We start from the raw sequence: 70423 nt of genomic DNA, 5'->3' as shown, positions 1-70423 counted from the left end.
GGCCTGGATAAGCAGTTGTGTAGGATGAGGTGTAACCCTTTGGGTGCTGGTTGATGATAGCTGAGTGGCTCCTATGTTGTGCTATACAACACTGAATAACACACAATATGTGTTCTGCCCAATGGAGCACAGCTTTGTTTTTGATGGGTTTATTAGTCACTCGTCAGTTCTTCTGTCTGTGACGTGATAAAAGCTTAGGAGATTTGAACTTAGTGTTTTGTTTCCTCTCAGCTGCATCCAATTCAGCAGCAATGGTCAACGGTAGTCTCTCGTGGACAGATGTGCTGTGGGTGTCCGAGATTGCAAAGGTCGGAGGCTCAATGCGCTCGAATTACCTACCCATGAATGCACCATTCAAAATCTCCACTCAACTCGGCACCAAAAAGTGTACCGTATAGATTAACTTGGTTGTGTTTACAGAAACAGCTCAATTATAGGTCGACATCGCTGGGGGTCATACAGGTGTGATCCCTGATTATCATTTTTAAAAAGCATATATATAATTAATGTGTACGTTACCAGTTATGACAACTTAAACCTCCTTGCCATCCAAGTTGGAAGATAAACACACTAGTACAACACAGAGTACATGTAATATCTGCCTAAGTACAATGTACTGTAATTACTAGGTGTTACACAGGATTTAGCTATTTAGAATGAAGTGTATATTGAGTGGTACTTGTGATTATTGTGTACCTACATAGTAAGTTACCTACATATATATAGCAATTAACATATACTTACTTACTACTCATTAGCAAGTGAAAATACTAGCTAGCCAATTCAGAGAAAACAGGAAATCCACATTACAAGTAACAATGGAAATCGACAACATCTGTGTCTTCACCTGTTTCTTTCTTGTAAGCATTTTCCCATCCTGGAGTCTGAGATCTTGTGGGACTTTGTGGTAGAGAAGAAGAAAGTATGGCAATTTAGCAAAGACACGCTACAATTAGCCTAGCTAGCTATTGTCAGACATAGAGACCTTCTTCCAATAGCTCTTCTATCTTCATTAGCTGTCATGATTTCTATCATTTAGGGTGTAGACCTATAGTTAGGCCTTGCTACCTAGTTGATGTGTTATCCAGCTAGCATTATACTAAAAATGTTTCTTGCTAGCTAGTGTTTCATTGGCGAAGGTGCATAAAGATTCAGGTATGACGTCATTGTTTTAGCACTATCCACTGAGTTTATAAACTATGGCCAATATGTGCCAATAAATCAGCAATAAATAAATCAGTCTTGAAGCCAAATTTAGGATCGTGTATACTGTGCTAATAATCATTGCAAAAAAAAGAGTAATAAAGTGCAATGTACAATCCCGCAAACTTTATTTTAATATTTTTTAGGGGGTACGGCGTACTTACCAACATTTTTGGTAAGTGCACCTCTGCTATGCACATACGCTGTTGAAAATGAGGTGTGTTGACACAAGTAGCTTAAAAAACGTAAGTCTATGCAACATTATCCAATTAAAAACAGTTCTGTAGCAATGAGGTTTGTGCAGTAGGCTATAGGCCCAATACATTCCCACTACATATTGGCTATGCTTGAATTGCCCTGCCAATGTTGTTCTTCTCAGACCATTTTGAAATTATATTTAGGTTAGGTACTGTATATGATCACACTGGTAATAGATAATTGGTTGTATTACTTGTGAGGCACAGCTGAGAGAGCATAATCATGAGATTTATTTTACTAAACTGATGGCCTGCATCTGATGGCCAGTCTGAGGGGAAGGAGCAGCTGTGAGGTTGCCTCTCACCCGAATCATCCTCCGTCCTCTCTCCTGAGAAAAGAGGACACAGTCTTCCAGCTGATGGCGAAACTTAAGTCTCACTGCATTATTTCTGCCTCATGCGATTCATGTTGACCATGACCAGAGAAAGTGAAACATTCCTTGATATTAAAAAAGACACGAGCCGCTAACAATAACGCAAGCTTGTCGAAACACTTTGCTACTCATTCATTGCCGCTGCATTGTTGGTTGTAGCATGAGTGGAAGTAGGGAGAACACATGTTATGGCTTATGAAAGTGTTGGAGAAAGTTTTGACAGTGCTGAATAACAACTTTAAAATGAACTTACTCATAAAGACAGCAGTTCCTTGCTGCATTCGTTGTCTCTCTAGCCATGGTTTTTAAAGAAATCTCACATGATCAACTTTGCTGTGCATTCGAGGCTTATTTTTTACAGACTATGGTACGAGGAAACTGTACAGACACAGTGATTTGAGCTGTCTGGTTGGCCAGCTGTAGACTTATAAGTGTACTTGATTTGCTCTCTGGGACTGCCTGGGTAAGCGGAGTTCTAACCTAAGACACATGAACTGATTAAAAGAAAAATGACGATGGACCGGTTGGTGACCACTCCTGTAGATTATAATCCAGTGCCTGCAACCTGGTTCAGGTTATCAGTCAACCTACCAGGGTAGTTACAAACAGCACAGAAATGAAATCATCAACCTGTATTGATCACATCTTTACTAATGCTGCAAAAATGTGCTTTAAGGCGGCATCCAAATCCATAAGATGTAGTAATCACAATATAGTAGTCATATCTAGGAAAACCAATGTTCCAAAGGCTGGGCCTAATATAGTGTATAAGAGGTCATACAATGACTTTTGGAGTGATTCTTATCTTGATGATGTAAAGAATATTTGCTGGTCTCTGGTGTGTAATGAGGAACTACGAGACGCTGCACATTTACACATTTCTGAAATTGGTGTTCCAGTTACTAATAAGCATATGCACACATGAACAAAATTACTGTAAAAACTGTTAAATCCCCTTGGATTGATGAGGAATTAAAAAATTGTACGGTTGAGAGGGATGAGGCAAAAGGTAAGGTAAATAAGTCTGGCAGCACAACCGATTGGCAAACGTACTGCAAATTGAGAAATCATGTGACTAAACTTTATAAAAATGAAATAAACTATACTATGAAACAAAAATAGATGATATAAAGAATGATGGTAAAAAGCTTTGGAACACCTTAAATGGAATTTTGGGCAAAAAGGCAAACTGGGCTCCATCATTCATTGAATCAGAGGGCTCATTTATCACAAAACCCACTGATATTCCCAACTACTGTAATAATTTTTTTAATTGGCAAGATTAGCAAACTTGGACATGACTTACCAGAAACAAATTATGACTCACGTTCTGACCATAGTTCTGTTATTTTATTATGTGTTTTAGTATGGTCAGAGTGTGAGTTGGGGTGGGCAGTCTATGTTTGTTTTTCTATGTTGGTTTTTGTGTTCACCCTAGTATGTTTCTCAATCAGAGGCAGGTGTCGTTAGTTGTTTCTGATTGAGAATCATACTTAGGTAGCCTGGGTTTCACTGTTGGTTTGTGGGTGTTTGGTCCACACGGTACTGTTTCGGTTCATTCACTTTATTGTTTTGTATTTCAGTGTTCAGTTCATTAAATATTACATCATGAACACTTACCATGCTGCGCTTTGGTCCAATCCTTCTTCCACCTCTGAATGCCGTTACACTGACAAATTGTATTTTACCAGGCAAGTCAGTTAAGAAAAAATTCTTATTTTCAATGATGGCCTAGGAACAGTGGGTTAACTGCCTGTTCAGGGGCAGAATGACAGATTTGTACCTTGTCAGCTCAGGGGTTTGAACTTGCAACCTTCTGGTTACTAGTCCGACACTCTAACCACTAGGCTACCCTGCTGCCCCAGGGTAGCAATACACAAGACAAGTGTTGTGCTTTTGAATTCTTAAAGTTCATGTGGAAGAGGTGAAAACAATCAACAATGACAAGCCACCGGTCTGACAACCTGGGTGGAAAATTACTTAGGTTAATAGCAGACGATATTGCCACTCCTATTTGCCATATCTTCAATTTAAGCCTACTAGAAAGTGTGTGCCCTCAGGCCTGGAGGGAAGCAAAAGTAAATCCGCTACCCAAGAATAGTTAAGCCCCCTTTACTGGCTCAAAAAGCCAACCAACCAAACGTTTGGGAAAAAAATGTGTTTTTCAGAAAGCAAATTGACAAACAGACTTTTAGCATGCTTATAGGGAAGGATATTAAAAAAATAACAGCACTTACACAAATGACGGATAATCACCTTAGCTTAGAGACAATGATGATAAAAAGATTGTGGAGCTGTTTTGTTAGACTTCATTGCGGCTTTTGACATTTGCGATCATTGTCTGCTGCTGGAAAAACGTACGTGTTATATCATTACACCCCCTGCCATGTTACCTGTCTAACAGAACACAGAGGGTGTTCTTTAATGGAAGCCTCTCCAACATAATCCAGGGAGAATAAGGAATTCCCCAGGGCAGCTGTTTAGGCCCCTTACCCTTTTCAATCTTTACTAACAACATGCAACTGGCTTTGAGTAAAGCCAGTGTGTCTATGTATGCGGATGACTCAACACTGTACACGTCAGCTATTACAGAAACTGAAATGACTGCAACACTTAACAAAGAGCTGCAATTAGTTTCAGAATGGGTGGCAAGGAATAAGTTTGTCCTAAATATTTCTAAAACTAAAAGCATTGTATTTTGGACAAATAATTAATTAAACCCTAAACCTCACCTAGATATTGTAATTAATAATGTGGAAATTGAGCAAGTTGAGGTGACTAAACTGCTTGGAGTAACCATGGATTGTAAACTGTCATGGTCCAAACATATTGATACTACAGTAGCTAATATGGGGAGAATCTCACAAAGGTACAGACACATGCAAGCACGAGCACATGCACTCTACACACACATACATTGTAATATTGTTGTATGTTGGTATTATAGATTTTGTATTGTAGCTATGTAGTGCTGTAGTAATGTTATATGATATACTGTTTTATCTTTTATTTTATATGTAATGTAAGTGCTTTAATGTGTTTGGAGCCCAGGGAGAGAAGCTGTTGCCTTGGTAGCAGCTAATGGGGATCTCTAATAAATTCAAATACAAAAACAAAGCTAGCAAGCTAGCTATCCTAGTTGGTAGGCCTATAAAAACGGCGGCTAACGTTTGCTAGCTAGCTAGGTAGTTTTTGGCATTCTGCTGGACAATTAAGGTAGTTGGCTAGCTAGTTGGATATTGCACACAACCATCTTCTTGATCCCGGTTCTTTGCGCACTGTCACTATAGCTTTGTTTATACTGTACCTGGTGCTAACATTCGTCCTTTGCCCTGATCTTGCCCACATTCTGATTGTGCCCACATTTAAAAAAAATATGTTTAGGCTGCTGAGGGGAGCTGGCATCAAATGCATATAAACCACGTGTTGATGTATTTGATACCATTACATTTATTCCACTCCAGCCATTACCATGAGCCTGTCCTTCCCAATTAAGGTGCCACCAACCTCCTGTGCTACATTTGGTATTAAAATGTGACATTATGACCAGATTCCCTGTATGAAAATAATTTTACAGCGAGTCTTTCAAAATTCTATAGATTTATTTATTTTAAGACATACTGTATAATAACAATGTGTTCTTAACTGATTTGCCTAGTTTAATAAAGGTAAAATTAAATTAAAAACATATTTATGCCACCTATCAATGATTTTTAAAGGGGAGATAATGATAGTTTAAATGGTTTCACTGTCCAGATCCGTGTAGACTAACAGTGAAATGCTTACTTACGGGTCCTTCCCAACCGTGCAGAATACAATACAAAATAAACAATAATAATAATAGGAAGAGAAGAAAATGAACGCTAGGAATAAATAAACATTGAGCAATAATAGGTTGGCTATATATAGTATATGGGGTATCGAGACGATGTGCAGGGGTGCGAGGAAATTGAGGTAGATACAGTATGCACATATAGAGGTAGATACAGTATGTACATATAGAGGTAGATACAGTATGTACATATAGAGGTAGATACAGTATGTACATATAGAGGTAGATACAGTATGTACATATAGAGGTAGATACAGTATGCACATATAGAGGTAGATACAGTATGTACATATAGAGGTAGATACAGTATGTACATATAGAGGTAGATACAGTATGTACATATAGAGGTAGATACAGTATGTGCATATAGAGGTTGATACAGTATGCACATATAGAGGTAGATACAGTATGTACATATAGAGGTAGATACAGTATGCACATATAGTATGTATGCACATATAGAGGTAGATACAGTATGTACATATAGAGGTAGATACAGTATGTACATATAGAGGTAGATACAGTATGCACATATAGAGGTAGATACAGTATGTACATATAGAGGTAGACATATACATATAGAGTAGATACAGTATGTACATATAGAGGTAGATACAGTATGTACATATAGAGGTAGATACAGTATGAGGTAGATACATATGCACATATAGAGGTAGATACAGTATGCACATATAGAGGTAGATACAGTATGTACATATAGAGGTAGATACAGTATGTGCATATAGAGGTTGATACAGTATGTACATATAGAGGTAGATACAGTATGTACATATAGAGGTAGATACAGTATGCACATATAGAGGTAGATACAGTATGTACATATAGAGGTAGATACAGTATACACATATAGAGGTAGATACAGTATGTACATATAGAGGTAGATACAGTATGTACATATAGAGGTAGATACAGTATGTACATATAGAGGTAGATACAGTATGTACATATAGAGGTAGATACAGTATGTACATATAGAGGTAGATACAGTATACACATATAGAGGTAGATACAGTATGCACATATAGAGGTAGATACAGTATGTACATATAGAGCTAGATACAGTATGCACATATAGAGATAGATACAGTATGCACATATAGAGGTAGATACAGTATGCACATATAGAGGTAGATACAGTATGTACATATAGAGCTAGATACAGTATGCACATATAGAGATAGATACAGTATGCACATATAGAGGTAGGTGTAAAGTGACTTGGTGAAAGGATAAATAAGACCCACTCCACTACAGTCCAGTCAAAGTGAATGGGTGAGTGTTCGGCCCTCCATTTCCTATAGTCCACAATAAGCTCATTCTTCTAGCCCACGTTGAGGGAGAAGTTGTTTTCCTGGCCACAACACATCCAGGTCTCTGACCTCCTCCCTGTACTGGGCCTTCAGAAAGTATTCACACCCCTGGACTTTTTCCACATTTTGTTATGTTACAGCCTGAATTGAAAATGGATTACATTGAGATGCATTTGTCACTGGCTTACACACAATAGCTCATAATGTCATAGTGGATTTATGTTTTTTTGAATTGTTTCCTAATTAATAAAACATGAAAAGCTGAAATGTCTTGAGTTAATAAGTACTCAAATACTCATGAGTAAACATTTGCTTAACAACTCACATAATAAGTTGAAGGAAATAATCGTGTTTAACATGATTTTTTTTAATGACTACCTCATCTCTGTACCAAACACATACAATTATTTGTAAGGTCCCTCAGTCGAGCAGTGAATTTCAAACAGATTCAACCACAAAGACCAGGGATATTTTCCAATGCCTCGCAAAGAAGGACCCCTATTAGAAGATGGGTAAAAATGCAAAGAGACATTGAATATACCTTTGAGCATGGTGAAGCTAATAATGATCAATATCAATACTGCCAGTCACTACGAAGATACAGGCATCCTTCCTAACTCAGTTGCTGGAGAGGAAGGAAACTGCTCAGGGATTTCACCACGAGGGCAATGGTGACTTTAAAACAGTTACAGAGTTGAAGGGCTGTGGTAGGAAACAACTGAGAATGGATCAACAACATTGTAGTTACTCCACAATACAAACCTAAATGACAGAGTGAAAAGAAGAAATCCTGTACAGAATACAAATATTCCAAAAGATGCATACTGTTGGCAAAAACACATTCAATTAATACTGCAAATACATTTGGCAAAGCAATTATCTTTTTGTTCTGAATACAAAGTGTTATGTTTGGGGCAAATCCAATAAAACACATTACTGAGTACGACACTCCATATTTTCAAGCATGGTGGTGGCTGCATCATGCTATGGTATGCTAGTAATCGTTAAGGACTGTGAGTTTTTCAGGATAAAAAATCAACTGAATGGAGCTAAACACAGGCAAAATCCTAGAGGAAAACCTTGTTCTTTCTGCTTTCCACCAGACACTGAGAGATTCATACACCTTTCAGGACAACACCATAAAACACAAGGCCAAATCTACACTGGAGTTGCTTACCAAGAAGACAGCTACAAGTCAATGAAGACAGACACACATTGAAGATGCTAGAACTGTCCACATTTAGCCTACTTTTAGTCAGCCTGTAACGGCTTTCGTCTGGTGGAAGAGAAGCGGACCAAAATGCAGCGTGGTATTTTTGAGACACGTTTAATGACGATGAAAATGAACAAATACAAAAACAACAAACGGAACGTGAAAACCTATACAGCCTATGTGGTGACAACAAACACAGAGACAGGAACAATCACCCACGAAATACTCAAAGAATATGGCTGCCTAAATATGGTTCCCAATCAGAGACAACGAAAATCATCTGACTCTGATTGAGAACCGCCTCAGGCAGCCATAGACTATGCTATACACCCCCAAGACAAAACACACCACAAAAAACCCATGTCACACCCTGGCCTGACCAAATAAATGCAGACAAACAATATACTTCGACCAGGGCGTGACACAGCCAACAAGATGAGTAGGCCTAACAAACGGCAAAAGCACTAGCCTATGTCAATTTACTATCCCCCTTAGTACAACAGTTTACCTATTCTATTGGTCAACTTGTTCTTCTGTGCAATAAATAAATATTCCAAACATACTTTGAGGCAATTGTGTCCATGCATTTCAAACAAAATCTTGATCTGGACCTGGGCATCAGACTCCAGAGGCTTTTATAGCAGAGTTGTGTCAATGAAGTGGTTGGTTTTTAATTGGCTAACACGTATTACATGGTTTGTGCAGGCTGAACATTTTGGCAATTGGATGCTATCGGAAGCCTGAACATTTGTAACAAGCATGGTGACATGCGTTCATTGTTGCACCTTTGTAATTACAGATCACAATTACCACCTCTTACTTGTGAAAACAGTGTAACTATGAATTATTACAATTAGTTACAGTACTTTTAATGTGTTTACACATGTAATTACACTGTAATTACGGACCCCTTAAAATGAAGTATTACCGAATGGACTCTATTCCTCTAACTCAGTTATTTTCCAACTTCCATAAATATTGATCCCTATTTTGGAGTGTTGTATATTCAGCCTGGCGAGATTAAACATTTAAATCCCAGTGAAGTGGAGAAACGTTCTGCACATTCAGATTGCTGTCTTTGCCTGGACAAGATACAAATCCCCCAAAAGAATACTTGGGTTGGAATATAATATTTTTTTTCCATTAGAGGGTGATGACCTCCCATCTGTGTCCAGACCTGAGTTCCCTCCGCTCAGAGGATCCCATCACTGCTATGCCAGGTTCTGCTCATGCAGCATTTACCAAATGGCATTTTGAGCTATTTTCTGATTACATGTGCTGTATAGCTATGGGATTGCTGCCTGTCACTTTCTTAGTTTAAAGACTAGCCTACCTTATTATAAATATATTCCTCTGGTTACCACCCATACAATTACATCCATTACAGTACGACTACTTTACTGCCACGACAGCTAGTATATCAGAGATTTGTTATAATAATATCATCGCAATACTTACATCGACATGACCAACTATATCACTAGGTGTCTAGATATATGATTCATAAATCTATCTGCACGACAGTAGAGGCAAGTCACTCTGTAGAGGAACAGGAGTTGGTCAAGCTGTCGACTTGCAGATGCTTTTGGCGGAGACGCAAGATTGTTCCCCGTCTTTACAACTTACTTATCGAGGCAGGTATTTTCATTTTATTTTATTGAGATTGTGGATTCTTCACCCCTTTTAATCTCTGACGTGTTTGTTTATAACTCCTGTTGTCGCAAAAACATACATACTTCATCTTCCACACCTTCCTCCAGCTCTGTTTTTTTTATAATGCAATCTCTCTTCCTCCGATGTTTGTAATAAGGTGAAACAAAGCTGCTCTAACAATGAATTGCATTTATGATTGAGTCTGTTTTTCTCCGGGTACTCAAGCACCTGCTCTGTCTCACTGCCTGGCCTCCTCTCTATAAGTCTACATCTATTTCTCAATCATTTAGAATCAACATCCATCCTTTTCTATTCTCTCCTTTACTCTCTCTCTCTCTCTCTCTCCGGAGGGGCACCTCTCTGTCAGCCCCATAGTTCCCTTCTCTCCATCTGTCACCTCATGTCTCTCACTCCACTCACACTATCACTTTCTTCTCTCCCTCTCTCGCGTCTCACTAACTCTTCCTGCCAGTCCTTCACTAGGTACATCTGTGGTTTCAGGTAACCTGTGTATATAGTGACAATGTACTACAACAACATAAGCACCATAAATATACTGTTTTCTTATTTTCCCTCATTTTTAAATCTGCTATTAATATCTGTTGCTTCCATCGATGTTCTTCTCACTCATTCGCTCTTTATTTGATGATGAGGATATGTCTGAGAAACAAAGAGGGGAGGATCTTTGTTTTCCTCCCACTCGTTCTCTCTCTCTCTCTCTCTCTCTCTCTCTCTCTCTCTCTCTCTCGTGCAGTTGATTTGATAGAGTCTGTGGGAATTCTCTCACTCCCTCTCTTCCTCTCTTCTTTTTTGGCTCCTCTCATCCTCTGGGTAGCCTGACTTATTCAGTGGGCAGCTGTGTTTGGGCTGCAGGCTTCTCTGTGCCTGCCCTGCTTCCAGGGCTCCCAACCCTGTCCTTCCTCTGACTTCTATTACAGACAGTAGTGTTGTTGGAGTCAGGGCCTCTACTTTTATCACAGACAGCAGTGTTGTTGGAGTGTCTTGTTTCACTACCACATTGGCTATATAGCTAATCAATACGCATCTCCTCATCTCCTGATTCTTTTATTCGCTGCACTTTCTGTTGCTTTTATAACTTTCAGAACACGTACAGTTCCAGTCAAAAGTACACACCTACTCATTCAAGGGTTTTCCTTTATTTGTACTATTTTCTACATTGTAGAATAATAGTGAAGACATCACAACTATGAAATAACACATATGGAGTCATGTAGTAACAAAAAAGTGGTAAACAAATCTTATATTTGAGATTCTTCAAAGTAGCCACCCTTTGCCTTGATGACAGCTTTGCAAACTCTTGGCATTCTCTCAACCAGCTTCACCTGGAATGCTTTTCCAACAGTCTTGAAGGAGTTCCCACATATGCTGAGCACTTGTTGGCTGCTTTTCCTTCACTCTGCGGTCCAATTCATCCCAAACCATCTCAATTGGGTTGAGGTTGGGTGATTGTGGACACTAGGTCATCTGATGCAGCACTCCATCACTGTCCTTCTTGGTCAAATTGCCCTTACACAGCATGGTTCCCCTAAGCACAAACTGGATGGGATGGTGTATTGCTGCAGAATGCTGTTGTAGCCTTGCTGGTTAAGTTTGCCTTGAATTGTAAATAAATCACTGACAGAGTCACCATCAAAGCACCCCCACACCATCCCAACACGGCGGTTGGAACCAAAAATCTCAAATTTGGACTCATCAGACCAAAGGACAGATTTCCACTGGTCTAATGTCCATTTCTCATGTTTCTTGGCCCAAGCAAGTCTCTTCTTATTATTGGTTTCCTTTAGTAATGGTTTCTTTGCAGCAATTTGACTATGAAGGCCTGATTCACTGAGGCTGGTAACTCTAATGAACTTGAGGTTTTTTGCGACTGCACTTGAAGAAATGTACAAAGTTCTTGAAAAAAATATTTGTCTTAAAGTAATGATGGACTGTCGTTACTCTTTGTTTATTTGAGCTGTTCTTGCCATAATATGGACTTGGTCTTTTACCAAATAGGGCTATCTTCTGTATACCACCCCTACCTTGTCACAATTGGCTCAAACGCATTAAGGAGGAAAGAAATTACACAAATTAATTTCTTCCAAGGCACACCTGTTAATTGAAATGCATTCCAGGTGACTACCTCATGAAGCTGGTTGAGAGAATGCCAGGAGTGTGCAAAGTTGTCATCAAAGCAAAGGGTGGCTACTTTGAAGAATCTCAAATAAATATATATATTTTGACACTTTTTTGGTTACTACATGATCCCATATGTGTTATTTAATGGTTTTGGTGTCTTCACTATTATTCTACAATATATAAAATAGTACACATAAAGGAAAACCCTGGAATGAGTAGGTGTGTCCAAACCTTTGACTTGTACTGTACGTGCACAAAAACAAGCATATACACACACATGCACACACACACACACGTGGATAACAGATGGGACTGTTATGGTACGGTTAATACGCCAGCGTGTGTCTGAGAACTTGGTTCTGTTGGAATGCGTTTCACGAGCATGACTGCTCCATCTTGTCCCCAAAGATGGCACGCTGTTATACAGAAGTACCATCATACACACACACACGTTGCATCAACTGCTCTGAGGAAATGTTGCTACTTGGTTTTCTACTGTGAAAATGTGTGTAAAACTTGGACCATAAGTGATTTAACCTGTGTGTGACTATTAAGTGCTCTGTGAAGATGGGGTCAGTGGCGAGGCAGGAGGGTGGGGATTTGGCTCTCATGTATGAGGTCTGTACCTTTAAGTCTGCGTCCTGGCTGGGTGAGTGGGACACCAATGCACATTTTCAGCAGTGAAATGCACTCCATGGAAGTGGCCCTTTTTTGCTTTGTAGGGAAATTATGCAACCTAATGGATGCTTCTCAGTGCTTCTCTGTTGAGATGGGGAGAATGCACCACATTGTTAGGGATTATAGAGGGTCGCAGAGGGATAAAGGCATGCAAGAAAGAGAGAGAGAGAGAGAGAGAGAGAGAGAGAGAGAGAGAGAGAGAGAGAGAGAGAGAAAGGAGGAGGGGAGATGGGGTATCTCAGCGGTAAAGATGGAGCCAGGGGCTTTAGAGCTTTAATCCTGCCTCTTTCCTGCCGAGAAGTCTGTGTGTGTGTGTGTGTGTGTGTGTGTGTGTGTGTCTCTATACATATAGTCACACACACACACACACACACACACACACACACACACACACACACACACACACACACACACACACACACACACACACACACACACACACACACACACACACACACACACACACACACACACACACACATTACACTGTTACACTGCCCATAAGCATCGGTCACGTTCACATGGAGGGGCACAAAAGGATTAGGAGAAGCAGAAAATATGTTCTCGAGTTGATGGTAAAAGAGCACAAAGAGTTTTCCTGTGGAGACAATTATCGTTAGAGGAGCTCGGTGCTGGTGTCATTATCTGAGGTCCGATGACTCTATAGCGTCCATCTGAAGTGCCCAGCTACAACACAGCCCAGTGGACCAGCGATTAGTACCAGTGGTTAAAGCACTGGACCTCTGGCCAGAGTGCTGATGTCCATTATGTAGTTCATTGAGATCCTCCCAGCATGTCTCCAGGTCATCTGTAGACTCGGCCAGGTGCTCCTGGACTAAAAGGGTACATCTCCAGCAATTAGCTATAGCCTTTGTGCCAGAAATAGACAAACATTTAGATAAAACCACTGAAAACAGCTGAAAACTAAGGCCCCCAAGATTTAAAAAAAATAAAAAAATGTAATTAAAAAAAACATTAGATTGGGAATATGCCACTTTGGGTCATTTTCTACCTTCTTGAATCCATACATTCATAATGCACGTACAGTAGAATGTTACAGAGTTCATACATATTCATAGACGCTGAATGACTAACGGCTGTCATGGAGTGTTGTGACGGAGACTCATGATGTTGTGGTAGAGACAGATGTGCTATGACATGTTACACGACGGCGCGGTGCTACTAGAACACTATCACCATAATAGTTCAGGTAAAGGACGCTCTAATGCCCAAACACAGACTGCGGGGCCTAATTTCTCTGAGTGGGTAGAAGTTCATAAACAATGTGCCTCCCGCGGATATTACTGGAATCGATGGCCGTTTTGTTGTATAACCTGTGGTAAGGAAGTTAAAACCATACAAATGAAAATGATACCAATAATGGTGCCTCTTCAATGGACACCTTATTTTCTCCCTGCCCTGGCTCGCTCGTGAGAGGTATCGATTCCTGGGGGGATTTCTCAAATCTGTTATTCCTTTTAGCTCACATTCAATTTTGATTCTTGCCACCGTCCTTCTCCCTCTCTTAAGTCCCTCTCTATTTAATGCTCGTCTCTTCATGGAATCACTTTCATTCATCTGCTGATGGCTTAATCTTGTTCAACTCACATCCATAAAGTCGAGTGTTATATGCATGCATGCACAGGCGCAACAAACACGCACCATGGACTCACTCTACCCTGCCGTGTAAGAGAAGATCGGGGACTTGACAACGTCAGTGATATGATGAGTTGTGTTTCATTTGTCTGAATTGAGACAAAAGGGTTGTACCACCTGAGATGAGGATGAGATGAGATCCTCTCCTGTCCCTGTCGGGGTAGCGCTCGGAGGCCTTCTGTTTGAGGGATACCAGACTGAAGTAATTGAATCCCTGCCCCAGGTTTGCCCTGTTCGATCACTCCATTACCCAGACAGCACATACACACGCAAACTCAAACACACACACACACACAAACTCAAACACACACACACGCAAACTCAAACACACACACACGCAAACGCATACGCACACAGTCACTCACTCTCAAATGCAACTTTATTAAATATAAACCACACCCCAGGGCTTTTTCAAATTGAATTCTGTGTGAAACGAATGAAGTAACCATTAAACAGTGATAACACCGAAAACAGCTGTTGCTCATTACCTTTCATCTCCTATAGCCCTGACATAAACAACATGGAGGAAATGACAGAGAGGAGGGGGGAGAGGGGAAGACCTGAGATCATATCCATGCCTCAATCCATGTGTGTTGTTTGAGATGGGATCCCGGGGAACGTGCTGTAGGTGAGCGGGCGGTGGTGTTTGGGACAGAGAGCAGGGAAGACTCGGTCCTGGCCTACTAACAGAGGAGAACAAGGCGTGTGGGTGTACCACATCTACAAGCTGCTCACACGGACTGGTTATGTCAATGAGCAATTTCCCCTATGGAAGGCAATTATGAAGATTGAGAGGAGTGTTTATTAGCTCCGTGACAGTAGGCCACTGTTGACATAGAGAACCTCGTCTGTTTCATACCTAGTGTTATGCTATGATTGAACATGAGTTTTTTTTACAGCATACAAATGTGGCCACAGATATCATTGAAAGAGTATTTGAATTCCGTTCTGTCTGATGTTTATGCTGCTGTACATTTCACAGTAGATGGAGGAAGGCCTGTGGGTTTGACAAAGGAGCTAAGGAATAAAAACAACTAAGTTACGAGCTCCTGTCCAGAATGAAGAGAGGTAATAATCATTGCGGATGGGGTCAGCACCAGTTTATTGTACGCCATTAAGCAACATTACCCCCCTCTCCACCCTGTCGTCCCCCCAGTGTGTCTGCCTCTGGGGTCGGCATGTGTGTATTCTCACCCTTCTGGGCAGATATATCATGACATCATGACATCATCACAAAGCACCCCACACTCGCTTGCACCCCTGCCCTCTGGCCTGTGAATCTGTATAGAACGTCTCTGTCAGTAGTAATATTTGGGTTGGCCCTGGGAGCCTCGGCAGCTACACATGATAAGTGGTTACAAGAGGTTATTGAATTAGCAAAAGGACAGATTGATACCGCTCATCTCAAAAGAAAGAGGGAGAGTCGGGGGGTGGGGTTAAGAAATAGTGGGAAAGGGAGAGGCAACTGGGAGTAAAAAAAGAATGGGTGAGTGGGAGAGAAAGAAATTGAGGAGGAAAAGGGGGGAAGGGGAGGCAACAGTTGATCTATTCTGCACATTAATCGGAAATAACAATTTTACTAAGAGCATTGCTTCCCACTCTCCATCTCCCCCGCCTCCTCTCCTCCACTTCTCTCATCCTCCTCTTCTCCTCCTGGCTCTTACATTTTATTACCGCCCAAGGGGATGGGTAGGGGGAGGGCAGACGGCTAGTGACTAGTTGCAGGGTGAGCGTGTGCTTTTGTGTGTGTGTGTGTGTGTGTGTGTGTGTGTGTGTGTGTGTGTGTGTGTGTGTGTGTGTGTGTGTGTGTGTGTGTGTGTGTGTGTGTGTGTGTGTGTGTGTGTGTGTGTGTGTGTGTGTGTGTGTGTGTGTGTGTGTGTGTGTGTGTGTGTGCGTATTGCGGGGGGTATCAAAAGCAATTTCTCTCCTGTGAAGATGGAGGCACATAAAATTATTTCTCAGTTTTTGTTTTCCTCTGAACATCCCTTGGCGTCCCTCTCTCTCTATATATTTTTCTGTGTCTCTTCATTTTCCATCATCTCTTGTCTCTGATTTCTGCCCTCATGCAATAAATGCTTGGGCCTGACGAGTTTTTGTCTGCTTTGAAATTCCCCATAGCAGTGACATTTCTCTTCTTCATTCATGGTTGCCAGTGCTGTTGTAGTTTTATTATGATACGGTTTGCGTGGAGAGCAGAGAGATAAGTCGGGAACACAAAATTTCTCTCTGATGTATGGTGTCATGTTTTTAATAGCTTGCCTCTACTCTAAATTCTCATGCTGCCTGGGTGCCCAAGGCACAAAACACTGGCCTGTGTCAGAGGCAACACCAGGGAAGAGTGTGTGTGTGTGTGTGTGTGTGTGTGTGTGTGTGTTGTGTACAGACCTTTGTCTGTACAGGTGTGAGAGAAAATGAGTGTGAGAGTGTTTGAGGAAGATTGAAAGAGAACATTATTACTGTACTGTATAATGTCTGTCTTAGACTCTATGTGTGTGTGTGGGGGGGGGTGTATCAATATCTGAGTGTGTATTCCCTGTTCTGCAACATGAGGGAGATGAGCTGAGTGAGGGGGTTGGAGGAGAAGTGTACTGTATGTGGAAGATTGGGCACTTTCTCATATGTGGAGGAGAGACAGTTTCCTCAGGTGTGGAGGAGAGACAGTTTTCTCAGGTGTGGAGGAGAAACAGTTTCGATGGAAAATCTAAAACTGCAGAGGAGAGGAGGGGGGTGGAGAGACAGGTGTGTGTGTGTGTGTGTGTGTGTGTGTGTGTGTGTGTGTGTGTGTGTGTGTGTGTGTGTGTGTGTGTGTGTGTGTGTGTGTGTGTGTGTGTGTGTGTGTGTGTGTGTGTGTGTGTGTGTGTGTGTGTGTGTGTGATAGACAGATACATGATAGAGGAAGTGGGGCGAGATAGAGGGGAGGAGGGGGGCGAGTGCATTGAGCGGTCAAGCTATCTCCTGTTTACTGACTGGATCGACATGCTCACAATGAAGTTGTGATAGAGGAGGGGGAGATAGAGGGAGCTGGAGAGCGAGACGAGTGTGTGCACAGATTAACAGTTGTATTAATTCTGGCCCCTAATCTGCCTGTCTCTGTAATTGAGGTCGCACTCCAGGGGAGGCTGTGTTTGGAGCACAGAGGAGAGCAAACAGCCACACATATGAATGAAGGAGAGGAAGAAGGGGTCCTCCCCAGACATACAGTACAGAATGAATTTACAGGAAAACTGAGTACTGCAATCCGTACTTACACTTTTGTTGCTTGGTCACATCAGATCAAATCAAATCAAATGTATTTATATAGCCCTTCATACATCAGCTGATATCTCAAAGTGCTGTACAGAAACCCAGCCTAAAACCCCAAACAGCAAGCAATGCAGGTGTAGAAGCACAGTGGCTAGGAAAAACTCCCTCGAAAGGCCAAAATCTAGGAAGAAACCTAGAGAGGAAGCAGGCTATGAGGGGTGGCCAGTCCTCTTCCTGGCTGTGCCGGGTGGGGATTATAACAGAACATCGCCAAGATGTTCAAATGTTTATAAATGACCAGCATGGTCAAATAATAATAATCACAGTGAACAGGTCAGGGTTCAATAGCCGCAGGCTGAACAGTTGAAACTGGAGCAGCAGCACGTAGTCCTGAGGCATGGTCCTAGAGAGAGAAAGAAAGAGAGAATTAGAGAGAGCATACTTAAATTCACACAGGACACCGGAAAGACAGGAGAAATACACCAGATATAACAGACTGACCCCAGCCCCCAACACATAAACTACTGCAGCATAAATACTGGAGGCAGTAGTACTGGAGTACTGGAAGCAGGAGTCACTGTGGCCCCATCCGATGATACCCCCGGGCAGGGCCAAACAGGCAGGATATAACCCCACCCACATTGCCAAAGCACAGCCCCCACACCACTAGTGGGATACCTACAGCCACCAACTTACCATCCTGAGACAAGGCCGAGTATAGCCCACAAAGTTCTCCGCCACGGCACAACACAAGGGGGGGGCGCCAACCCAGGCAGGAAGACCACGTCAGTGACTCAACCCACTCAAGTGACGCACCCCTCCTTGGTACAGCATGAAAGAGTACCAGTAAGCCGGTGACTCAGCCCCTGTAATAGGGTTAGAGGCAGAGAATCCCAATGGAGAGAGGGGAACTGGCCAGGCAGAGACAGCAAGGGTGGTTGTTGCTCCAGTGCCTTTCCGTTCACCTTCCCACTCCTGGGCCAGACTACACTTCAATCTTAGGACCTACTGAAGAGATGAGTCTTCAATAAAGACTTAAAGGTTGAGAGTAAAGGAGTCTGCGTCTCCTACATGGGTAGGCAGACCGTTCCATAAAAATGGAGCTCTATAGGAGAAAGCCCTGCCTCCAGCTGTTTGCTTAGAAGTTCTAGGGACAATTAGGAGGCCTGCGTCTTGTGACTGTAGCGTACGTGTAGGTATTTACGGCAGGACCAAATCGGAAAGATAGGTAGGAGCAAGCCCATGTAATGCTTTGTAGGTTAGCAGTAAAACCTTGAAATCAGCCCTTGCCTTAACAGGAAGCCAGTGCAGGGAGGCTAGCACGGGAGTAATATTTAGTGCTTTATCCGGGAGTAATATTTAGTGCTTTATCCGGATGGCTGGAAAGTAGAGCATTGCAGTAGTCTAACCTAGAAGTAACAAAAGCATGGATTAATTTTTCGGCATCATTTTTGGACAGGAAATTTCACATTTTTGCAATGTTACGTAAATGGAAAAAAGCTGTCCTTGCAACAGTCTTGATATGTTCGTCAACAGAGAGATCAGGGTCCAGAGTAACGCCGAGGTCCTTCACAGCTTTATTTGAGACGACTGTACCACCATCAAGATGAATTGTCAGATCCCACAGAAGATCCCTTTGTTTCTTGGGAACTAGAACAAGCATCTCTGTTTTGTCCGAGTTTAAAAGTAGAATGTTTGCAGCCAACCACTTCCTTATGTCTGAAACACAGGCTTCCAGCGAGGGCAATTTTGGGGCTTCACCATGTTTCTTTGAAATGTACAGCTGTGTGTCATCCAGATAACTCACCCTCACAGCCTACCCAAGCCCCACACACACTGACTTGCTCCCTTTGTATCCTACCCCCCCCCATTCGATTGGGTGCTTTACTCCCATGCCATCTATCCCACTCCCTCTCAGTAGTCCTGGCTCCTCCTACCCCTCCAGAACTTCTTCCCTCTTCAGTCACACTCCTCTTCACCTCTCACCTTCATCTGCCTGAGATCAATATTTGAATAACTGGAGAGATGAAGGCCTCATCGTAATCAATAAGAGCTGCGTATGGCAGGTTGGGGGCAGACAGAGAGAAATCATTCTGGACCACTCTGACACCTCATTTACTGCACTAATGAATAACCCCGTAAGACGAGCAGAAAGCACATCTCACACACACCTGTCCTCACACTGGACCACTGTTGGGGGGACTGAGGCCAGGCAGCCACTCCAACTGGACTGGTGCCCTGGCATAGAGGGCATTGAGGGCAGGGGCACTGGCTGACTGAGTATGGAGACTTTGTGCAGGGACAGAAGACAAGTCAGGGGTACTCATGTACCAGGACAGGTCCACTCACGTAGAGGGTACTGAGGTCAGGGGCACTGGTCCACTGGGTATGGAGTCTATGCAGCCAGGGAGTCCCATACAAGAAAGGGGTACTTATGTACCAGGCAGGTCAGATGGAGAGCCACTCTGTCAGTCATCCCCACCGGTCCATATATAGGGCTCACTGACTGTCAACAAGACACACTAATGATGCATGGCTCTTGGAAGTCTGGTGCCTGCTAGTTGACTTTAGTGCACTTTAACCGCTGGGCCAATTAGGATGTGATGTTTTGAATGTGTCTGCATGTCAGTTAATCAGGCAGGGAGGAGGCATTGATTAGCGCCATGATCAATGCAAAGGGAATCAGAGCACAGACACACACACACACACACACACATTGTTTTACAATCCTTGCGGTGACCAAACAACAGATTCTCTTACCCAAAACCTAACCCCAGTGGTGGACAAAGTACCCACTTGTCATACTTGAGGAAAAGTAAAGAAACCTTAATAGGCAAAGTCTTAATACACACCCCACTCAGAGAGAGAGACACAGCTGCATGTGAGCTCTCACATTTTTCAACCTTTTTTCCAAAAGGGATAGATTTGGAGTTCGATAAACTTGTTTTTTTCAGCAGGTACATATACAGGATGCTACCCTCCACAGCATGGCCTTCGCATCAGATCAAAACTACAAACCTACAACCTCATTTTGACCAAAATTAAGAGGAGAGATGACTGCTTCCAAGGCTTTCTTTTTCCAAGTTACACGGAGGGTGCTCTAGCCAACAAACAGCAGAGACCTGAGGACACCATTCCAACCTGGAACTGAGTGTGTAGTGTTTGGTCTGATGCTATTTTGAAAGCCAAGAAGAAGAAAAAAAGAAAAGAAAAAGAAAAGAAATTACATTACAATGATATATTTTACTTTATGGGGACTGAATGCTGAGCTAAGGCTCCCAGGCTTGTAAGGACAGACCAGATACAATTTCATTTAGCACGAAAGTGTGAAGTAAAGGCCTTTGGGCCCAACAAGTGGCAGGAGTCTTTGAAGCGTCCTCTGAAGCCCCCTCCTGCTGTTCAAAGACCATTCACTGGCATTTTCTACAATAAATCTGCCTCCAGAAATAAAAATCTAATCAAAATCAAATCAAATGTATTTATATAGCCCTTCTTACATCAGCTGCTATATCAAAGTGCTGTACAGAAAACCAGCCTAAAATCCCAAACAGCGAGCAATGCACGGAATAGAAGCACGGTGGCTAGGAAAAACTCCCTAGAAAGGCCAAAACCTAGGAAGAAACCTAGAGAGGAACCAGGCTATGAGGGGTGGCCAGTCCTCTTCTGGCTGTGCCGGGTGGAGATTATAACAGAACATGGCCAAGATGTTCAAATGTTCATAAATGACCAGCATGGTCAAATAATAATAATCACAGTAGTTGTCGAGGGTGCAACAAGTCAGCACCTCAGGAGCTTCTCCCAGTGGGTGTGACGCCTACGCCCGTTGCCTGCTGCACTGCTGTTGGATTCCACCTGGCGATCTGTTCACCGTCTTCCCTGGCCTGTCTCCCCCTGTCTGGTACAGGTACCTCCACCACACTCACCCCTCTCTCCTGAGATTTCGCTCGCCTCCAGCACAAACGCACTGTTGGGGCGAGTGACTCTGAACTTACCCCAAGTAGTTATATATTTGATTTTTCTTGTGCATTTTGCTATTTTGCTATTTTGCTATTTGCCTCACGACTCCTGCATACTTTGTTGACTACGTACATTCTTTACCTGACCGTGGGACAGCCTATGTTTGTCCCACACTCGGGACTCTGACTCTCTATTGGTTACACAGACTTTTGGCCTCCCATCCTATTCTAATCACCTCACGCTGACTTTGTATTCATGTTACCTGATGAAATTGCTGTACAATATGATCTTGCTGCCGTCTGATATTCAGATGTCCTAAATCAGCACTGCGGAGCTGTCCCTGTCCCATGCTGTGCCTTGATTGTATTACTGTTGATGATATCTGGAAATGTACACCCTGGCCCATCCACTGTTTCTAGCCTCAATTCTGACTTGTGCTCTTAAATCTGCTTCACTGATTTCTGCTCTCATAAAAGCTTGGGTTTTCTGCACGTTAACACTAGAAGCTTATTACCTAAAATGGATCAATTGAAAGTGTGGGTTCACAGCTCCAATCTAGATGTGTTGGTCTTTACTGAGACGTGGTTAAGAAAGAGTGTTTTGAATACTGATGTTAACCTTTCTGGTTATAGTCTTTTTCGGCAAGACAGATCTTCTCAAGGTGGGGGAGGGGCAATCTTAACCAAGGATCACCTTCAGTGCTCGGTTGTCTCCACCAAGTCTGTCCCCAAACAATTTGATTTGCTGGTTTTAAGCATTAAACTTTCAAATAGCTCTTTGTTGACTGTTGCTGGGTGCTGTCATCCTCCATCCGCACCAGCCTGTACCCAACCTGCCCTAGCTTTCTCCTGACCCCGTACACTAAGACCTAAATTGGGACGTGCTTAAATCACCTGACCAAGTCATAAAGCAACGGGACTCCCTGAATCTTTCTCAGATTATCACCAATCCCACAAGGTATGACTCCAAACACCCAGAAAAGGCTACTCTCCTCGATGTTATCCTCACAAATAATCCTGATAGGTATCAGTCTAGTGTTTTCTGTAATGATCTTAGTGATCACTGTTTTACAACCTGTGATCGTAATGGCTGCTCAGTGAAATTACCTGTCCTGATTTGTCATAGACACTTGCTAAAAAACTTAAATGAGCATGCCTTCCTTCATGACCTGGCCTCTGCAAAATGGTATAGAAGCAGCTTGATCCCCTCTGTCGAAGATGCTTGGACCTTCTTTTTGATATTTTCAGTGGTATTGTTTTTATTTTTTTATTTTTTTTATTTCACCTTTATTTAACCAGGTAGGCTAGTTGAGAACAAGTTCTCATTTGCAACTGCGACCTGGCCAAGATAAAGCATAGCAGTGTGAACAGACAACACAGAGTTACACATGGAGTAAACAATTAACAAGTCAATAACAAAGTAGAAAAAAAGAGTCTATATACATTGTGTGCAAAAGGCATGACGAGGTAGGCAAATAATTACACTTTTGCAGATTAACACTGGAGTGATAAATGATTAGATGGTCATGTACAGGTAGAGATATTGGTGTGCAAAAGAGCAGAAAAGTAAATAAATAAAAACAGTATGGGGATGAGGTAGGTAAAATTGGGTGGGCTATTTACCGATAAGACTATGTACAGCTGCAGCGATCGGTTAGCTGCTCAGATAGCAGATGTTTGAAGTTGGTGAGGGAGATAAATGTCTCCAACTTCAGCGATTTTTGCAATTCGTTCCAGTCACAGGCAGCAGAGAACTGGAACGAAAGGCGGCCAAATGAGGTGTTGGCTTTAGGGATGATCAGTGAGATACACCTGCTGGAGCGCGTGCTATGGGTGGGTGTTGCCATCGTGACCAGTGAACTGAGATAAGGCAGAGTTCTATGCCCATAGAGACTGCCAGAGGACCGGACAGCATGCCCTCCGATTTGACACACTGCACTCTGTCTGCAAAGTAGTTGGTGAACCAGGCAAGGCAGTCATCAGAAAAACCAAGGCTACTGAGTCTGCCGATAAGAATATGGTGATTGACAGAGTCGAAAGCCTTGGCAAGGTCGATAAAGACGGCTGCACAGTACTGTCTTTTATCGATGGCCGTTATGATATTGTTTATTACCTTGAGCGTGGCTGAGGTGCACCCGTGACCAGCTCGGAAACCAGATTGCACAGCGGAGAAGGTAAGGTGTGATTCGAGATGGTCAGTGACCTGTTTGTTGACTTGGCTTTCGAAGACCTTAGATAGGCAGGGCAGGATGGATATAGGTCTGTAACAGTTTGGGTCCCAGGTGTCTCCCCCTTTGAAGAGGGGGATGACTGCGGCAGCTTTACAATCCTTTGGGATCTCAGACGATATGAAAGAGAGGTTGAACAGGCTGGTAATAGGGGTTGCGACAATGGCGGCGGATAGTTTCAGAAATAGAGGGTCCAGATTGTCAAGCCCAGCTGATTTGTACGGGTCCAGGTTTTGCAGCTCTTTCAGAACATCTGCTATCTGGATTTGGGTAAAGAAGAACCTGGAGAGGCTTGGGTGAGTAGCTGCGGGGGGGCGGAGCTGTTGGCGGAGGTTGGAGTAGCCAGGTGGAAGGCATGGCCAGCCGTTGAGAAATGCTCTGTTGAAGTTTTCGATAATCATGGATTTATCGGTGGTGACCGTGTTACCTAGCCTCAGTGCAGTGGGCAGTTGGGAGGAGGTGCTCTTGTTCTCCATGGACTTCACAGTATCCCAGAACTTTTTGGAGTTGGAGCGACAGGATGCAAATTTCTGCCTGAAGAAGCTGGCCTTAGCTTTCCTGACTGACTGTGTGTATTGGTTCCTGACTTCCCTGAACAGTTGCATATCGCGGGGACTATTCAATGCTATTGCAGTCCGCCACAGGATGTTTTTGTGCTGGTCAAGGGCAGTCAGGTCTGGAGTGAACCAAGGGCTATATCTGTTCTTAGTTCTGCATTTTTGAACGGAGCATGCTTTTCTAAAATGGTGAGGAAGTTACTTTTAAAGAATGACCAGGCATCCTCAACTGACGGGATGAGGTCAATGTCCTTCCAGGATACCCGGGCCAGGTCGATTAGAAAGGCCTGCTCACAGAAGTGTTTTAGGGAGCGTTTGATAGTGGTGAGGGGTGGTCATTTGACTGCGGTTCCGTAGCGGATACAGGCAATGAGGCAGTGATCGCTGAGATCCTGGTTGAAGACGGCGGAGGTGTATTTGGAGGGCCAGTTGGTCAGGATGACGTCTATGAGGGTGCCCTTGTTTACAGATTTAGGGTTGTATCTGGTGGGTTCCTTGATGATTTGTGTGAGATTGAGGGCATCTAGCTTAGATTGTAGGACTGCCGGGGTGTTAAGCATATCCCAGTTTAGGTCACCTAACAGAACAAACTCTGAAGCTAGATGGGGGGCAATCAATTCACAAATGGTGTCCAGGGCACAGCTGGGAGCTGAGGGGGGTCCGTAGCAGGTGGCAACAGTGAGAGACTTATTTCTGGAGAGAGTAATTTTTAAGACTAGTTGTTCGAACTGTTTAGGTATGGACCTGGAAAGTATGACATTACTTTGCAGGCTATCTCTGCAGTAGACTGCAACTCCTCCCCCTTTGGCAGTTCTATCTTGACGGAAAATGTTATAGTTGGGTATGGAAATCTCAGAATTTTTGGTGGCCTTTCTGAGCCAGGATTCAGACACGGCAAGGACATCAGGGTTAGCAGAGTGTGCTAAAGCAGTGAGTAAAACAAACTTAGGGAGGAGGCTTCTGATGTTGACATGCATGAAACCAAGGCTGTTTCGATCACAGAAGTCAACAAATGAGGGTGCCTGGGGACATGCGGGGCTCCATTGTAAACTAAAACAATGATAACTAACCTGAACAACAGTATACAAGGCATATTGACATTTGAGAGAGACATATAGCGAGGCATACAGTAATCACAGGTGTTGAATTGGGAGAGCTAGCTAAAACAGTAGGTGAGACAACAACAGCTAATCAGCTAGCACAACAACATCAGGTCAAATGGCGTTGACTAGGCAGGGAGGGTCGGATTAACTACACACAGAGCCTGAGTGCGGCTGGGGCCGACAGATAAAACATAAACAAGCAGAATGGAGTACCGTGATTAATGGACAGTCCAGCATGCATCAGCTATGTAGCCAAGTGATCAGTGTCCAGGGGGCAGCGGTGGATGGGGCAGGGAAGCTAGATAGGCGAGTATTATCCAGGTAAAAAAAACTGGCTGGCTGTGCAGAAGGTAAAAGCCGTGAGCAGTGGCTAACAATGACCAAATAGCTTGTAGCTAGTTAGCTGGTTAGCTTCTGGAGGTTCGTGAATGTGTTCTAAAAATTAAAAATAATAGCGATTCCGTATCACATTTTGTGAGGCAAGTTACCGGGAGGTATAATCGAATTAAAAATCGAAAAGAGATTGAAAGTAAATATGGGTCCAGTGAGTGGTTGGGCTGGCTGGGGACGCGGCAATTCAGACAGTTAGCAGGCCTGTGCTAACAAGCTAACAGTTAGTAGGCCGGGGCTAAACAAGCTAGCAGTTAGCAGACAGGGGCTGAGCAAGCTAGCAGTTAGCAGGCCGAATTAGCAAGCAAGCAGATAGCAAGGGGTTAAGTCTGTTTATGCCTCTTCATGCGGTGACATCGATAGACCGGTCGTGGGTCCTGATATTGTAGCCCAGGAGTATGCTTCGGTGGTAGCACAGGAACTCTGGCCGGGCTAGCTTCAAGCTAAGTGGATGGAAACGCTAGCCAGGAGTAATCATCCGGGGTTGCGGTTAGCTAGTTAGCTAGTTGTGAATATCCAGATGAGAATGTTCCGTTGGGAATCCGGGGATAAAAATAATTAAAAATAATAGGTCCGTTATGCTCTGGTTAGAGTTGCGTTGTTCGAACTGGCGAGAGCTTTCCGAGCTAAAGGTTAGCTGATGACCGGTTAGCTGAAGACCGCTAGCAATGGTTTGCTGACTGATAGCTGGTAGTTAGCTGGCTAGCTTCAGTTGAGGGGTTCCGGATCCGAAGTAAATATAAATACTTTAGAAAAAAAGCAGATCCACGCTACATTGGGTAAGGCGGGTTGCAGGCGAGTATTTAGATGTTGAGGATTAGCAAAATGTTTTAAAAGATATGCGAAGAAAAATATGTAAAAAACAAAAAAAAAAAAAACGATATATACAAGGGACACGACACGACAAGACGTCTGACTGCTACGCCATCTTGGAAGTACAGAATGTTAACAACCATGCCCCCATAAAGAAAATGAGATTGAAAAACAGGTTCAGCCCCTGGTTCGACCGTGATCTTGCAGAGTCACTCCACCTCGAGAATTGCATTTGGCAGACTCTGGGTTTGCTCCCAGGCTCTGATGTAACCGGCCGCGACCGGGAGGTCTGTGGGGCGACGCACAATTGGCATAGCGTCGTCCGGGTTAGGGAGGGCTTGGCTGGTAGGGATATCCTTGTCTCATCACGCACCAGCAACTCCTGTGGTGGGCCAGGCGCAGTGCGCGCTAATCAAGGTTGCCAGGTGCAAGATGTTTCCTCCGACACATTGGTGCGGCTGGCTTCCGGGTTGGATACGCGCTGTGTTAAGAAGCAGTGCGGCTTGGCTGGGTTGTGTATCGGAGGACGCATGACTTTCAACCTTCGTCTCTCCTGAGCCCATACGGGAGTTGTAGCGATGAGACAAGATAGTAGCTGCATAAAACAATTGGATACCACAAAATTGGGGAGAAAACAGGGTAAAATTTAAAAATGTAAAAAAAGATTTGCATTTGGCGAAAGGCTCGGCACGCGCATACTCAGGCTGACTGGCTATCGTTCAGGCAAATTAGTAACAAGTGCACTCAGGCTATCCAGAAGGCCAAAGTTAGTTCCTCTAAGGAGCAGTTCTCTCTCTGTGGGTCTAACCCCAAGAATTTTTGGAAAATGGTTAAAGACCTGGAGAATAAACCCACCTCCTTACAGTTGCTCCTGTCCCTTAATGTTGATGTGGTTGTTACTAACAAGAAGCACATGGCTGAGCTCATAAATCACCACTTCATTAAGTCAGCATTCCTATTTGACTCAGTCATGCCTCCTTGCCTGTCCAACATTTCCTCATCTCTCACTCTAATGCGACTATCCCCGATGCTTCTCCCTCTTTATCCCCTGCCCTGCTACAAAGTTTCTCCCTGCAGGCAGTCACTGAGTCTGAGGCGCTAAAGGAGCTCCTTAAACTTGACCCCAAAAAAACAATGAGTCAGATGGTTTAGACCCTTTCTTCTTTAAGGTTGCTCCCCCTATCATCGCCAAGCCTATCTCCAACCTTTTTAACCTGTCTCTCCTTTCTGGGGAGGCTCCCATTGCTTGGAAGGCAGCCACAGTTCATCCTTTATTTAAAGGGGGAGATCAAGCTGATCCTCTGTTATAGGCCTATTTCTATTTTGCCCTGTTTATCAAAAGTGTTGGAAAAACGTACACTTAATAATCAACTGACTGGCTTTCTTGATGTCCATAGTACTCTTGAGTATGCAATCTGGTTTTCACTCAGGTTATGGATGTGTCACTGCAACCTTAAAGGTCCTCAATGATGCTCTTCATTTTAAGCAATATTGTGCTGATATTTTTATTGACTTGGCCAACGCTTTTGATACAGTAGACCATTCCATTCTTGTGGGCCAGGTAAGGAATATTGGTATCTCCGAGGGGTCTTTGGCCTGGTTTGCTAACTACCTCTCTCAAAGAGTGCAGTGTATGAAGACTGAAAATCTGCTGTCTCAGCCACTGCCTGTCATCAAGGGAGTACCCCAAGGCTCGATCCTAGGCCCCACGCTCTTCTCAATTTACATCAACAACATAGCTCAGGCAGTAAGAAACTCTCTCATCCATTTATATGCAGACGATACAGTCTTATACTCAGCTGGCCCTTGCCCGGATTTTGTGTTAAATGCTCAACAACAAAGCTTTCTTAGTGTCCAACAAGCTCTCTCTACCCTTAACCTGGTTCTGAACACCTCCAAAACAAAGGCCATGTGGTTTGGTAAGAAGAATGCACCTCCTCCCACAGGTGTTCTTACTACTTCTGAGTGTTTAGAGCTTGAGGTAGTCACCTCATACAAGTACTTTGGAGTATGGCTAGACGGTACACTGTCCTTCTCTCAGCACATATCAAAGTTGCAGGCTAAAGTTAAATCTAGACTTGGTTTATTCTATACTCAAGTATCAAAAGTAAATGTAATTGCAAATATTTACTTAAGTATCAAAAGTGAAAGTATAAATCCTTTCAAATTCCTTAAGCAAACCAGATGGCACAATATACATGTATATATATATTTTTTAAATGTACGGATAGCCAGGGGCACACTCCAACACTCCAACACTCAGACATCATTCAGAAACAAAGCATTTGTGTTTAGTGAGTCTGCCAGATCAGAGTCAGTAAGGATGACAATTGTCCTGTCTTGCTAAGCATTCAAAATGTAATGAGTACTTGTGGGTGTCAGGGAAAATGTATGGAGTAAAAAAATACATTATTTTCTTTAGGAATGTAGTGAAGTAAAAAAAAAGTTGTCAAAAATATAAATAGTAAAGTACAGATACCCCCAAAAAACTACTGTAGTACTTTAAAGTACTTTACACCACTGCCTAACCCTAACACTAACCCTAACCGTAACCCCACACCCCTAACCATGATTGTAACCCTAACCCTAAACCTAACCTAAAAGTCTAAAATAGCATTTTTCATTGTGGGGACTGGCAAAATGTACAAACACATTAATGAGCATACTCACATAAGCACAAAGCTACACACACACAAACATACTAAAGTGCACACAAATGATTTCAATAATGGCAGCCAATAACTTTACTTCCCTCATGTATATGGTGTTTGTGACCTCCCCTTCATCAGAGGTACAGTATATTGCCATGAACAGTTGATCTTTTGCCAAAATAATATTCACACATTTACCAATTGTGCTGTTCAGGCGAATGAGTGAATGAATACAAACAACGTCCCACGACAATAACACTCATGCTTGACGTTTTCATCACCTTCTACCTGCCCACATCAAGGTCCTTCTTCTATGATGAACTGAACTACCACCACACCCTCTCTCTCTCTCTCTCTCCCTCTCTCTCGCTCAACCTCCATACTTCCTTTCAATATAATAATAAGGAGATCTGCACCAAACTTTTGCATGCAGTTTAAACTTCTTTTTTTTTAAATGAATACATTATATGCATGCTCGCCAGCATCATTCAGGAGGTACAGTAAGAGAGAACAAGTGACAAGATGACGAAGGAGGAGAGGGAGAGGAGAGAGTGAGAGAGATTTCTCCTGGCAGTTCAGTATTACTCATTGTGCTTGTAACGCATAATGATCCGGCTGTTGTTTACTCTCTCCATAGTTTCCACTGCGTGCGGACATGCAGCCAATCACAGTAACGCATTTAGGGTTTTACATTTTGGAGGAGGCTTTGGGACAGGTGGTTTCAGAGAGCAGTCTGGGGTGAGTCTGTCATCAAACCTCTAAGAGAGTGGTTTGTGTTGCAACAAGGAGAGAGAGAGAGAGAGAGAGAGAGAGAGAGAGAGAGAGAGAGAGAGAGAGAGAGAGAGAGAGAGCAGATTGCAGACAAATAGGGAGGGTGTCAGGCCAGGAGGAGAGATGGGAAGAAGATGTACAAATAATAGAAAGGGGATAGAGCAGACTGATGGGACCATCTCAGGGCAGAGCCAAATGAGAATAAGAAAAAAGAGGGCAAGTAGGTGAGTGAGAGGTGATGAAATAAGAGAGGGATGGAGGGAGGAAAAAAGCTGGGATCGACAGAAAAGAGGGAAAGTGGGAAAAGATTGTTAAAAAAAAGAGTACCCGGACGCTCCAAGAGATGGAGGGGCAAGATGAGAGGGCAGGGAAGAATAGAGAGAGAGTGAGACTGAGAGGTTGAGCCAGAGAGAGGAAGAGGGAGAGGGGGGAAAAAGAGAGGGATGAGAGAGTGAGCAAGCCCTCAGCAATGAGAACATTACAGTGAGATAATGAAGAGGTTCCGCTCTGTCACACTCGACATTAGCCCAGCGTCAGCCTGACCCCAAAGTGTCAACAAGTTAATAGGCTGGATATCACCGGCACTGCTTGTCACCGTGAGTCGCCATGGACACCCTGATCACTTACACGGCCTCTGTGAATAAATAAACACTGATACTGGGAATAAATAACACGGAGAGGTCAAGGCGGACGGCATCATTACGCACGACGAGGGGGTGAGCAAGATTACAATGGCTTCGTGTTATGGAATGAGAGTATTTGCTTTTGTCAGGAGAGATTTCTAAGGGATTGTGCATGTATGCATCTGTGTCTGTGTGTTTCAGTGTGTGTTTTAAGGAGACATGTCAGACAATGTGTGTGTGTGTGTGTGTGTGTGTGTGTGTGTGTGTGTGTGTGTGTGTGTGTGTGTGTGTGTGTGTGTGTGTGTGTGTGTGTGTGTGTGTGTGTGTGTGTGTGTGTGTGTGTGTGTGTGTGTGTGTGTGTGTGTGTGTGTGTGCGTGCGTGCGTGCGTGCGTGTGGATGATGTCATGCGGGTTGGTACCTCAGTGTTGTGTTGCCAGGGCTGAGACAGACACAACGCTCTCCCTGCTCTGCTCTGTTCAACCTCAACACACTGCAGGCACACTGTACTGTATGCTGTTAGGTTCTAAATGAACCCTATAAAATTCCACGGACGATTAGTAAAGCTCAAACCAAGTTTATTGGGTCATACAGCTGCACAGACAAAGAACATAGTCACACAAGCATTGGTATTGAACCTTTTCTCCTCTGCTGAGCCCCTCCTTACACATCTGAACAGCCAATACAACTCCGTTGCTAACCAGAAGATTAGTGACATATGTTCTTCCTCACTTCATCTAACCTGACCCCTGCCCCAAATTGCTCACTGCTCCCCAACTCACGGCCGTCATGGTGACTGGTACCAGACTGTGTCTCTTCTCCTCCCATCGGATCCCTGATGGGTAACAATAACATATCCTGACCTAATTGATGGACATTCCTCTCTCTCCCTCAGTGACACGAACAAGTATATTTAATACCTAAAAGTCAGAACCCATCAAGGCTGACCTGTATATAATGCCAGAGAGGTTAGCTGGACCTCTCAGTTCACGATGGAATAGCTAGGGGGTCAGGGCCGAGGAAAGAGAGATTGGAAAGGTGCTTGGAGTTCTTATCAAACGTCTATCTTTCTGACCTCTGCTCCACTTCACATTTCCAGTTGTCATGTGGCACTGGTTCCTGCTGCGTTTCAGAGCGGCGACGAATCGACACCGGATTTCTCTCCCACTCCAGCCCCAACGCCCCAATCGCCCTTTTACATGCAAACACATGCACACAACCTGCCGAACCTTACACCACGAAGTCATCAGCTGTTGCCTCCGCCGACAAGACTTGCCATCTCAAGTCACGGCTTGCCATCTCAACACTCAGCGCTGAACCTGAGAGTCCCGATGAATGAAAGGTGCATGCGTGCAGAGCATGCTTTCTGGTTCAATTTAGTGCACTCATGTTGTTACAGGTGCAGGGGAGCAGAGAAGGCTGTTGCTGAGATCTGCTTTCAGCCTTCCACTTATGGTCCCGATATCAGGGTGCTAAAATAAATGGAGGGGGACTGCAAGTTTTCTCTTCTGCCAGCAGCAGCAAGCTCCTATCTACAGCAATTAGGAGGAGATGAGGTTGACAGTAATGGATCATATCGGCTGGAACTGGGGGAGAGGGACAGATTTAGAGATGGGACAGGGAGGCAGGTAGCAGCAGCACACGCTCCAGTGCAAGAGAATTAATGCTCCTAATGCACTGTCCGGGAGATAACGTTCCAGATTAGCCAGGGGACGGTATCTCTGCTAATTCAATCAGCCAGCTCCGCCTGGCCAGTCTTTTATTAGTGCTCTCTTCTTACTAATTCACTCCACTGAGGCAGAAGGGAGCCACTGGGCAAAAAACTGGTTTAGTCAATGTTGTTTGCACGTCATTTCAACCAAGCTATTCGACGTGATGACGTTGAATCGCCGTGGGAAACTGATTTGATTTGCTAAAAGTCATCGACGGAAGGGAATTTTGTATTTTTTTTTCAGCCAACTTCCAACTTAATCCAATGGCAGGGTGATTGGGTGATTTCACATTGAATTCACGTTAGTTTACAACTTTAACCTGATGTGCATCAAAACTAGACGTTGAACTGACATTTGAGCAAAGTGGGGAAGAATCCCAGGAAAAGACAAGAGAGGGAGGAGAGTGACACAGACGGAAAAGGCATTTGGCAATCTGCCTGTGGTCATCCTGAAATATTTTTAAGGATGAAAAATAGATCCTCATATCCATTTGATCAAGGATCGACTCTTTCATGCCGCTTAGGCTGCAGACAAGAGCCACATAATAAATGGGCCACTGAATTTTACTGGAGCATTTTGACATATTGCACCCTATTCATTTGTCACATCAGGAGCCGCATAGCTTCATTTGTCACAGCAGAAGGTCTCCCAGGATTCTATCACTTCCCATCTCTCCTTCTCCTTTACGTTTCACCAGCTTGGTTTAAATAGAGGCTTCCACGGCCTGGTGCATTGACCAGGCACAAACACATCCTCTTCAACATCAAACCGAAAAACAACCAAGAGCTTTTGATTTGTGTTCATTGTTGAGCTATATTAGACTGTTAATTTGAAAAGCTACTGTTTCCATCTTGATTCCGTTTCTCTTGACTCAACTGAACTCAATTCTCCTTGCCTCTCTGTCTCAATGACAGCAATTGCCAGTATGTATCATTGTCTTCTCTGACGTGCCTGCTGACCTGTTTTCATCACTCAGGAACATTTACTTGCTTCTTGATGTTTTTGCAATCAGCTCCCATTGTGCTCTGTCATATAAATGTTTTTGTGGCTATTATGTTGTTAGAGGCCACAGTAAATGTGTTGTTATTTATTTTTCTCTTTTACAGAAAAACAGCCAAGTCTTTCAAAGGAGATAATGATGTTTACTTGCAAAGCGAAAAACCTCAAAGCTGTCAGAAGATTGTATATAGGCAGTCATCTTTTGAAAGCTGTTCACATGCCTTTGTTTCCCACATTGATCTCAGGACTTTGGTAAATTTGTTTTTTTCCACCGTTACAAACAGCTTGGAAATGTCAGCATTAGTTCATGCTTGTGGAAGATGTGAAAATAAAATAGCAGTTCGTTCACTTAATTGAAGCATAACATTGAAGAGAAATCATATTCCTAAAGGAGGAGCAGTTGAATATCATGTTTTATAGGATTTTATTCCAAATTAAATGTATTTTTAAACTAATCAAAATATATGTTATATTTGAGATTCTTCGAAGTAGCCACCCTTTGCCTTGATGAGAGCTTTGTACACTCATGGCATTCTCTCAACCAGCTTCACATGGAATGCTTTTCCAACAGTCTTGAAGGAGTTCCCATGTATGCTTGTTGGCTGCTTTTTCTTCACTCTGCGGTCCAACTCATCCCAAACCATCTCAATTGGGTTGAGGTCAGGTGATTGTGGAGGCCAGGTCATTTGATGCAACACTCCATCACTATTATTCTACAATGTAGAAATTAGTACAAAGAAAGAAAAACCCTTGAATGAGTAGGTGTGTCCTTTTGACTGGTACTGTATTTGTAAAAAATATATATTTTAAATAAAAATGTATGGCAAATGTAAATAATGTGCTAAATCATGTTGTAACGAAATGGTGACTGTACATTGCAGCCTTATTCTAAAATGGATAACATAATTTTTTCCCTCGTTAGTCTACACACAATACCCCATAATGACAAAGCGAGAACAGGTTTTTAGAAATGTTAAAACATTTATTAAAAAGAAAAACAGAAATACCTTATTTACATAAGTATTCAGACCCTTTGCTATGAGACGTGAAATTGAGCTCAAGTGCAACCTGTTTCCATTGATCATTCTTGAGATGTTTCTACAACTTGATTGGAGTCGACATGGGGTAAATTCAACTGATTAGACATGATTTGGAAAGGTACACTGTCTATATAAGGCCCCACAGTTGACAGTGCATGTCAGAGCAAAAACCAAGCCATAAGGTCAAATTAATTGTAGGTAGAACTCAGAGACAGGATTGTGTTGAGCCACATATCTGTGGAATGGTACTAAAACATTTCTGCAGCATTGAAGGTCCCCAAGAACACTCTGCCCTCATTCCTAAATGGAAGACGTTTGGAATCACCAAGACCCTTCCTAGAGCTGGCCGCCCGGGCCAGACTGAGCAATCGGGGGAGAACGGCCTTGGTCAAGGAGGTGACCAAGAACCCGATGGTCACTGACAGAGTTCCAGAGTTCCTCTATGGAGATGGAGAACCTTCCAGACGGACAACCATCTCTGCAGCACTCCACCAATCAGGCCTTTATGATAGTGGCCAGACGGAAGCCACTCCTCAGTAAAAGGCATATGAAAGCCCGCTAAGAGTTTGCCAAAAGGCACCTTAAGGGTTCTCAGACCATGAGAAACAAGATTCTCTGTTCTGATGAAACCAAGACTGAACTCTTTGGCCTGAATACCAAGTGTCACATCTGGAGGAAACCTGGCACCATCCCTGCGGTGAAGCATGGTGGTGGCAGCATCATACTGTGGGGATGTTTATCTGCGGCAGGGACTGAGAGACTAGTCAGGATCAAGGGAAAGATGAAAAAAGATTAACATAGAAAAATACAGAGAGATCCTTGATGAAAACCTGCTCCAGAGTGGTCAGGTTCATCTTTCAACAGGACATCAACCCTAAGCACACAGCCAAGACAACACAGGGGTGGCTTCGGGACAAGTCTCTGAATGTCCTTGAGGGGCCCAGCCAGAGGCCGGACTTGAACCCGATCTACCATCTCTGGAGAGACCTGAAGATAGCTGTGCAACAACACTATCCAACCTGACAGAGCTTGAGAGGATCTGCATAGAAGAATGGGAGAAACTCCCCAAATACAGGTGTGCCAAGCTTATCATACCAAATAAGAGTTGAGGATGTAATCGCCGCCAAAGTTTCTTTAACAAAGTACTCAGTAAAAGGTCTGAATACTTATGTAAATTAGATATTTGAATAAATGTGTAAAAATGTCTAAAAACCTGTTTTTGCTTTATCATGCGATATTGTGTGTAGATTGATGAGGATAAAAAAAGAAAATCAATTTTAGAACAAGGCTGTAATGTAACAAAATGTGAAAAAAGTCAAGGGGCTGAATATTTCCGAATGCACTGTATTTTAAATTTATTTTTTCCATACGGGCTGTAACTCTTTCTGCTGAGCTGTGAATAAGCGGCTCTGCTGGATTTTGGTAATGCTAGGTCAGGGTTCTTTAAATGAGGAGAAATCCTAAGACTTGATTTCCTCCGGAAAACTATTAGCATACAATATGGATGTTGACACAGCCTGTAATGTCCGAGATGATTCAACAATCGTTGTGATTCGGTAACATGAGCATTTTGTGCCAAACCTCCACCTGTTTCAGTGGAACATACAGACAGCCATCCAATAATCTCTTTCTCGCTCCCTTTTTCTCTCTCTCCCCTCAATTTTTTTCATTCTCTGCCCCCCTCTCTCTCTAGATCTATGTTCATGCTGACATAATGGAGGAGTGGACAGAGCTAAATAACGGCAGGACAGGGGGACAGAAGTTCAAGGATGATGACTCCTATCTCAACCTGCTCTGCTGTCTCTCTCTCTCTCTCTCGCTCTCTCTGCTCTCTCACTCTTTGTCTCGCTCTCTCTCTTTCTCTGGCTGTGCGCCTTGCCTCCTTGGACTCCTCGGTACACCCGATGGTTTACATCTGTCGGGGAATTAAGTTAAAGTGGGCTGTCCAAACTGCTAGACTTTCACACACTCATACACACAAGACCCAGTGAGTTACGCACAATATGAAATAACCAAAGACTGGGTTTAATCAAATCTGAGGGGAAAAGTTGACCTTCTTTCACGTAAATTGTGACGAGCTGACTGATTTAATGTGATGTATAGCCAGGAATGTCTTCCTTGGTTCCTTATTTTCACCACCAGACAACCTCAAAGCTGCATGGCCATCTGGGAGCAGCATTTCCTAGCTCCGTACCCAAAACCCACAGTCCTCAACAAGGGACCAAAACAAGGGAGTGTATCACATTACAATAAATAATAACCTTGGGGTCAAACAGGGTGTTGACTGAGCTATTGCGTATGAATGAGATGCAGCTCTTCATATTTACAGGACTGTCAGTGACATACTTCATCGACAGCTGACCCCCATCAGATGCTCATGTTAGGCTTGCCGTTATGATTTCCCCCTGTTAACTGAGGTTAGCACTCAAACACACTTCTCCTCCAACTCCACCCCCACCCCCAACTGTCCCAGGGGGCATATTAATCACAAGCCCTAAATACGGCCCCCTTCCCTCCCTGGTTGCCTCGATGCCCAGACATTAGACTTCTGTCTCAATCATTATCCACAGCCTGACACCTCTCTGGAAGACACCATACAGCACCTTGTTATAAAGGATGTGTCCACTACCTCTCACCGTGTGTGTGTGTGTGTGTGTGTGTGTGTGTGTGTGTGTGTGTGTGTGTGTGTGTGTGTGTGTGTGTGTGTGTGTGTGTGTGTGTGTGTGTGTGTGTGTGTGTGTGTGTGTGTGTGTGTGTGTGTGTGTGTGTGTGTGTGTGTGTGTGTGTGTGTGTGTGTGTGTGTAAACCAACAAATATTCAGAGAAGTTAGGACATTTTGCCTTTCCTCACTTGTACAAAGGCTATTTTTAGGCATAGGTTTTAGGTTTATAAATAGGGCGAGGGTTAGAATTAGGGTTATGAGTTAAGGTTAGGGTTAGGGTAAGGATTAGAGTTGTGTTAGGGGTTAGGGAGTAGTATAGTAAGACATGTTTCAGTTGATATCTGAAATGTATGTCGTTCACATTTTTTGTATGCTAAATATACAATATGACCATAAGTACAGTAGAACCCATCTCTGGGCTGCAGTCAGGCAGTCAGTATGCTGGCCAGACTCTGGCTGTGTCTGTGGTGTAGTTAGGGGCTCAGGTGGTGGCTGCCCTAATGAGGCCGAGCTGCTGGCTGCTGTCCTCAATCCAATGTGACGGCATCATCACAACCTCATCACAGAGTCTCTGTGATGGCCTCCGAGTACTGAGGTCTGGCTTAGACGGACTGTGCCAGTACAGCAGGAACACATTCACAACGCGCAGAGATGAGGTGGCATAGAATATACTGCATACATTGTGCCCTCAACCCACACACACAACCAGAAGAGAAGAAGGGGTGAGGAAACAGAGCTGCATGAGATGAAGACAAATTTGATCTGACGCGAAAGAGAATAGGGACGTGTCATGAAAGAGAGTGTGACTGAGAGAGGTGGAGGTGGCAGGGGAGGCTATCTCTGTGTACACGGCTTTGGGTCCCATGGTGTAGTATTCTGTGGAGCACAGAAATAGAGCCAGGCACACCAGTGGGATATTGTCCCTTTTAATTACACAGCATTCTCAAATGTCTCCGAGCAACTTCCTCACGCAGTTCACTGCTCTACCTGCAGGGCACGACTGTGTGTGTGTGTGTGTGTGTGTGTGTGTGTGTGTGTGTGTGTGTGTGTGTGTGTGTGTGTGTGTGTGTGTGTGTGTGTGTGTGTGTGTGTGTGTGTGATAGAAGCGGAGATAGAGATAGAAATAGAGAAAGAGAGAGGAGGAGGAGGAGGATGGGGAGCGGGTGTATAACCTGTCTTATTGTGAATCTTTCAACCTGCTCAGTGAGCCATGTGGTTGCACTTGTAAACTCTCTGACAATACTTTATTACCTTGTCAGTCTATTAAAGCGGCTTCTACACAAGAGGAGATATAGGGAAATGGAGAGAGAGAGAGAGAGAGAGAGAGAGAGAGGATATATAGGGAAATGGAGAGGGAGAGAGAGAGAGAGAGAGAGAGAGAGAGAGAGAGAGAGAGAGAGAGAGGATATATAGGGAAATGGAGAGGGAGAGAGAGAGAGAGAGAGAGAGAGAGAGAGAGAGAGAGAGAGAGAGAGAGGGAGAGAGAGAGAGAGGAGCAACTGAGGGGAGGCAGGGAAAATAAATTGACCACGCTGAAGGTCTATATCGGTCCGCTAATACAGGACTAGTAAAGGCCCTGTGCACTACTTTTGTGAAAAATATTAAACTAAATGTATTTGAGTGTTTACCGGCATTTGTACATTGAGTCTGATAATTATCTATACAAAACAGTTAATCTGATAATACTTGTGGAATATAAAAATGCTTGATGCGTTTTCCAGTTTCTTGAAATGCAACGTATCTCTATGTGATAACTGAAATGGTCTATTCAGTCCTTTTTAGTAGACACTTTTATCCAGAGGAACTTAATGAGTGAGTGCACACATTTTCATACTGGTCCCCAGTGGGAATCAATCCCCCAACCCTAGCATTGCGAGCTCCATGCTCTACCAACTGAGCCACATCATCACATCACATCATCACAAACCACTTGATGTCTCAATGTACTCAGTTACTGTATGGGTCATTGTTTTTCTTCATGGTGATAGAAAGTCTGCAGCTACAAACCTGTCATGTACATTTACAAATACAGTCATGTACATTTACATTAAGTGGTTTGTAAGAATGGTAAATTAATACTGCACAACAAAATGTGGTTGTTTTCCATGTCATTTGATCAAGAAAAATATTTAATTTGATGTGGATGTTTTGTGTCTTTGCCCATAACATTGCACCTTTTGATGTAAATGTTTGAGGACAGGATTTAGTTATTTCTGGATTCCATTCTAATGACAAGAAAGGGACAGGGCAACAACTCTTACAATTCCAACTATTTAATCCTGCAAGATACTGTTCTTAATGACACAACTACCTTTTTTTTGCCAAAGCGGAGACACTGATTATTTTTTTTTGCCTGAGCTACAGAGGTCTATATTGGTCAGCTAATACTAGTAAAGGCCCAGTGCACTACTTTTGTCAAAACATACATTTTTCTATGTATTTTTTTTCTTATTATTTTCAGCGCCCCTACTTCCCTCGGCTATGGTTGCAGATATAAATATTACAAATAGAGCTTACATTCCTTATTCTACAGATGCATGTTTGTTCCACCTAGCATATTTATGTCTGAATGTTCCAAAACCATGCGTCCTGCTAAAAGCAATGAAGGTCTTCCAGAGGAGGCTTCTAGGGAGAACCATGCCGCTGTAGCATGCCACAAACCTAAGACTGTGCTCCACATAGCAAACTACAGATTAGCAGCATCAAACACAGTGTTATCAAAGCAACATTCTCTTTAGAAAGCAACAATGGCAAAGAGGCTTTGCGTCGTGTTTAAACATGAAATGCATTATGATCTTGCTTTCAACCTGTCAGCCATGTTTGTGAAGGGCCAATTCATATGTAAAGTTCAGAGGGCACATCATGAGCAGACACAACAGGGGTGCATTCAGTAAGACAAACTGTGTGTTCAACATTTAATTAAACGGAAACGGTACTGTACTGAACGACCAGTTGATGAATGTTGTGATTATGGTGGCCCAGAGGGACTCGTGTGCTGCACGAGTTTTGCAATTTCAAATGGTCACACCCATATTGATCAGGCCACATCTTACCAACCCATCAAACGGGAGTAAACGGACCTCAAAGGTTGTGGAAGAACTGTGCGCACCGTTTAGGGGAAACGTGTCGTTTAAATCACCACGCAACGTAGCAAATTGAACGCACCAAAAATGTACTTTGATTGGATTTGAAGCTCACTATCCTCAATGCAAGAGCCAATCAATGTGCCAGGTTCTGGCACAGGTACGGGCACATTGATTGTACCTTGAATCGAGGACAGTAAGTATTTAGAGGGGGAATTGGGATTTTGTGATTGCTTGCTTTCTCTCATTTTATCACAAGGGTACACAGTCTAGCTGTCTTTCAAAGCATCCTTCTGTAAACGTTAACTGTGTTCTGTGGTATATGCTGCCACACCCTGAATAAATTCTGAACTGCATTGTAGTTGATTTCCATCTTATTATTTAGGTAGCCTACTCTTAAAATTCTTCCAACAAATGTCTAAAACTGTTTTACATTGTTAAAAATAAAAACGATGTAAAGAATCCCTTCAGATAAAATGCAGAAAAGCTAGAGCTAAAATGTGATTGGTCAAAACGCTGTCCAATCACAACTTGTGTTTTCATGACGTACCAATCATGGTATGAAAAATGGCGGCCTTGTGTAGTGAGTTTGGTGATTTAGTTCAAATAAAAAAACAACTGATATCTGTAATATCGCTTTGTAAAGAAAGAGGACTTGTACATAGCGTGAAATGGTAAGTAGCGCTCTTCTTGACGTTATTATGATCACTGTTCCTTTCAGTATATAATAGCTAGATTTGGTGATCTCACAGTTGTTAGCCAGCTAGCCAAAAAGATCCAACATTCTCGTTGATGTTATCGCTTGTCTTAATTCATCGGAACGGTGCTGTCTGAATGTGGACAGCCAGAGCTGTAAATTATGGCTGTGAAAACGTACCTCAATCCAGGGAAGGAATATGTTTTTCTACTCCTAATCATCTTGAAATGATGAAAGGTGAATCGAGAATATTGAAATACTGCTAGTTTTTAATTAAACTGCCGTTTTCGTAAGCATACTAGGCTAGTTAATGCTAAGCAACCCAGTGGATTTAACAACACTTCTGGAACCTACTACGCGTCACATTCTCATTGAATCCAATGGGCTGTTCTAGCATTAGCTACCCTAGCATGCTGGTGAAAACGGCAGTTTAATTCAAAACTAACCGTATTTCAGTCTTCTCAATTAACTTTTAATCATTTAGGGATGACTATGATGAGTATAACGACATTCCATCCCTGGAATGAGTTGCGTTTTTTCACCCAGCCATATATCACTCCGGGCTCTGACTGTCCACATTCCGGTATCGCACCATTCCGACTAACAAAAGAGAAGGGGAAATAGTCTGATCCTTTTTTCATGATAGCTTGCAAGTTTAGTCAAATCTGTTTTTTTTTCAGAGTCAAACATGAAGCCTTTATATTTTCTGAATACAGTAGGTAACACACAGAATGAACCATTCAGTGATCCCCGATGTTTGTGTGACAATATTTCAGGGCATCAGAGTTGGCATTTTCCCTGGACCCCCTGCCCAAGAATGAACTACCCCCACCCACATTTTTTACTGAGGTTTGTGTCCAGTAATGGCTAGTTCACGATAATATTGTCCTCACAAATGCATGAACAAGCTGCTGATCTTTTTGAATGGATCGCCTTTGAATTGAAGGTCATTTGAATGTTTGTTACTGTCTCTCTTTACTCTGTCTGACCTCCTGGTTGTAGGAGGATGCTCAGGACCTGGATGCTCTCGGCCTGGCCAAGTCCTACTTTGACCTGAAAGAGTATGACCGAGCTGCCTACTTCCTTCGGGGCTGCTGCAGTCAGAAAGCATACTTCCTGTACATGTACTCCCGCTATCTGGTGAGATGAGGTTTCAGCATTCACGGTAACATCGTCTCTAGAAATCTACTTAAAAAAAAAATGAGAATAGAGATTTTTGCCTGAATCCTTGCAACTCCTCCATGATGGCCATCCTGTGTGTAGCCTGTCAATTCTGACAGGCTCTTATTTTTCCTTTGTTTTCCAGTCTGGGGAAAAGAAAAAAGACGATGAGACAGTGGACAGCCTGGGTGAGGAGCTAATCTTTCTCTGCCGCCTCAATCAAAGCTTTGTCTCTAGACAGAGTTCAATGTCTTGATTGGTTCCATTTGTTTTGGTCTGTGATTGCCTTGCAGGGCCTCTGGAAAAAGGTCAGGTGCGGAACGAGGCTCTGCGGGAGCTGAGGGTGGAGCTGAGTAAGAAACACAGTGCTGGAGAGCTGGACGGATTCGCTCTGTACCTGTAAGCCCCTCCCACAATATCACACGCGTCCACTCAGTGGACTTGGACATGCCTAGTGAGTCTTTAACCTCTTAACTGTAATGTCTTTGCGCGTGTGTGTTTACAGGTATGGGGTGGTGCTGCGGAAGCTGGATCTGCTGAAGGAGGCGGTGGATGTGTTTGTGGAGGCGACCCATGCCTTACCTCTACACTGGGGAGCGTGGCTGGAGCTCTGTAACCTCGTCACCAACATTGAAATGGTAGTGCACACATACTCACAACTTGAACAGATTCTCTTTTGTACCCAACTACAGTAGTTCCCAGATCTACTAGACTACAAAACATGTCCATGGGCTTCTATGGAATATTCCACTGATATACTTGTGCCTCCTCCATTTCGTCAGCTGAAGTCCCTGTCTCTGCCAGACTGTTGGATCAGAGACTTCTTCATGGCCCACATGTACACAGAGCTGCAGATGATCAAAGAGGCGCTGCAGAAATACCAGAGCCTGATAGAGGCAGGTTTCTCCAAGAGCACGTATATCATGTCACAGATCGCTGTGGCCTACCACAACATCCGCGGTGGGTTTATTTCACGCTTTGCTTTATCAATTTAAATGAGCAATATGAACAAATGTATTATTAACCTTCTCAAGCAGTTCCCGACGCATTTGATCCGTCTTCGAGTCTGTGCTTTTCTTTTGTCATTTAGATATTGACCAGGCTCTGGCTCTGTTCAATGAGTTGCGGGAGCAGGATCCCTTTCGCGTTGAGAACATGGACACATTCTCCAACCTGCTCTATGTCAGGGTGAGACCCCACTGCTGCACCACAGTAATGCCTGTCTCCATTTGGAAGTCTCTCTGTCTTTTTATTAATCTGTGTCTGTTGTTTCCACAGAGCATGAAGCCAGAGCTCAGCTACCTGGCCCACAACCTGGTGGAGATAGACAAGTACAGGGTAGAAACCTGCTGTGTCATCGGTAAGGGTCCCGTCACCACACAGTGGACCGAAAGCCACACCTCAACTCCAGACATGAACCCATATCAAAACTCTTACCATGTTCAGTGCAAGACCCAGACCAAACGATGAGACTGAAACTAGACCTTCCAACAGTCTTAAGAGTGCAAGTGTTGTCTCTAACCAGCGCTCAAGTGTTGTCTGTCCTGTGTGTAGGGAACTACTACAGCCTGCGGTCGCAGCACGAAAAGGCAGCCCTGTACTTCCAGAGGGCTCTGAAGCTGAACCCTCGCTGCCTGGGGGCCTGGACTCTGATGGGCCACGAGTACATGGAGATGAAGAACACCTCCGCTGCCATCCAGGCCTACAGGTCAGACTGACACTCCACTATGGCCCGCTGCCATCCAGGCCTACAGGTCAGACTGACAGTCCACTATGGCCCGCTGCCACCCAGGCCTACAGGTCAGACTGACAGTCCACTATGGCCCGCTGCCATCCAGGCCTACAGGTCAGACTGACAGTCCACTATGGCCCGCTGCCACCCAGGCCTACAGGTCAGACTGACAGTCCACTATGGCCCGCTGCCACCCAGGCCTACAGGTCAGACTGACAGTCCACTATGGCCCGCTGCCACCCAGGCCTACAGGTCAGACTGACAGTCCACTATGGCATGGCTCATCCTATGGGTCCTGGGGGAGTTGATCCCCATGGGTTTTTAATAGTTCTGTGTATGTTTTCTTTGTTCAGGCACGCTATAGAAGTGAACAAGCGAGACTACCGTGCCTGGTATGGCCTGGGACAGACTTATGAGATCCTCAAGATGCCCTTCTACTGCCTGTACTACTATCGAAAGGCCCACCAGCTCAGGTGTGGATTTGTGTAAAAAAACAAAAACAAGGGAGAGGTTTTTTCTTGTTGGTGCTTTTTATCGTGTAGTTAAGTATTGCCAAATGGTCACATACTGTAGTGTGAATGACGTGTCACTCTGGCCCTCAGGCCCAATGACTCTCGTATGCTGGTTGCTCTGGGAGAGAGCTACGAGAAACTCTCACAGCACGTTGAGGCCAAGAAGGTTAGCAACAGCACCATCTCCGTCACTAGTTTTTATTTTCCTATATATTTCAATGTTATATTTTTGTCATTCCTGTAAGTTGTCATTTAAGTTCTATTCTTCCTTTTTGGCCAGTGTTACTGGAGGGCGTACTCTGTGGGGGACGTGGAGAGGATGGCCCTACTGAAGCTGGCAAAGTAAGGAGATCTTGGTGTGTACCCGCTTAATGATGTGTTTTTGAGACTTGGTGCCGGGATTCAATCCAGTTGTGCTTGTTTTTTTGTTGTTGACAGACTTCACGAGCAGCTTAACGAATCTGACGACGCGGCCCAGTGTTATATCATATACATCCAAGACATCTTCTCCTGTGGGGTGAGCAACCTAACAGTCCTCTGTGTGTGCATATACAGTCAGGTCCATAATTGCTGACACCCTTGATAAAGATGAGGGGGAAAAAACTGTATGAATACAAATACTGAGCAACATTTTATGCATGTTTTTTCCCTGAAATTATATAATTTTATAGTAATACAAATGCTCAGAGAAAGAGACTGTTTTACAGGTAATAAAACAAATCTCAAAGATGGGGGGGTCAACATTATTAGCACCCTGTTTTCTGTATAGGTATGGCCAACTTTGAGGGTGGGGGCCATTATAAAATCTGAACTCCTCATGGAGGGGCTGCAGTTACTCATGCGTCTGCGTACCCACATCGCGAGCAAAACATTTTATTGGTCCTTCTCTCGACAGCAAAAATAACGTTTTGGAGTTAATTTTGTGCAGTTCTACACATTTTTTGCCATGGTTGTAGAGAGTATGTTGTTTTAAAGCAAGTATATTCTACTATGACAACTCACAACAGTAAATTGACCCCCCCCCCCCCCATTTACATTTTTTTTTTCTTTTTTCGAGGGCTTTAAGGCCACAGGTTTACCATCCCTGCTATAGCACACTCTCCTTGCGAGGATAATGACACTGTGCCTTTTTTGCTAAAATGGAAAGAAGGTATACCCAAATGCGCTTCGCCCCAGCGTAAATGAAAAGATGGGCTGTTGTAGTACAATACATGCGCAAGTGCCTTTTATTTATTTTACCTTTATTTAACTAGGCAAGTCAGTTAAGAACATATTCTTATTTTCAATGACGGCCTACCAGGGAACAGTGGGTTAACTGCCTGTTCTGGGGCAGAACGACAGATTTGTACCTTGTCAGCTCGGGGATTTGAACTTGCAACCTTCCGGTCACTAGTCCAACGCTCTAACCACTAGGCTACCCTGCCGCCCCACTGGCTTGTTTACATTGGTCAGCCAAAACGCGCGCACAAATGAGCAATAGCTAAAGACAACTTCTATCCGCACCAAAATATGGACCACGTCATCGCGTGGCATTACGTTAATGCTAATCATGCCTCAGCCTCAACTTTGAAACAACTTTCTCAATTCACCAGAATTTCAGAGGCACTTTGGATCGATTGCTTAGATTGTGTCGAGCCAAAGTGTCTGTCGCATCTTTTTTTTTTGGAATGACTTTGTTTATTTCTGTCTTTTTTTTTTTTTTGCTATTCAAGTGGAATGGATGTGTCATTAATCTTGCTTGAATAACCTGTGTAGTTGCTACTAGCGACTGTGTTGACATGAGTGGGACAGTCCCCTGCGAGGGTATGTGCTGTGGGTACTTCCTTTTTTCCCCCTACTTAAAGCTCTGATGAAGGTGATTCATGCCGAAACGTAAGACAGCTTTTGTTTACGTGTCCCGTCAATAAACCTGTCAAATTTACACAGCATTTGAGTGCACCTTTTTTTTTTCTTCTCTTTGTTCTGCCGGATGGTCACCAAGGTTAAATGTCCTTGGGTAAGGAATATATTTTGGGATTTCCTTTTTCTAAAATTTTTATGAGATTGGAGAACACTTTGGGAAGGATCTTAAGACCATTCCTCCGTACAGAATCTGTCCAGATCCTTGATGTCCCTTTTGTCTGTTTTACAGACTGCCCTCTTTGAAAACCTGTGGTTTGAATCAATGGGCTTCAAGTCCAGAGACTGAGATGGCCATTGCAAAATGTTGATTTTTGAGAAGTGCTTGGGGTTGTCTTGCTGGAAGATCCACTTGCGTTTTTTTTTTTGTCTAAAATGTCCTGATACTTGGTAGAGTTCATGTTGACCTTAACAATGCCACCTTTTTAGACATGACTTGTTTTATAAAATCAATCATGTTTTGCTCATCTTTATCAAGGGTGCCAATAATTGACCTGACTGTATATAGGTATGTTTTGACCATGGAGTCAGTCTGTCAAGGGCCCCCCTGTGTTTGCTCAGTTGGTGTGAAAGAGGTTTTGTGCCAACAGGAGCAGCTGGAGCATGCGGAGGTGAGCACGGCCCTGCGTTACCTGGGCCAGTACTACTTCAAAAACAAGCTCTATGACGAGGCGTCACTCTGTGCACAACGCTGCTGTGACTACAACGACGTAAGCGCTCCCTCTACCTCTCTTCAAATTGAACCGGTAGTGTTCGTTACCTGTAACGTATGTTATTTTTGATATAAGTAGATGCACGCGTACTGCTTGTCCTGTATCGGTAAAGTGGCAGTCCTGTAAGGTACGGTGTGTTCTTCCACCAGGCTCGTGAGGAAGGCAAGGCTCTGCTCCGACAGATCTCCCAGGTTAGAGACCAGACTGAGTCCTCAACCACAGACCTGTTTGGACCACTCTCCTCCAACAACACTCCCATCAGGAGGGTGTCCCCCCTCGACTTGTCCTCCTTCACCCCCTGAGACGACTGGCTAGCAAAAAGCCCCGCTTCACTTTGACTCAATGGGGACAACCTCATCTCTGCATTGTCATTGAAGAGATTGTTTGTAAATGACTACCCCTTTTATCTCTCGAAATAAATGTACATATCTGTGTAAGTTTACGTAGTGAAGTGCAGGAGTTGCCACTTTACTTTTGAATATGAAAATGCGATGAACTAACGGTCTGAAGTGTCAGTGGAAACGGCATGGAGAATAAATTAATTTCTTTCCAAGATTGGTGCAGTAGTAACTAGATTATATCCCCAACAAAATAATTTGTTGACTGAGGAACAAAGACTAGCTGTATGAAGACATTTTAAAAAATGGACAAAATGAGGAAGCAAGACATTGACAAGTGAGAATGATTTAAAATTGATTGTGTAACATGCAATTGAGTAGGAACTAATGTGCAAAAAGACCAGTTGTATGCAATCAGTCATACAACTAGAAGCTCCAATGTTACCCTGCATTTTGACAAACATTACTCATTCAGACCGTACATGTGTTTAATACTCAAACAACAACCTCTCTTCGGGGAGCCCCAGCTGTTCCATGAACAGGCAGTTTATCCACTGTTCCTAAGCCATCTTTGAAAAGAATTTGTTTTTCACTGACTTGCTTTACCTTTTAAAGGTAAAAGAAATATGATCTATTCCAGAGTTAACACACCTGATTCCACTTGTCAACTAATCATTAAGACACTTGAAGCAGGTGAGCTAGTTCAGGATTGAACTGTCTAGGGGTCCACGAGGAGAGTTGAAGCTCTACAAAAACACATTCTATAGGAAGACACCTGTGTATATAAAGTGACATTTGAAACGTGCCATTACAAGTAAACAAAACAGTACACATTTAAAATTTGGTTTGCATAATGGTATAAGAATATAAATACAGACTCCTGATTTTCAGCTCTCAAATTAGCACTTTGACTTTGTACCTGCCAGAGGGGCAGGGACTAGAGGGAGGAGTCAGGTGGGAGCGCAGAACCCGTGAGTAGCGTGTGGTTTGATCCTCACGGCGTCCCTGTTTGTTTTTCGTGATGGGGTGCGTTGTGGGAAAAGGGAGAGGAAGAAGGGTCTTTTCTCCGGGGGCTGGTTCTCCGCGTTGCCTGCTGCTGCCCCTGTCCCACAGCCCCTCTTCTTACAGGAGCCGGGCGTAGCAGAGGGGGGCATCTGCATCTGGGCCAGGCACTCTGCCTTCCTCCTCAGGTCAGCCTTGACCAGCAGCAGGTCGTTCTGCAGTTCCACCAAGGTCTGGTCCTGAGGGAGGGACAGGAGGAGACGGACAGGAGTGGACAGGGTTAGAAGGGATGGCGGGGACGGGTGAGTGGAAGGAGAAATGCCACCTGGTGCAGTTGTGTTAAGTCTTTAGTTTAGTGTTAAACCTGACAGTGGGTTGAGTAACAGGTAGTAAGAGGAAAGAAGAAGAGGGGGAGAAACAATGAAAAGGTATTGGTCTCGGGAAGTGTCCACAGATTGAAACATCTCTCCACACTGTGGGAAATCATAGAACTGGTAGGGGAAACTAATAAACAAGATTTTTCAGAGTAACAGAAACGTCCGATGCAAAGACACACAAACTAGCAGCATCCCCGCCCAACCCGAGTTCCCTACCTCAATGCCAAGCAACAAAGTCCAACCCTGACTCGAGGGAGAATTCTATGCTTTGACGTGTACCTGTTTGGCCAGTGTGCCGTCTGCAGCTGCGAGCGCATGGCGCAGCCTCTCCCCGTCTGTGTTGCGGCAGCATGCCCTCTCTCCAGACTGCAGGTTCAAACCCAGCTTCTGCAGGTCCAGACGCAACCGACGCAGGTTCTGCAGGAGAAGCACAAACATGTTCCAACCCCAGTAACCGGTTATAATGTTTTGTGCAGAATGTCAGAGGTGAACGTGTGAGAGAAGACCAGGCCTCTGGGCTGGAGTGCTGACCTTTTGGCCCTCAACCAGCTTGCGGTTGGCAGTGTTGGTCAAGGTGTCTGAGGGCTCTGGTGGTGTGCACTGCCCCTGGATACGCCTCAGCTCTGGGAGACAAAAAGAGAATACTGGTTAGAAAGATCCAACTCCAATCAATGGTTTAGACTTCCCTCTTGTTCCCACACTCCTTATCCTGTCCCTCCCTTTCTTCTAACCTTGTTTGTTCTCCAACAGCTCGGCGCGACACTGGTCCAGCTCAGCCCTCACTCTGCTCAACTCTCCTGTGGTTGTGGAGGCCAGGCGCTGGGAGCGACGGGGGGCGGGCCACTCCGAGACTCCTCCCAGGGCCATGGGTGGGAAGAGGGGGGCTGGCTCTGCTAGGGCTACCCCTCCCTTCTCCAAGGCAGCAGTCAGAGCCACTATCTGTTCATCACGCTCCTGGGATGGGTGGGAATGTGGAAAAGAATCAACCTTCCGTAGCATGAGAATGCCACCATTTTAAAACCAACTGAAATAGCTGATAACGCATCACCGAAAGACTGTCCTATCCCGCTCACCTCGATTTCCTGGTTGTAGTATCTCCGGAGGCTTTTCTGCAGGTTGTTGATCTTGTCCTCAAACCTCTCCTCCAACAGAGCCCTCTCTGTCTCCAGGGTCTGGCTGAAGTCCTTCTCCATACCACAGATCACCTCCATCATCTCAGAGAACACCTGTTCCCTGATGGTGGCCTCCAGCACCTCCTTCTCCTCCCGCTGCCGCTGCACCTCCCTCTTCAGCACCTCGATGGCCCGCAACAGAGCCTGAACACAGCAGACGTGACTCAGTCATGCACACTGGTTGAGCTACAGGTCTTCACATGCCTACCAGTTGACCATTTCTTCACAAGGGGGGAGAGACATACATCTGAATCGAACATGGTGATGTCCCCCTCTTCACCATCACTGTCCTCGTCTTCCTCCATCAGAGTGCTGTCATTGGAGTGAGGCTGGGGCTCCCGCAGCAGGGACAGGATGTAGGCCACCCGGGTCTTCGTGGACGGCCCATGGACCAGCTGAGAGAGGAGACAGACCACACCGACGTAGATCAAAACAATCTGCGTTTTATATTAAAAGTGTTTTTTTTTTTGAGAGAGAGAGATGAGGGGTGTGCGTGCACCATAGTTTTCCTTCACACAAAATATATTAGTGCAACATTCGGCAGGGAATCGTTTTCATCAGTTGAAAGAAGTGCAACGCTATTTGACTAGCAGCCACACAAGTAAATTAGATTACAATGAAATGCAAGGTATTTTTTGCAAAACAAAAAACATGCATGGCCATTATTTCTAATGCTCATCACAGTAAGAATGTAGCCAGCTACATTTCCACATTTTTGATTGAAGTTAATCTTGCATTTTAACTTGCTACTGTAGAAAAACTACACTTGGAGGAAGGTGCCGGAGAAATGTAGCCTACACAGTCAGAGCCCTATCTGGTGATCCAATGACAAGAACAAAGATATTTTATCCAAGAGGAGAGATGCAACTGAAGCACAAAATAAGTCCTTTTCCATTCATGATTTGGAGCAACCAGATTGAAGCTGAGCAGAATTTACAATAAGAGGCATTGTAGATCTGCGTTTACAAAATGCAGCAAGATATTTTTTCTGCTTTTTACCTTTCCCGTGTTAAATGCAAAATTCTGCGTTAACGACCCCTGCAAACGTCACAACTACACCCACTGACCGGCTCTCTCTGATGCCAGGGCTGTGTAACTGCAAAGCAAGGCACGGTGAGATGGGTTTGTACCTGTGTGGCGATGGCAGAGAACTTGAGGGCCTGGAGGGTCTCGTCGTAGGTCGAAGCACAGGGGTTGATGTTGACCACCATACTGGACCGCCCGCGGCCGCAGAAGAAGCCCTGAAGCACTCGGGTCAGTTTACAGTCTCTGAACGGCACCACCTGAGGGGCTCGTGGCCTGTAGGGACAGGAGAATGGGTTCAACAGGAGACCATCTGGACAGCACATTTTATACTAGAGGTTGGGCCGAGTTCAAGTTTTCTTAACATTCAGAAATCTGTATTTTTGGATGCCGATTTGGCCGTTTTTTTTTACACCTTTATTTAATCTTTTTTTTAACTAGACAAGTCCGCTAACAACACGTTCTTATTTTCAACGACGGCCTAGGAACGGTGGGTTAACTGCCTTGTTCAGGGGCAGAACGACAGATTTTTACCTTGTCAGCTCGGGATTCAATCTTGCAACCTTACAGTTAACTAGTCCAACGCTCTAACCACCTGATTACATTGAACTCCACAAGGAGACTGCATGTTACGCGAATGCAGTAAGCCAAGGTAAGTTGCTAGCTAGCATTAAACTTGTCTTATAAAAAACAATCAATCAATCATAATCACTAGTGAACTACACATGGTAGATGATATTACGAGTTTATCTAGCGTGTCCTGCTTTGTATATAATCGATGTGGTGCATATTCGCAAAAAGGTCTTGCTCCAACGTGAACCTAACCATAAACACCAAATGCTTTTCTTAAAATCAATACACAGAAGTATATATTTTTTAAACCTGCATATTTTGCTAAACGAAATCCAGGTTAGCAGGCAATATTAACCAGGTGAAATTGTGTCACTTCTCTTGCGTTCATTGCACGCAGAGTCAGGGTATATGAAACAGTTTGAGCTGCCTAATATGCCAGAATTTACATAATTATGACATAACATTGAAGGTTGTGCAATGTAACAGGAATATTTAGACTTATGGATGCCACCCGTTAGATAAAATACAGAACTGTTCTGTATTTCACTGAAAGAATAAACGTCTTGTATTCGATATGATAGTTTCTGGATTCCATATTAATGACCTACGGCTTGTATTTCTGGGTGTTATTATGTTATAACTAAGTCTATGATTTGATAGAGCAGTCTGACTGAGCGATGGTAAGCAGCAGCAGGCTCGTAAGCAATCATTCAAACAGCACTTTCATACTTTTGACAGCAGCTCTTCGCAATGCTTCAAGCATTGAGCTGTTTATGACTTCAAGCCTATCAACTCCCGAGATTAGGCTGGTGTAACCGATGTGAAATGGCTGGCTAGTTAGCGGGGTGCGCCCGCGAATAGCGTTTCAAACGTCACTCGCTCTGAGACTTGGAGTGTTTGTTCCCCTTGCTCTGTATGGGTAACGCTGCTTCGACGTGTTCCTGGTTCGAGCACAGGTAGGGGCGAGGAGAGGGACGGAAGCTATACTGTTACACTGGCAATACTAAAGTGCCTATAAGAACATCCAACAGTCAAAGGTTAATTAAATACAAATGGTAGAGAGAGAAATAGTCCTATAATAACCACAACCTAAAACTTCTTAACTGGGAATATTGAAGACTCATGTTAAAAGGAACCACCAGCTTTCATATGTTCTCATGTTCTGAGCAAGGAACTTAAACATAAGCTTTCTTACATGGCACATATTGCACTTTTACTTTCTCAAACACTTTGTTTTTACATTATTTAAACCAAATTGAACATGTTTCATTATTTATTTGAGACTAAATTGATTGTATTGATGTATTATATGAAGTTAAAATAAGTGTTAATTCAGTATGGTTGTAATTGTCATTATTATACACACACACACACAATTTATTTTATTTCTTTCGGCATCAGCTTTTTTGGTCCTCCAATTAAAAAAAAAAAAAATCTATACCCCCCTCCGTCTCAGCCTCCAGTATATATGAAACAGTCAATGTGCCGGGGGCTAGGGTAGGTCTTATACTTGGTGTAATTCTCCTGTCTTATCCAGTGTCCTGTGTGAATGTAAGTATGCTCCCTCTAATCTAATTTTCTCCAGGGGGCTGTCAGGCCCGAGGATCATGCCTCAGGACGACCTGGCCTGATGACTCCTTGCTGTCCCAAGTCAACTTGGTTGTGCTGCTGCTCCAGTTTCAACTGTTCTGCCTGCGGCTATGGAATCCTGACCTGTTCACCAGACGTGCTACCTTGTCCCAGACCTGCTGTTTTCAACTAACTCTACCGCACCTGCTGTTGTTTCAACATCTGAATGCCTTGCTATGAAAAGCCAAGTGACATTTACTCCTGATGTACTGACCCGTTGCAACCTCTGTGATTATTATTTGACCCTGCTGTTCATCTATGAACGTTTGAATATCTTGGAGAACAACCTGGCCTTAATGGACATGTACTGTTATAATCTCCACCCGGCCAGAAGAGCACTGGCCACTTCTAAGAGCCTGGTTCCTCTCTGGGTTTCTTCCCAGGTTCCTGCCTTTTTAGGGAGTTTTTCCTAGTCACTATGCTTCTACATCGGCATTGCTTGCCGTTTGGGGTTTTAGGCTGGGTTTCTGTACAAGCACTTAGTGACATCTGCTGATGTAAAAAGGGCTTTCTAAATTCCATTTGATTGACGCATTTGATGAATTCCTGTTGTTCTGGCATAGAGTGTGTGTAGCCTACTTGTTGTTCTGGTTGTGCCTCAGAGCAGCGATACAGCGGCCCAGGGTGTGGAGGGAGGTGTTGATGTTGTTGGCCTCCTTCATCCGCTCCCCGTTGCGCTGGTCTTTACAACGCTCTGAGCCAGCCAGGTCACAGACAGACAGCCTAGTGGGACAGAATCGCTATTACTAATGCCAGGCCATGGACACTCAGGATAAGACAGTGGGCCGGAGAATGAGAAGCCTGGATGGGACGTACTCGCTGACGCGTGCGGCCTGGCCCCGGTCAGCCTCTGGGTGGACGTGCAGGATCCGGGTGGAGAAGATGCTGTGGCTGCGGCTGGAGTTGTGGTTGAGGTGAGTGCTGGCAAAGCTCTGGTTCCTCCGGCCAGCCCTGAGCACTCTCCAAGCCTCCTCTGCACTGCGGACCTGCACCCAGGTGAGGTCTGCAAAACAAACAGCAGCAAAACGGTCAGTAATGTGAACAAACTACAACGAAAAGCTCTCCAGGATGATCTGCATAATATAAATCACGATTAGAAACCATTCTCTTTGTGAATATAAATGTGTGTGTTACCTTTCACGTAAGGGTTTCCTTGCTTGTCGTCACTCAGCCGCAGAGTGGCCCTCTTCTTGGGCTGCAGGGAGGGCGGAGTCTCCAGCAGGTCGTACAGGAATTCGTTGTAGATCTCGTAGAAGGCCACCCACACAGAGAACTGCACTCCCTCCTCCAGGTCCTCCCCTCCACTGTGGGACAAGCTGTCAGGCTCCAGCAACACACTGTCTGAGTCTGCCGGGAGGGAGAGACAAGGGCATGTTGAGCAGTGGATAGGCAACCACCAGGATTATACAAAAAGGAACACCACATATTTCTGATGACTATACAATAATAATAATAATAAGCAGCTTTGTAAAGCTGTGTACATAGGCCTAACTCTAGACTCTGCTTTAGGGCCCACTGGGCATCAGAGACCCGAGCAATGTGACATCCAGAACATTACCTTCTAGCTGGGTGGCGATGTGGCTGGTTATGGAGAGTCCACCAATGCCGCTGTCCCAGGTACTGGTGCCGTCACGCATCCGAGAAGTCATGCCACCCTCCTGTGATAGACACGGGGGTGGAGGGGGGGGGTAGTGCACGTGTCACAACGTGACTTGCAGCAACCTGGCCGTAAAAGAACCACTCATCTAATGCGCCCACACTTTTCACTGCCTGACCCGTTCTCCCCTCACCTCTTTGAGCAGAGAGTCTCTGCGGATCTCCTCAGCCCGGACCTCGCCGGCATCCAGCTGGCGTACCTCCTGGTAGAGGGCAGGCTTGAGGTCCATGGCCCCGTAGAGGCGGCCCTGCAGCTTCCTGAACACAGACACCAGGGCTCTGGGAAGGAGGCCTGCCTCTCGACCCACTCCTACAGGGGGAAAGGTCACGTCAGCGCTCGGTGAGATCTCCACTGTTAATATGATCATATACTTACCAAACAGATAAACACACTGCGGTAGAAACTCTTGCCTTTCTGTGGTTACATCAACAATCCAAACTCACCCTGAACGGTGTAGGTCTTGCCAGAGTTGGTGACGCCGTATGTGTAGAGGAGACGGCTCTCGCCACGAAGCACGTCTCTCACCATCTCCTTCGTTGTGCTCTCATAGAAGTCCTGTTGTGTGGTCTCCGGGCCAAAGATCTGCAGAGGCACATATGAAAAGACGCCAGTGAAGTATTGTGTGTGTAAAGTCTTTCATCTCTCAGGTTGTTTATGAACGGGAATCGGTTACCCGCGAGAAGCTGAATTTGTGCACGCTCTGGGCGACTCCCCTCTCTGCACACCTCATGTTCTGGGAGTCTTTGGGGGCTTTGAGCATCAGGCTCTCTTCGTTTTGCACACACACACAGCCCTGAAATGAGAGGAAGGAAAATTACACGTCTTGACGTGGAGAATGTCATAATGAGCGAGACGCAATGATTAAGTGCAGATCGTACCTGTTCCTCTCCGCTTTCCTTCTCTCCCTCAGTCAGAGGGCGGATACGCAGAAACACCCTCACTCTGTCAGTGCTCCCCTCGTCACCGTTGCCTTGTCTGGCCACTCCAGGCTTCCCCAACGTGTTCTAAATATCGGACAGATATGTGCGACAGTACTGTACTTCTGCGATGAGCAATGGAGTCGTATGTATCGCTGACCATTTTCATACTATAGGCCTATCACAGATCCCCTTTTGTGTAAATCAGCTACATACACACTTAGAAAGTATCAATGGAAAGTGGTATTTGAGGTGCAAAATGTTTGTGAATGAATAAATGACAAGGAGAAGAAAAAAGAAACAACAGACAGGATTGATAGGTCAGACAGACGGTCAGAATGGCTCTGAGGATTTCTGAGAAAATGGTCACTAAGCAAATGGTTTGTAACTTTTGACCAGAGGATAAAGGATTACAGTGTTTGTGTGTTATAAAGTTCTTATTGTGAAAAGATGGCCTCTCTCGTTGCCGTGTGACAAGTTGTTGGAGGGCATCACGCCCAATAAATAACTGTCCAGCGTCTACCCGAAAGCCTTTCGCAAAGTAAAGGGACACAGTCTGGGAAAACTCAAACACTCACAAATAGTCTCCGACTTATAAAACAGCTGTATCAGAAGAGTCAGTGACAAAAGTATTCACCAGAAACAGTCATCACCATGCTGTGTTACTTTCGCTGATGTACCGGTAAGGCCTGTAATAAAAGGAACCTTTGGTATCTTTTGAGCACAGTGTTATTACTTCAGTTAAGGCCTCCCACCTCTCTGATGGATGGCCGATGTTCTAGCCCCGGGGAGATGATGGAGAGCTCAGGCAGAACGACCCCGTTCAGTCGGCCTCCGATGTCAGCTGCCGTGGACTCAAACACAGCCATGCCATCTTCCTCGCTAGACAGGACTCCACACGGAGACGCCAGAGATAATGCCATAACAACCTGTTGGGTGACTGAATTAAGATTCTGGGATCACAGAGCTGTCAAGGGTAAGTGAAATCTACATCAACAGGTTTATCAGGTTTACTTAGTTAGTTGGTGCAAAGGGTCCACTTTCATATATATATATACACACACACACACACACAAGGCTATCTGTTAGAAGGGGACCTTACATAAATTGAGGGCCAAAAGTAAAGTTTGCAGGTCTCCACAAGACAAGACCTGTGTTTATTCTAGAGGTTTGTTATCCCAGTTTGTTTTCCGAGCTCAAAAGTGGTTTAATGTCAACCTCTTCTGTTGCGTAGAGCCAGTTAACGTTATTGTTATGCCTCAATCCGAAATGGAATGACGGCATTGTTACTTTTAGACATAAAAGTAGCTACAGGACTGTTGCTGCAGCGCTGAAAACGCAGCCAAGATTTTTGAACCCACATAAATGCAATCCATTGGCTGTCTGTTATTGGCAGGTACACGCAAGCAGACGCGCTGGTTTGTTGAGCTCGCTAACATTAAATAGTTACCGTCAGGTAGTTCATCGTTTCTTAATAATAATTAAACTACTTAGCTATGTGTTGAAGCTTCTTTTTTTCATTCTTCATTTGTTTAACTAGCTGGCGGATTAGCAAAAACAAGCTATCCTAGTAGTTGCTACCGTAGACAGTTACTGTTAACGTTAGTTAGCAAAGCCAAGGTCCTTCGCTTCAGGCTTCTTTATCAAGTCAAAGCGGAATTATTTACCTCGCCAGTCAAGGGGGTGTACCGGTTTGAGTGGCGTCTGTAAGTTATCCTGGTAATTGCCCCCCAAAAAAATCGAACTTTTGAAACCGAAACAATTTACTCGATCTTGCCATGAAAAGTCCACCTGGCAATGTCCCCTTGTGAGCCTTCCCAAACAGCCACTTCCCCCAACGCGACTACTGATTCAACCAATTCAAACATCGCGCTTCATGTGCACAACCAATCACAGGAAAACGGTTACACGGATGCTGACCAATACGAAGTTCGTGGCAACAGACAATAGTGTTCTATTGGTCCACTAAAATGACTAAAGAATGCGAATTTAGAAAGTTTTTATTTTATCACTTGAATGTTTTTGTTATTTGTGGGTTATTTTATATATACAAATGTTCCAAATACTGTCTGTTATTTAGGAAAATGCCATTTGCATGGACCCTTGTCCTGGATTTTTCTTTTATTAATCCGGACCGGTTGTCGTCCAAGACTATGACTAGGTTTTGTCTGGTCAGGGTCAAAAACTAGCCCTATCAAATCTAAGGGGAACTGCTGAAAGAGGGAAAGGGTGATGGGTGATTTTGTGGTTAGAGAGCAAGAACACTATATGCTGTGAGTACAGGGATGGGATTTCTGTCACCAATGTAGCAATGAGGGTTTGAAAAGAACTTGAACCAGGCAGCATCGCTGGAGGCAAAGAATAAGCACACAGCCACACACTACCTGTACCAAATGTCCCGAATCCCGACCTCTTCCTTACAGAGAGGAATAGCAATTTAAAAAAATAACTACACGGGCCAGGGTATTTATCTTATTAAGATGCGACATCAATACAAGGTGGGCATTTTTTCATTCACAAAAAAATGTGGAGGATGCGGGCATCGATCCCGCTACCTCTCGCATGCTAAGCGAGCGCTCTACCATTTGAGCTAATCCCCCGATGTGTCAGTACGGGACAACATGAGTTTATAAACGAATAGTTATCAAACACATCACTATGGTGTTGGAAATTGTTCAGTTAATGTACTTATTACTTCTACACAGCGGCAGCCACAGTGAGTCTACGCGTAACTAACATTTCACTTTTTCATCTGAATGATCTAATTTGGCTTATACTGTACTGAGTCATATTGGGTGGGTGGAGTAATTGTATGACCAGAAGATGGCGAGCGAGGTTGGAAGTGAGTAAATGAGCCTGCTGTCAAATTAGATACTGTATATGCTTTTTTTAATGCATGGCATCCAAGTGTTCATGAACCGTTTGCACACGATAGTCATGCAATTGATCTAAAGTTGGACGGCATTGCAGATCGGTCAATTCTTACAAGCCAACCCCTGCTAGTACGAGCGTTGAATGAATGGCTCACTCTTCTCTTCGTTAGCTGACCAGTTAGCAGAATCTCGCTAGTTAGCTATAGTAAGTCACCAGCAAAACATTGCTGGTATGTGCTTGTGCGTATTTGTGCGGAAGTTAATAGTTTCATATGTCCGCTTAGAAAGGTGTTGCTATGGGTGCTTCATGACTTTTGAAATATTCGTTGGGCATTTCGTAACACTGCTCTCAAGGTGGCGGCTAGCTCTGGCTAGTGCAACATTTATTTTCACCCGTCCGTACATGGGGTAGAGTCTTGGTATTCAGTGTGGCCTAACCTTCTTTAGTTATTTATCTGAGATCGTCTTTAATAATTGTTAGTTCACACAATGGGATTTGTTTTGCAGGATCTTGGGACATCCTGACCTGTAAAATATAATGTGATTAAAAACATATATTACCTGTCCTGACTAATAAGTGGGCGTCCCCCCCTATCCACTCCTTATCTGCAGAACACAAGTTGCTTGCCATGGGGCCAACGGAGCCATGGTCGGTGAGGGAGAAGCTGTGCTTGGCCACCTCTGTCATGAAGAGTGGGGACCAGAACTGGTAATGCAGCACGCTTGTCGACCTACATCATGTTACTCTAATATTTTTTTGGGACAGACCAGTCGAATCTTAGCCAGCCACCAACTTTCACTGAGTAAGACTTCCATAAATGGAAACAAGCAATAGGGTAATTGTCAGGCAATTGATTATGCGAGGAAAGATTTTCGAATAGAACTGGTCAGTCGAATAGGAATTGTGATGATGTAAATATACGATATCCATACCCACAGGGTGTCTGTCAGTCGAGCCATCAAACCATTTGCAGAGCCAGGACGACCCCCTGACTGGTTCTCACAAAAGGTAGGCTATGCTTCAATAGATGAACACCATGAACAAACAAGAACCTGATGATAGCATCTAAAATATATTAGCCTTGGTGCCCACTATGCAGTAACACTATGGACTCTTGCCGAAAGGGTTGATTGAGTGAGATTGGTGGCATGCGTCCTTCAACGGTTCGCCTATATGCATTTAACAACAGCACACCAATGTTTTCATTTTTTATTTTATTTTAGATAATACTTTTTGGGATGGTTACATGTTTTCAGTGTAAAGTTAAACAACTAAAACCAGATATAAAGTATATAGAAAATGTAATTGACCAATATGTTTTTAAACAAGATCATCTTTGAGAACTAACAATTATCAAACTAAAAACTAGACAGTTGAGGAGAATCTAAAATGAAAAAAAATGCCATGGCATGGGACCCCCATTGATTTAATTATAATGTTTGAGTCACTCAAATAGCATAAAAACATGATATAAGCCATGGAAGAATATGTAGAATTCCAGGAAATTAGCTTTAAGACGGCAACATTTTGTCTCTGCTGCCAAGAGGAGGGCCTCTAAAACGGTGCTGATGGTCACGCCCACAGCCCCGCCCCCCTCACACTAACTTTTCCACTGCTGCTGAAAAGAATCCTCGGGAAACACTGGTACTTTGCATATTAACTGTACTTTCCCGAGCCCTGTTCATTTTCCAGCATTGTCCTCTTCCACTGCCCTGGACTGTCAATAAACTGAGTGTACAAAACATTATGAACACCTGCTCTTTCCATGACATAGACTGACTGAAAGCTATGATCCCTTATTAATGTCACTTGTTAAATCCACTTCAATCAGTGTAGATGAATGGGAGGAGACCGGTTCAAGAAGGGTTTTTAAGCCCAAATGCAATTGAGACATGGATTGTGTGTGTGCCTTTCAGAGGGTGAATGGGCAAGACAAAATATTTAAGTGCCTTTGAACAGGGTATGGTAGTTGGTACCAGTTTGTGTCAACAACTGCAACGCTGCTGGGTGTTTCACTCTCAACAGTTTCCCGTGTGCATCAAGAATGGTCCACCACCCAAAGGACATCAAGCCAACTTGACACAACTGTGGGAAGCATTGGAGTCAACATGGGCCAGCGTCCCTGTGGAATGCTTTCGACACCTTGTAGAGTCCATGCCCCGACGAATTGAGGCTGTTCTGAGGGCAAAAGGGGGTGGTGCAACTCAATATTAGGAAGGTGTTCTTAATGTTTTGTACACTCAGTGTATAAACAGTGCCTTGCGAAAGTATTCGGCCCCCTTGAACTTTGCGACCTTTTGCCACATTTCAGGATTCAAACATAAAGATATAAAACTGTATTTTATTGTGAAGAATCAACAACAAGTGGGACACAATCATGAAGTGGAACGACATTTATTGGATATTTCAAACTTTTTTAACAAATCAAAAACTGAAAAATTGGGCGTGCAAAATTATTCAGCCCCTTTACTTTCAGTGCAGCAAACTCTCTCCAGAAGTTCAGTGAGGATCTCTGAATGATCCAATGTTGACCTAAATGACTAATGATGATAAATACAATCCACCTGTGTGTAATCAAGTCTCCGTATAAATGCACCTGCACTGTGATTGTCTCAGAGGTCCGTTAACAGCGCAGAGAACATCTTGAAGAACAAGGAACACACCAGGCAGGTCCGAGATACTGTTGTGAAGAAGTTTAAAGCTGGATTTGGATACAAAAATATTTCCCAAGCTTTAAACATCCCAATGAGCACTGTGCAAGCGATAATATTGAAATGGAAGGAGTATCAGACCACTGCAAATCTACCAAGATCTGGCCGTCCCTCTAAACTTTCAGCTCATACAAGGAGAAGACTGATCAGAGATGCAGCCAAGAGGCCCATGATCACTCTGGATGAACTAGACAATGATCCAAAACATAAAGCAAAATGATGACAAACAAGACAATGATCCAAAACATAAAGCAAAATCTACAATGGAATGGTTCAAAAATAAACATATCCAGGTGTTAGAATGGCCAAGTCAAAGTCCAGACCTGAATCCAATCGAGAATCTATGGAAAGAACTGAAAACTGCTGTTCACAAATGCTCTCCATCCAACCTCACTGAGCTCGAGCTGTTTTGCAAGGAGGAATGGGAAAAAATGTCAGTCTCTCGATGTGCAAAACTGATAGAGACATACCCCAAGCGACTTACAGCTGTAATCGCAGCAAAAGGTGGCGCTATAAAGTATTAACTTAAGGGGGCTGAATAATTTTGCACGCCCAATTTTTCAGTTTTTGATTTGTTAAAAAAGTTTTAAATATCAAATAAATGTCGTTCCACTTCATGATTGTGTCCCACTTGTTGTTGATTCTTCACAAAAAAATACAGTTTTAAATCTTTATGTTTGAAGCCTGAAATGTGGCAAAAGGTCGCAAAGTTCAAGGGGGCCGAATACTTTCGCAAGACACTGTACAGCCTGTTGAATTCAAGGAAATAACTGGCTTACTCTTCTCTCTCCTATCGCTCTCTTTTTCATCTAGCACTGTGCCTCCCAGTACTCAGAGCTCCTGGAGACGACAGAGACCCCAAAGTGAGCACAGCAGTCACCGTTTATGTCGATGTCTTTTCCCGTGTGCGACTGGATCTGTGATGGTCCTGCTGTTGCATTTCCTACGACCAGAGGGGTCGGAGAACACGGATAGTGTGGCTAGCGTGTTAGTCTGAAGGAGGCAGCTAATGGTTTATGGATTACATGATCTTGTCTGGGTTATGTTCATGACGCGGGTATCTCTCGCCAGACGGAAGCGGGGTGAGAAAGGCGAGGTGGTGGAGACGGTGGAGGATGTGATCGTGCGAAGGCTCACGGCAGAGAGGATTGAGGAGCTGAAGCGCTTGATCAGAGACACACAGGAGAAGCACAGGTACACAGGCTTTGTGCTATCTCTGATCGAGGTGGGACTATCTATTCAAGAGACTCACGGCCTTCGGTAGATCTTTGCTGCTACTTTATTGACCCAACACTGATGTCAACTGTTGGTCTGCTGCATTCACAGGAAGCTGAAGAAAGAGGCAGAGCTGATCCAAGCCGGGAACCTGGACTCCAAACTTGAAGAGCTATGGAGAGAGATTGTGCAGTATGAGACTTTCTGTTACTATTTCTGTATCTCATTACCTGCATCTATTTGTGTTTTTCTGGGGGGGAAAAACGACTTTCTGTGCCTGTCAGGAAGAAGAAACAGGAAGAGGAGGAGGCAGACGTGAAAAGAAAGGCCATAGATACAGCCTATCTAGGTAAAAGATAACCCACTTCATGCACACCACAAGCTGCTTTTGCCTGTAGCGTTTCTTTACCTGCTCAGTAAACATAACACTATTTCCTTCTATTGCTCCTTGGTCACCCCTTTGTATCAGTCTTATTCCAGACCTTGTAGAACTCAATATACCAGGAAGTATACAGGTTGATTCAGATGTGTTTTATGTTTGTTGAATGATTCAATAAACCCACAGGGGATGTTGAAATAAATATCATGCCAAGGGGTTTGGATGAGGAGCTCCATCAGAAAGTATGTCTAAGGCTGAGATGGATGTGTACACAGCCACAAACGCGGGTCAAAGTCATTAGTGGCTCAACTGTAGTGTGATTGGTCAAACTAAGAACAGTCTCACCCCGACGCCCCACCCCCCTTCCAGCCAGACAGGCGGTGAAGAACACCCCGAAACGAGTGCCCAAGTGTGACCGTGCGCTCTCCCCCGGGGAGCTTCGAGTTCTGCCAAGGGGACATACCCCAGCACCTCAGTGACTGTGAGTCCCTGTCAGCTACAGGGGAACGGGGCAGGGGCAGGTAGAGAGATGATTGGAGTTCAGTAAAAACATTCTTTTTTTGTCAATTTGTCATTGTCAATTTGATGTGCTGCCACATGCTACACAAAATGCCTTTTCTTCGGTCTGCCTGCCCTACTCCCTTGCATGTTATATCCCTCCTTTTCCCCTTTCCCAACATCATTTTCCCCCTCCTCTCCGTAGACCCCAGAAGCAGCAGGGTTCATGCCCCTGACTGAGGCCTATGGGATGGTTGGTGCAGAGTCAGGCCTGGGCACTCTTCTAGATGACTCCCCACAAAAGAAGCTCTTGGGCCAGAAAGACACGCCACCACCATCCCCTTTCCTCTCTGAGCTACTGAAGAAAGGCAGTTTCATACCCACAAGCCCCAGACTGGTATGTCCGAGAGGAAACACTATATTATGCAATAGGGATTGTTCACTTCCATACTATTTGAAAACATCCACATGTAATGACCCATAGAGCCGTTTCAACATCTCAGACTCATCGTCAGATGATTCCTGTGGCAGTTACAGAGGTGCTGTGTTTGCCTTATAGGTTGGAGATTGTGACCTGCCTGGTAATATGACAATAGCACATGAGCTACAGCTCACAGGCTTCATTCTCCCTGGCTGTCTAGCAACACGTACACACACACACTTGTGCCATTGCATAAACACCCAGCAGAAAGCTTGCTTCTAGAATGTTTGCAGATGTGTACCTGTCCATGTATGCGTTTGCTAAACTTAGGTCGTCAAATAGTAAAAATGTTGTATTGCTTAGTGTGGCATTTGTGATTATAGATATAGGCTCTGTGCGCTTTGCGTGTTTGTGTGTGTGTATGTGTGTCTGTGTGCGCTAGGTGCCCCTACACTCTCTCGTCTGCTGGAGGCCGGGCCTCAGTTCTCAGCCCCGCTGGGCTCCTTGGCCAGCAGCACAGACTCCTCCAGTGCCCTTCTCACTGCTGCTGCAACCCCCCCCACTATGGACTCCCCAGCCTCACTACACACAGGTCTCTCCCGTTCCCTTCCTCCCTCCCCTCCCTCCCTCTGCTTTTATACAGGTCCTCCTCCTTCTTTTCTCGTCGTCACTTCCTCCCCAGCATCTTTTCTGTGTCTTTTCAACTGACCGCCACACTACTGTACATGGCATCTCATTCCATCTCATCTCCTCCGACATGAACGTGAAGCCTGTCACCATGATCATGTCCTCCATCTGTTGTCTTTACGCAGAGATTGAATATGAATCATATTATAACGCTGTTAATACTATATGTATGTATGTATGTATGTATGTATGTATGTATGTATGTATGTATGTATGTATGTATGTATGTATGTATGTATGTATGTATGTATGTATGTATGTATGTATGTGTGTGTGTGTGTGTGTGTGTGTGTGTGTGTGTGTATAGGCAGGGATGAGGTGGAGGCCTCCCTGCCTGGCCCAGGGGAGGGGACAGAAGAGGGCCTAGTGACGGTGCCCTACATGGGAGATGAATTGGACCTGGGGACATCATTGCCATCATTGAGGATAAGGTGCTCGTCCTCCGCCTCGTGCACCTAAAAATGTTGATGGATACCTGTTCTGCCTATAAACCATAGTTATATCAGCCTTCTCTCTAATAATAACTACATAATACAGTGGGGCAAAAAAGTATTTAGTCAGCCACCAATTGTGCAAGTTCTCCTACTTAAAAAGATCAGAGGAGCCTGTAATTTTCATCATAGGTACACTTCAACGATGACAGACAAAATTAGAAAGAAAAAAAAAATCCAGAAAATCACATTGTAGGATTTTTAATGAATTTATTTGCAAATTATGGTGGAAAATATGTATTTGGTCACCTACAAACAAGCAAGATATCTGGCTCTCACAGACCTGTAACTTCTTCTTTAAGAGGCTCCTCTGTCCTCCACTCGTTACCTGTATTAATGGCACCTGTTTGAACTTGTTATCAGTATAACAACCTCAAACAGTCACACTCCAATCTCCACTATGGCCAAGACCAAAGAGCTGTCAAAGGACACCAGAAACAAAATTGTAGACCTGCACCAGGCTGGGAAGACTGCATCTGCAATAGGTAAGCAGCTTGGTTTGAAGAAATCAACTGTGGGAGCAATTATTAGGAAATGGAAGACATACAAGACCACTGATAATCTCCCTCGATCTGGGGCTCCACGCAAGATCTCACCCCGTGGGGTCAAAATGATCACAAGAACGGTGAGCAAAAATCCCAGAACCACACTGGGGGACCTAGTGAATGACCTGCAGAGAGCTGGGACCAAAGTAACAAAGCCTACCATCAGTAACACACTATGCCGCCAGGGACTCAAATCCTGCAGTGCCAGACGTGTCCCCCTGCTTAAGCCAGTACATGTCCAGGCCCGTCTGAAGTTTGCTAGAGAGCATTTGGATGATCCAGAAGAAGATTGGGAGAATATCATATGGTCAGATGAAACCAAAATATAACTTTTTGGTAAAAACTCAACCTGTCGTGTTTGGAGGACAAAGAATGCTGAGTTGCATCCAAAGAACACCATACCTACTGTGAAGCATGGGAGTGGAAACATCATGCTTTGGGGCTGTTTTTCTGCAAAGGGACCAGGACGACTGATCAGTGTAAAGGAAAGAATGAATGGGGCCATGTATCGTGAGATTTGAGTGAAAACCTCCTTCCATCAGCAAGGGCATTGAAGATGAAACATGGCTGGGTCTTTCAGCATGACAGTGATCCCAAACACACCGCCCGGGCAACAAAGGAGTGGCTTCGTTAGAAGCATTTCAAGGTCCTGGAGTGCCCTAGCCAGTCTCCAGATCTCAACCCCATAGAAAATCTTTGGGGGGGTGAAAGTCTGTGTTGCCCAGCAACAGCCCCAAAACATCACTGCTCTGGAGGAAATCTGCATGGAGGAATGGGCCAAAATACCAACAACAGTGTGTGAAAACCTTGTGAAGACTTACAGAAAACATTTGACCTCTGTCATTGCCAACAAAGGGTATATAACAAAGTTTTGAGATAAACGTTTGTTATTGACCAAATACTTATTTTCCACCATAATTTGCAAATAAATTCATTAAAAATCCTACAATGTGATTTTCTGGATTTTTTTTTTCTTTCTAATTTTGTCTTGTCATCGTTGAAGTGTACCTACAGTGCCTTGCGAAAGTATTCGGCCCCCTTGAACTTTGCGACCTTTTGCCACATTTCAGGCTTCAAACATAAAGATATAAAACTGTATTTTTTTTGTGAAGAATCAACAACAAGTGGGACACAATCATGAAGTGGAATGACGTTGATTGGATATTTCAAACTTTTTTAACAAATCAAAAACTGAAAAATTGGGCGTGCAAAATTATTCAGCCCCTTTACTTTCAGTGCAGCAAACTCTCTCCGGAAGTTCAGTGAGGATCTCTGAATGATCCAATGTTGACCTAAATGACTAATGATGATAAATACAATCCACCTGTGTGTAATCAAGTCTCCGTATAAATGCACCTGCGCTGTGATAGTCTCAGAGGTCCGTTAAAAGCGCAGAGAGCATCATGAAGAACAAGGAACACACCAGGCAGGTCCGAGATACTGTTGTGAAGAAGTTTAAAGCTGGATTTGGAAACAAAAAGATTTCCCAAGCTTTAAACATCCCAAGGAGCACTGTGCAAGCGATAATATTGAAATGGAAGGAGTATCAGACCACTGCAAATCTACCAAGACCTGGCTGTCCCTCTAAACTTTCAGCTCATACAAGGAGAAGACTGATCAGAGATGCAGCCAAGAGGCCCATGATCACTCTGGATGAACTGCAGAGATCTACAGCTGAGATGGGAGACTCTGTCCATAGGACAACAATCAGTCGTATATTGCACAAATCTGGCCTTTATGGAAGTGGCAAGAAGAAAGCCATTTCTTAAAGATATCCATAAAAAGTGTCGTTTAAAGTTTGCCACAAGCCACCTGGGAGACACACCAAACATGTGGAAGAAGGTGCTCTGGTCAGATGAAACCAAAATTGAACTTTTTGGCAACAATGCAAAACGTTATGTTTGGCGTAAAAGCAACACAGCTCATCACAATGAACACACCATCCCCACTGTCAAACATGGTGGTGGCAGCATCATGGTTTGGGCCTGCTTTTCTTCAGCAGGGACAGGGAAGATGGTTAAAATTGATGGGAAGATGGATGGAGCCAAATACAGGACCATTCTGGAAGAAAACATGGAGTCTGCAAAAGACCTGAGACTAGGACGGAGATTTGTCTTCCAACAAGACAATGATCCAAAACATAAAGCAAAGTCTACAATGGAATGGTTCAAAAATAAACATATCCAGGTGTTAGAATGGCCAAGTCAAAGTCCAGACCTGAATCCAATCTAGAATCTGTGGAAAGAACTGAAAACTGCTGTTCACAAATGCTCTCCATCCAACCTCACTGAGCTCGAGCTGTTTTGCAAGGAGGAATGGGAAAAAATTTCTCTTGATGTGCAAAACTGATAGAGACATACCCCAAGCGACTTTCAGCTGTAATCGCAGCAAAAGGTGGAGCTACAAAGTATTAACTTAAGGGGGCTGAATAATTTTGCACGCCCAATTTTTCAGTTTTTGATTTGTTAAAAAAGTTTGAAATATCCAATAAATGTCGTTCCACTTTATGATTGTGTCCCACTTATTGTTGATTCTTCACAAAAAAATACAGTTTTAAATCTTTATGTTTGAAGCCTGAAATGTGGCAATAGGTCGCAAAGTTCAAGGGGGCCGAATACTTTCACAAGGCACTGTATGATGAAAATTACAGGCCTCTCTCATCTTTTTAAGTGGGAGAACTTGCACAATTGGTGACTGACTAAATACTTTTTTGCCCCACTGTACATGGCCATTAAGGCCAGGTTGTTCTCCAAGATGTTCAAACGTTTATAGATGAGCAGCAGGATCAAATAATAATCACAGTGGTTGTAGAGGGTGCAACAGGTCAGCACCTCAGGAGTAAATGGTGAATCATCAGGTGAATGGTAATGACAAGAAGAAGTCATCAACATTTTCAAATGAATTGAGTTGGTAGATAGTTTTTTGTTAATTTGACCTCCCACACATTATAATTGGAAGAGGAAGTATACACTAGCAGGTCCTTTTTCAAAGCCTGTGCGAGATACTCCGATGAGCAGAATTTGCTCAGTATCAGGAGGACAAAGGATTCTCCTCTTTTCTACTGTAGGTATCTAACTCAGTCTCTGTACCCGTGTTGCATGTGAAGGAGGAAGACTGAGAGGAGAGGAGTGCCTCAGAGACTAAAGAGGGCCCGGATGGGGGGGTGAAGAGGCCTACCTGTCGGAGGCAGAAGGGGACACGGAGCTGGAGCCACCAGCCAGTGAGAGTGAGGACAGCTATAGTCTGCACACAGCCTCCTCTCTGCAGCTCCACACCACCGCAGACTCTATCCCCAGCAGCCCTGCCTCCTCCCAGTTGTGAGTCAGGCACAGACACGTGCACACACACACACACCACCAAGCATGTCTATATCACGTCTAAACTCCTTCTTCCTTTTCTTGGTCTATGCAGTTCGATGTGCATTGAGGACCAGGAGGCCAGACAGACTCAGAAGATCTGGAGGAAAGCCATCATGCTGGTATGGCGAGCAGCCGCCAATCACAGGTAACAAGCTCGCTCATGGAACCCAGGTCTACAGCAGGACCATGCAGCCTGCCTCTCATTTTAGCTTTTGAAAGTGATGCCCTTGCTGTTTTCCTGGCGCAGGTATGCTAATGTGTTCCTGCAGCCTGTGACTGATGACAATGCCCCAGGGTATCATAGTATTGTGCACAGGTAAGCACTGACCACTGACACAGGCGACAGGCGCTTTCTCTGCTGGCTTGGTCGTTCCCCCCCCCACTTAGTTGACCTGTTGGACACTCTGACCATCTCCGTTCTCCTCCGCCCCAGGCCCATGGACCTTTTGGACACTCTGACCATCACCGTTCTCCTCCGCCCCAGGCCCGTGGACCTGTTGGAGGCCCTCCGCCCCAGGCCCATGGACCTTTTGGACACTCTGACCATCTCCGTTCTCCTCCGCCCCAGGCCCGTGGACCTGTTGGACACTCTGACCATCTCCGTTCTCCTCTGCCCCAGGCCCATGGACCTGTTGGACACTCTGACCATCTCCGTTCTCCTCTGCCCCAGGCCCATGGACCTGTTGGACACTCTGACCATCTCCGTTCTCCTCCGCCCCCAGGCCCATGGACCTGTTGGACACTCTGACCATCTCCGTTCTCCTCCGCCCCAGGCCCATGGACCTGTTGGACACTCTGACCATCTCCGTTCTCCTCCGCCCCAGGCCCATGGACCTGTTGGACACTCTGACCATCTCCGTTCTCCTCCGCCCCAGGCCCATGGACCTGTTGGACACTCTGACCATCTCCGTTCTCCTCCGCCCATGCCCCAGGCCCATGGACCTGTTGGACACTCTGACCATCTCCGACACCTGTTGACCATCTCCGTTCTCCTCTGCCCCAGGCCCGTGGACCTGTTGGACACTCTGACCATCTCCGTTCTCCTCCGCCCCAGGCCCATGGACCTGTCCACTATTAAGAAGAGCATTGAGACCGGTCTGATCCGCACCACGGCAGAGTTCCAGCGGGACATCATGCTGATGTTCCAGAACGCGGTGATGTACAACAGCTGTGACCACGACGTGTTCCACATGGCCCTGGAGATGCAGAGGGACGTCCTGGAGCAGATCCAGCAGTTCCTGGCCACACAGCTCATCATGCAGACCTCCGAGTAGGGCGTCAGCGCCAAGAGCCTGAGGGGCCGGGAGAGCACCCGCAAGCAGGACCCCTCGGACAAGGTGCTCCTCTCAGTGGGACAGCACGGGACGGAGGGTCTTTAGATAGGTGGTGGGAGGAGAGGAGAGAGTATTGGGAATGGAGAGTCTAGGAGAGGAAAGGAAAGTGAGGATTTGGGGATGCAAGAAGCGACAGATTAGGGATCTGTTTAACTGCAGAGGAAAGGAGAGGACACAAGTCTCTTACCTTTTGGAAGGCAGCTAAACACACTCCTAGATCTTATAGGAGGGGCGCCAAGTATGTCAGTCACGGGTGTTTTCCTAATGCATGATCATGTGCTTCGGTGTTAATTTTATCCATTTCCCCACTGAAATCTTTCTCTAGTCTCCATTCTGAGTTGC

The 70423-nt window shown here is 44.3% G+C and overlaps 2 protein-coding genes, 1 non-coding gene and 1 pseudogene across 3 annotated transcripts; 2 read left to right on the top strand and 2 right to left on the bottom strand.

The window, feature by feature from the left end:
• The first annotated feature begins 40721 nt into the window (after positions 1-40721).
• LOC135550312 (cell division cycle protein 23 homolog) lies at positions 40722-47532 on the top strand. The gene is made up of 16 exons (XM_064980990.1): positions 40722-40839; positions 41639-41711; positions 41865-42002; positions 42169-42211; positions 42317-42422; positions 42529-42661; positions 42806-42983; positions 43114-43211; positions 43302-43383; positions 43578-43731; positions 44109-44228; positions 44358-44433; positions 44548-44609; positions 44706-44784; positions 46757-46876; positions 47029-47532. The coding sequence occupies exons 1-16, from the start codon at positions 40733-40735 to the stop codon at positions 47179-47181; spliced, it is 1722 nt and encodes a 573-aa protein (XP_064837062.1). The 5' UTR covers positions 40722-40732; the 3' UTR covers positions 47182-47532.
• Positions 47533-47547: 15 nt separating this feature from the next.
• LOC135550311 (kinesin-like protein KIF20A) lies at positions 47548-57397 on the bottom strand. Its single transcript, XM_064980989.1, is given in 18 exon segments — positions 47548-48221; positions 48224-48458; positions 48876-49013; positions 49128-49219; positions 49328-49550; positions 49670-49912; positions 50014-50163; positions 50899-51067; positions 53573-53716; positions 53810-53996; positions 54128-54340; positions 54552-54651; positions 54784-54959; positions 55094-55232; positions 55324-55443; positions 55529-55654; positions 56323-56496; positions 57235-57397. Coding segments are annotated over 17 exon segments (2733 nt in total). The 5' UTR covers positions 56491-56496; positions 57235-57397; the 3' UTR covers positions 47548-48111.
• A 697-nt stretch (positions 57398-58094) lies between these two features.
• trnaa-agc (transfer RNA alanine (anticodon AGC)) lies at positions 58095-58167 on the bottom strand. Its single transcript has one exon. It is a non-coding gene; the product is annotated as a tRNA-Ala (tRNA).
• Positions 58168-58186: 19 nt separating this feature from the next.
• LOC135549348 (bromodomain-containing protein 8-like) lies at positions 58187-70126 on the top strand (annotated as a pseudogene).
• The last annotated feature ends 297 nt before the right edge of the window (positions 70127-70423 follow it).

Source organism: Oncorhynchus masou, chromosome 12 (assembly GCF_036934945.1).
Source record: "Oncorhynchus masou masou isolate Uvic2021 chromosome 12, UVic_Omas_1.1, whole genome shotgun sequence".
Taxonomy (NCBI): Eukaryota; Metazoa; Chordata; class Actinopteri; order Salmoniformes; family Salmonidae; genus Oncorhynchus; species Oncorhynchus masou.
Note: the sequence above shows the minus strand (reverse complement) of the source record. Positions and strands in the feature narration are given on the sequence as shown.

Excerpts from the sequence above, each read along its gene's own strand:
- LOC135550312 (XM_064980990.1), top strand. The coding sequence starts at position 40,733 with ATGGCGGCCTTGTGTAGTGAGTTTGGTGATTTAGTTCAAATAAAAAAA. Across the intron at positions 42,003-42,168 it reads ACATGTACTCCCGCTATCTG|TCTGGGGAAAAGAAAAAAGA; the intron begins GTGAGATGAGGT and ends TTTGTTTTCCAG. Across the intron at positions 42,662-42,805 it reads TCGTCACCAACATTGAAATG|CTGAAGTCCCTGTCTCTGCC; the intron begins GTAGTGCACACA and ends CCATTTCGTCAG.